This window comes from Cheilinus undulatus, linkage group 19 (genome assembly GCF_018320785.1).
Source record: "Cheilinus undulatus linkage group 19, ASM1832078v1, whole genome shotgun sequence".
Classification (NCBI taxonomy): Eukaryota; Metazoa; Chordata; class Actinopteri; order Labriformes; family Labridae; genus Cheilinus; species Cheilinus undulatus.
Window position 1 is genome coordinate 12313694 of NC_054883.1, and position 72089 is coordinate 12385782.

Consider the following 72089-nt stretch of genomic DNA (forward strand, 5'->3'; position numbering starts at 1 on the left):
CAAGCAGGGCTGTTGTAGAGAAAACTGGCAGTGATCTTTTCTTCAGGTAAATCATATATGTACTGATGTTCAGTATTGCAAATTTTCTTTTGCAACAATTTATTAAATCCTTATTGGCACCCAGCAGATCTCTGGAAAAGAGAGAAAAGAGGCTGAGCAGAGGTTATGTCTTCTTTGTTATATTAGTCTGGACTCTTGTAACTCCTCCTGTGTCTCCTCTTCCTTTCACAGGGCGACTCTGGAGGACCCCTCAACTGCTACACTGGCGGAGCCTGGAGGGTCCACGGCGTTGTCAGCTACGGTCCAGCTGGAATGTGCAACCAATACAAGAAACCCACCGTCTTCACCAGTGTCTCCTTCTTCATGGACTGGATTTACTCTGTGAGTCTAGACCAGATTTTGAAAATGTCTTATTTTATCTGCCTGCTTCATTTTGACTGACTTTGATTTCTCTGTTTTTAAGGTTTCCTGATCAAATCTTTAAATGTTTTCCCCACACTGTCCAATGAAAGCCGTGAAATAAAATGAAAATCATCCCATTCTCCACTGCGATTCTTTCATCGAAGTCTGCATGTAACTCCTAAGTCAACCAAAAGGTGGCAATAGTGCCTCATGTGTAGCTTAAACACCAGCCTGGCTCCTGTTGGACTCTGATGTGCTTCCTGGCACTCTTCTCCTTTCTCAGAAATGTGTTACCTGCTGGGTGGCTTTTGTCCTCATGCTTCTTTGTAAACAGGGTCACAGCTAAAGAGGAATGGGTTGAATAGCAGGAAAAGTAGAAACGGATTTGATGTTTTGATCTTGCAATCTGCAAAAGCAGTGAATGGAAATACTCTGGATGCTTTCAATCAAAGGCCAAACAGATTTTCAGGTTGAATAGCTTTCACTGGTGAAGTGGCAATGGTGAAATCCAAAAACAACAAAAACCTCCTTCTACCTGCCAACTAGTTCTGTCATATGTGGCAAAACGTGAGCTCTAAACAGTCACAGGCCCATCTGGAATTTCTGTGTTTTCTTGCGTTTGTGGTGGTAGTCAGGAGACTTCAGCATGACTTCATACAAAGTGTTTTTCTCTACCAAGGAGACTAGAAACCACAGATGCATTCCTGTGGGTAACATGGAAAAACTGACCAAAAGAATGCCAGTTTCTCTAATGAAAGCTCCTGGACTTTAAAGATTGTGGTAGTTAAAGGCAAAACAGCAATGAGAAATGTTCAGTTAAGTAGAAAAGATGAAAGAAAATATGCTGAAAGAAAGATACGATTAGATCAGATACACTTTATTGTACCTAAAAGGGGATTTGTCTTGGACTCTGGCCTGCAGATACAATGTCAAATTACAGAAATAAATATCAAATAAAACACAGCATTACATTCCCTAAAAGCAGCAATTCCATTTCAGTGATAAAAGGCTTTATCATAAGGATGCAAACTCCCAAGTCCTCGTGCTTTAATCAAGATATATTCAACATAGGCAGGGCTGGATAATTTATTGAGATTGAAGAACTGTGGATACATTTTAAACAAGATATTGAGTGTATTGTTTTCAGTTATCAGAAAAAAGCGGGCAGACCTCTGCACACTATGTAAAATGCACAAACAAATTTTCAACATTTGGAAAAGATGGAACTGGTGAGGTGTGAGATCAACTATCTTTACTAAATTTTGCCTTATTCCTCACCACTTTCCTCCACTTTTTCAGATGCTGTTAATGTAGTTGTGCAATTGGGACAGTGGTCTCTCTCTGTTGCTTGTTAAGTTTACGTACTTCCTGGCTCCACCGATCACCAAAAAAAAGTTCTCTAAAGTAAGTAGGAAATGTTGATAACCCCAGTATACTGGAGTTTGTCTGCAATTTTTGATCATCAAAACAAAATTTTCCCAAACGTGGGTGCCCAGGACCTTTATTTTTGTTGCTGTTGTATCAAACAGGTTTCTTCAGCCTTAATTTTTGGCCCAAACATGTACAGTGCTGTACATCATGTGTCACCATTAAGCTAAAAACACTGAGATGTGGTTTTGGATTCACTTAGCTATGTCCTGTAGTTTTCTGGCTTTGCTGACTGAGAAAAGATTTCCACAAACTCAGCACCCCCTGGGGACCTCTAGCAGACCAGGACCCCCGGTTTGGGAAGCAATGATGTAGTTTATTTTAGTGTAAAAACACCCTTAGAAAGAAGCACACTATTCTTGAAAGTCTAGACACGAAGAGATGTTCACACATCTTAAAACCTGCTAGTTACAAGCACTCATACGTTGGTTAAGTTAGACTAAGCAGTGTCTTTGTTGAGCTTGTTTATGATTTTATACTTTGAAAAAACTGAAAACATTTCAATAATGTATGACGTGGTCCTTACATGCTTCAGTATCAAACCTGGGTCCAGTATTGAGAGCAATAACAGTCACAGGGACAGGATTCCTACTGTCTATGAGCAAACTTGCCCCTATCATTTCTTAAGATTTATAAATTGAGGAGTTCTGCAAGTGCTCTTATCCTTAAATGAGGAAAACAGTCATGATCTCTGTTGAGATATTTGTTGTACTAGTAACCCTAAATAAGAAAAATGATCCATGAATTATCATGAGATCATGATGTAATAATTTAACTACCCTTGTCTACAGTCTGATAATTAACAGTATAAACTTAAGTTTAATTTAACTTAAGTACAATTGGTGGGACTGAGTCGTAGCATGCCAAGCTTCAGTTGACCTTACTTTTTTAATGCAAAGCATGCATGACAAGACCTTTTTTTAGATTAGAATTACAACTTATTTCCTAGAAGTAGCCCATACTTCTCAAAATTCCCTTTTCACAGAGTGTGTGGGCTTATTTGTAAATCAGTGTCTTCTGAAACTTCATAAACGTAGCATCAAGTTCACTTCGGCAAAACAAACAAGAGAGTCAAGTTTTTAGAAAATGTTTTTTTTTATTATTATTTGGAGGGACAGGCTGTCAAAATGGCTTAGATGAAAGAAACTGTTTTTGAACAGCAGGTTAAAGTGTGAATATGTAAAAAATAAAGCAGCTTTGTTTGCTCTGCAGGACCATTCAAGCAGAAATATGTACAACACAAAAGGCAAAAAAGTAAGACACGTTCTTTGAAAATAAAATCTTGAAAAAAGCTGTACTGTAATACATTACATTGATAAACACTCACTGTTGCCATTTCTTCATGAGAATTGATGTTTTATACCAGAGAAACAAACGTTTGCTTGCAAAAATCAGTGCCCTCTTCATGGCGTAAGAACATACATCGGATGGATTTCAAAATAATCAAAAAGGCAAAAAGCGAATAATACATTTCCAATGTGCACTCTGCACTTTTCAAAGTATACAATTAATCAGAACAAGTTTTAACAAACAGGACCTGCATGCATAATTTCTAAAGGGTCCAGAAAGGCTGCTGAAACAGCTGTAGAAAGGGTGAGATATGTACAGCAACTCTCTAGTGTCCTCAACGGTTCACACAGGCGACAGCACAATCACCTTTGATAGGTCTTGTTCTGTAATTGATGAGGCAACTCTTCATTTTTGAGGGCTTTAGTGTGCAGTAAAAATTGTATAATATATGCAATTTTTACCCCCAAAAACCCCTTTACATGTGTCATTTATAACATAGTGTAACCCAAGTCACAGACTTCCAGAATACAATCAAATTGATCTTTGCAATTTACTTAAGTTTTAGTGGCATTTCGCTAAGATATCAAACCATAAGGCTGCCTATGAAAAATACCTCTGAATTCTAGAGAGAGTTAACCTTCATAAGTAGACATTTCTCTATAATTCATATATTACAAAGCTTGTCTCAGATTGAAAATTACTCAATTTGCTTTCTTAATAAAATATTCAATTTGTCAGCGATTAGAATTCTTTTGTCAACCTACATAAATTAGTTAAAAAATATTAGTGTAATTTTCTATGGTTACATTATAGGCAGCGATACAACAGACCCATCATTTAGTTTCAGTGATTAGGGAGATCCACAGTTTTCAGTCCCAAAGCTTAAACAGGAGCAGGCATGGCTCCTCTTCTAAGCAGGCACATCCAGTAAACTTCAAAACACCCTTATTTTATTGCCAAAAATGTCTTAAATTAAATAACTAAATGAAATGATGACATAATAATTTACCAAAAAAGTTAAAGAGTATAGATATTAAATACTTTCTGGTGGACTTGTGGTCCCGTTTCCCGTATCAACGCCAAAATGTGATATGGAAAAAGAAATGAAGGAAGATTGCACTTTCAGGTGAAAAAATCAAACCACAGTGCTTCTTGAGTGAATCTGAAATAAATAAAATAAAGGAAATAATTTAAACAAAGGTAATAAAGACATTAGAGCTACAGCTTTTGATGGCGTGAGCGTTATTTCCTGTTACCCAGCTCATAAATAAGGAACTCCATAATTTAGCGTTGAACTGTTGAATCGATCCCATACAACCAAACAATGCCTATTCATACATAACTATTTTCACAGATAAAGTGCTGATCGAGGAGCTTTTTTTTTAGGGATATTTTTGTACCATATACTGAGACCCTTAGGAGAGATCTTGAGGAGAAAGAGTCCAGATTCACCACAAAAGGACCCGATTCTACTCAAGGACTTTGTTGGGTTTCATATGAAGGCCATCACAGCAATGGTCACCATACATTGCCTCCAAAAGCTAGAAAGCTAGAAAAAAATCCCTGAGGTGCACATTCAGCTGTGTTGAGAATCCCAACCTGGCCCTGGTTACAGTTAAAGATTCCTGTTTAGCTTCAAGGTTGGTGATCTTGGTTTGGTTAAAAGAGCTTTCTTAGGAATTGAGAGCCATCATTGGTTTCCCCTGGCCTGGTCGAATTTATCTCTATTTTTGTATCTTTTAACACTAGCTGCCGTCTCACACAGCAATAATCCCACACTGCTTTGCAAACGTTTTGAAGGCAAGCCTGGAATTTTAACATTTATTTAGGCAAGAGGGAAATCACAGCTTCCTCAAAAATCAACTTCTTATGTGCATTTTTAATCCCCTACCAAAGAAACCCCTGTTCTTTTTGTTGTCAAACTTTCACAGACTCCATCACAGACAATTTCATGGCTTCCTCCAACAGCTGATTGTCTGTAAATGTGGCAGGAGGTTCTGGGACAGATTCTGAAAGGCCAATGAGCGACTCCAGGAGGCACGTCCCTGGGTCGCTCACTGGAGGGAGACTGGGGCAGCTAGGCAACTGAAACTGGAAAAAGTTGTCCATGTGTTCGTACTCCTTGAGGGAGTTGTAGAGCGAACTAGGTCCCAAACAAGGGAAGCCATCAAAAAACTCCAAATCAGACTCCGATGAGAGGCTAAGGTCCATGTTGTAGCTCGCCGAACGATCCACTGTTGGTGATGGCGTGCGTGGAACACTACTGCTATGAAAAAGGGCATTTCCCTGGTTGGCGTTCTCGTCTAAAAGTTCTGAGATAGCCGTTCCTCGATTGTCTGTATGATCGTCTAACAAAGCAGCGTTTATATTGTCATTCTCGTCCGCAAAATCCACCATGCTAAAGCTACTAAAAGTCTCCCTAGATGGCTGCTGCTGATCTTGGCAACAAATGTCTTTATGTTCCTCGCTGTCCTTGCTGCTTCTTGAGCAGTTCTCTGTGTCGCTGAAACTGAGAATGCGGCTCAAGCCTTTCTCGTCTACGTCCAGCTGGGTCCGAGCCTCGCACAGGCCCTCACTTCCTTCAGAACAATCGCTCTGACCCGATGAGTTTGAGTCCGTCATGTCGCTGCTGCAGCTGTTCTCCCCTGCCGCCGCCTGCTCTGAGCTAAAAGGAAAAGAGGGCACTGCTGGTAAGGTGTTGGCCCCTGTTGAGTTCTCATCCTCCTCCTCCTCAGTGCTAGACTGCTCCTCCAGCCTCTTCTCCAGCTCCAGCTTCATGATGGTGTGGATGTAATGCGTTTGTACCCTGGTGGAGTTGAACTCAATGCGACCCTCGATGTTTCCGCAGCCGTCCTTCGTGCAACCACATGGAAAAGAGGAATGATCCATCTGTGGGTTGGGGAAAGAAATTGTTAGATTTCAGCGAACCAAAAAAAAGACAACAGTCTCAGCTGTGTCTGAAGCCCCGATTGTTGAACCTCTTTCCACCTCTTACCTGACATTTGATGCCTGCTAGACTGCAGCTGCAAGTCTCAGGCTCGCAGAAGCCCTGACAGTCACAACCGCAGTTCTCCCTGGAGATCCTTAGGTCATGCAGCTGCCTCTTCTCCTCCTTGTCGATCTTTTTCACACCGGCTGCTTTAAGCAGAGCGTAGCGCCGTTTAGGAGGGTAAGGCTGGAGGAAAGAGCCCTCCTCTAAGTTGGCCGCACTGATGTCGATGTCCTGCTCAGGGATGTCGTCCACCGTTAGCTGCTCAGCCTCTTCACTCTTTTGAGTTCCGTTCTTGGTCAGCTGGAGAAAGCAAAAGGAAACAAGTCGATGCATTAGGTTTGTATATCTGAGTATTGACAGTTTTAAATAGTATACATTGCTCCTATAGCCATCTAAGTATTGTGTTGTATCAGTGTCTGTATCCCAAAAATCCTGACTAAAAATCTGGTGTCCAGGAATGATGAATTTAACCTATACCATCATAGGGATCAGATTTTGTGTCCAAACATTTTCAATAAATCCTCCACTATGTTTACCTTCAGTTTAAGGGCCTCGAGTTTCTCCTCCCTGAGTCTGTTGAGGAGTTTTTCCCGCCGTAGGAACCGCTGCTCCACAGCAAACTCCGCCAGCGTGTACGTTTGGAGCAAGCTGTGGCGCTGCATCATTCCCAAAGTGCATCCTCCTCGACTGGGAACGCTTGTGAAGCCTTGGCACCGAGGGAAGAAGAATACCGTCACCTGGTCGAAGGTCACATTGCCTCGTCGTGCTCTCTTGGATTTCTTGAGGATGGATGTTGCTGTAAATGGAGAAACAGCAGGTTTAGAACTGGGGGGCATTGGTGCATTGAATTGAAATGAATCAATTGCATTCAAGCACCACTAGATGGTGCAATCCTCCATGACTTGAAGTCCTGAGATGAGTACAGACCCTGCAGAACAGACTGTAAAAGGACACCCCTCTGATTCACTGCCATAGTCTCCAACCAAGCCTTATCATGTACTCAATTAAAAGACACTGCTAACAGGAGTCCAACACACTTACATCCTGTAAAGTGAAACCCAAACCGCCAAGAATTCCCTCAGTCTTGTTTCTTGTCTTACTACACGACAAAAACCACCCAGCCCAGGAATTTCCCCTTGGTGGCAGACACAGCAGAGGAAGCAGAGCTGCCAGGATCACACTAACTGGTGAGTTAAAGCTTGGGGTTTCCGGAAGAGTCTGAGGGTGGAAGTACAGCTCTCAGGACAGGAATAAAAAACTGCCCACCCTGGTTCTCGCTGTGAGCTGAAAATCCCAACAAATGGCCCAGTTAGTGAGAGGTCAAAGGTTGTTTCTCTGCTAAAACATTCAGAACCAGACATCTTTCTGCACCCAAACGGATACAATAAAACCATATGGGAATCAAAGTAGAACCACATGTGGGAATGAGTCCAACACTTATTCCTGTTTTATTTCCATTTTCTTTGCCGGGGAATATTTAACACGACTTTTGAGTTGGCTTGAAGACTTTTTCTTTCTCCAGAAAGGGTGATAACAAGAAGAGGATTTCTTGGCAGAAGAAGAGGCAGATGTCAAACAAAATTGTGTATTTGTTGTAATAATTAAAGCTCAAATAAAGAAAAGTGACCTTTTACTCCATCGAAGCTGCAAACAATAGCCTTACTCAATTTTCTAATCTGCCGCTGGGGGTAATAGAGATGAAACAAACTGCCAGTTTCAGCCTCACATCTATCAAATCAAGTCAGGCTTACTACACCTGCAGGAGACAAATTGCACCTTCTCTGCTGCCTCTAAATGGGGCTGTTTCCCCCTTTTCACTTCACAATGGCATGCAACTTTCCATCCAACACAAACACCAGATTTACACTGGTTCGCTCAATCTGCTTTCTTTTCTTGGTAGGCCAACCCCCTTTTTTGTATCCCTTCACCCAGCCTCTTTCAGCACCTGTGCTGGGTGCATGCCCAGGCTTCAGACAAGGCTCTGTGTGTTCCCAGCCCTGGCAATCCGCCACACTTTTCCCCTTCTGGCTCTCTGCCCCACCATCCTGGAAACCTCACAACTGTTTGCCCTTCTTCCTCTGCAATCCTCCCAACCAAACTGCTAAAGGGCCGGCGGTAGCACCCCAGGTCCAGACAGAAACACCCCGAAGCAGCTCGACCCACATCTTTACAGGAAAAATTGAAGCTTTTTCTGTCTGCTACTCTCTGCGACTGGAGGTGGGAGAGCCAGCCAAGGTGAGCAGCCACTGCATAATGCGATTAGCCATTTTGCAGCTTTAGGGCATGAAATCAAAAGAGGTATTCATTGCAGAAGTCTGAAATCATTTCTGTGAAGTGTTTCATGAGCTGCCAGCTGCTTAAATTCCTTAACTCTCCTCCATTTTTATGAGTTTGTTATCAGAGCCCTCCGTGGAGCAGTAAAGACCAGGCGCGGGAACACGTTAAAAAGCATGTACCATCAGCTCTTTCTATGATTTATCATCGCAGGAAGAGGACACTCACTGTTGAAATGTGTTGCCGGGGAGCTGGGGTTGCTGGGAGTGGAATCAAGGGTGTCCGAGTAGCAGCTCTCTCCTTCCGAGTCCCAGCCGGAGCAGGCAGAGGAGAGGGAGGAGGGTGAGGAGTAGCAGGGGTCCTCATCCACCTCCTCAAACTTCCTCTTGAGAAGCCCACTCATGGCGTCAGCATGAACAATCTGCAAAAAAAGAGCATATGTAGGGGTTAAAAGCACATAATTTACTCTTTATAAAGTCTGCAAAGCTTCTGGTAATGTAACACAACCAGAAGCAGATTATCTGTAATGCATTGAAGATATTTCCTGCACACACAGGCGTTTTTTTTTTTTTTTTTTTTTTACAGCGTTATTGGTACAAGCAAGTCCTGTGCTCAGCCATGTGAGTCCGTAGGCATCCAAATCTCGTGCTGCACTCAGCTGAGAGTAGAAACAAGCCACAGCACAGGAAGCAATCAATCAGGCCTATTCACATAAGTCAACAATTACTGGACCCTTCACCCTCCTCTAAATCCCATCAGCTTCAGCAATGCATTGATTAGAGAGAATAAACCGAGCTCAGAGGGGGCTAAATCATGGAGACATAGATGTTAACTTTCAATCATCCCTTTAGGGCAGCTTTATCTATCACCTATCAGAGTCAAAGCTAGGACAATCTGCAACTTATCCTGTTTAATGTCACTGTTGTAGTAAATATGTACAGCTATGCATGGTTAGGATGTTTTCTTATGCAACTCGTGCATGTGTTCTTTCAGTGCTCCCGTGAGAGGGGCTGCTGGTTCAGCGATAAAAACAATCAATCCTTTGAGAGAGACAAGCAGGCAAGCGGAGAGAAACAGGAGAAAAAAATGATCTTGAGTTCATGAGAAAAGGAGCTCAATTCGCTCACTAACAAAGAAAATTCTGTGAAACAAGTCCCTTCGTTATACCTTCTATCTTCATATTTATTCAAGTGGATGAATTATAGTCTCATTTATTCTCCAGTCCTCTCAGCTTGTTCCAGGAAACGCAAAACCCTCTGACATGAAAAATGAGCATGTTTGACGAGAAGGAAGGTTTACTGCTGTGGGTGTTTAACGATTATGCGACGTAGATGTGTCACATAGCTTTAACAAACAACAGACGATATTCCTCACAACTTCTGGGAAGCACAGGGCAATGGGGACTGCGAGAAAAGACAGGTCATTATCGCAGTCCGGGGGCAGAGTTCCGGCGAACTGAAAACAAGGAGGGGGATGGAGGGAGGGAGGAAGGAAGTGAGGGGAGACATCACTGGGCTCAACTCCAGCGCAGACACTCCCTCCGATGATGTGGAATTGGAAAGTAGGCTTTTACTTTCCCTATAAAAAGATCATTTCACCTTAAAACTGTTTACTGTCTGCAGAATCAGGGCCAAATCGCTTACAGCTGCTGCCGCTCTACTGTGTTATGAATGCACTTCAATTTCTGGGTTATTCTTAGCTGTTTTTGTACAAATATTTGCTTTGTAGTGCCTATAATTTTGAAGAAAACATCTACATGGGATTTTAATTTTGCAGTCTCAGTTTCTCTAGATGTTTGGGGATAATTGCAGATCTTTAAATTAGTTAAATGACGGTTACAAAAATAGCAATAATTTGCTTGAACATGTCTCAGACACAGAGACACCAAGCAAATAAACTAGTCTGCCACCATCACTCTTCCACAGTTTACATGCAGTCAGCTACAGTTATAATTCAGCTGGACCATTCAATTAAACTACTGTCCTCCTGTATACAAGCAAATGGGACAAATTGATTTATTTATGGAGGTATAGTGGACTCTGACTGACAGCTCTGTGTATCTATACAGTGCCTATACATGCTTCTGCTTTATTTTTTGTGCAAATGCAGTGCACACTGCCCCTCTTGCTTATGGTGATAACCTATGGCAAAGCACAATGCAGCTCCTGCAATGCTATGCATTCATGCTGTTCAAATTCAGGGTCAAAACCAGCATTCTCAGAACACCATGGCTAATTTGGGTCTGACTGAGTGGAAACATCTCCAACTGCACCATCTAGGTGGGTTAGCTTGACTCCAAAATGCAGCTTGGTATGATTTTAGTCACATTGGCATGTTTAAATGTGTTTTAAAAGCACAGTTTTAGGCTACAAACACAGATCCGGCAGATATGTCACAACAAAAATCCTCTAAAGCACAGGTGTAAAACTCAAGGCCCGGGGCCCAAATGCGGCCCACGGTGCAGTTTTACCCGGCCCGCAAGATCATATCTTAATTAGAATTGGCCTGCTGCTATGAGGTCTGCAGATTTCCTCTAGAATAAAAGTGTAAATTTAACCTTGAAGACAAAAAATAAATCCTTGTTAATCTATAAAAATCTGAAGAAGTAGAGGGTAGAAATAAGTAGATAAAATGTCAGGAATGAAGGAAAGAAATTCATTTGTGTTTTTATTTCATATTTTCATTTTGCATCCCAAGATTATGAAATAAACTTAGGATTTTGAATTTGTATTTCATATTTTGACCTATTAAATTCATAAGTTTGTCTTTTTTTCCTCATATTGACCTTTTAGATTCACAAATTTTCATTTTAAATCAAATCTTGACCTTTAAAACTCCTCACTTTGACTCTCAATCCCATGTTTTCACTTTTTAAACTGATCAAGAATTTTATCTCATATTTTGACCTTTCAGAGTCACAGTTTTGAATTTTATCTTATATTTTGACTTTTTAAACTCTTGATTTTGTAAGTTATCTCATACACTTACTTTTTAAAAACCTTACTTTGACTTTAAATTTTGTATTTTGACCTTTAGGACTTATAAAGTTGACTTTTTTTCTCAGATTTTAAGCCTTTAAACTCATTTATTTATTAAGCATTTATTTGACATGGACACACAGTAACATTGATGCTGTGATATTTAATCATTTTGACTTTTTTTTTTTTTTTTTTTTAAATCAATCATTATCATCACTGTTTAATTTCCCCCAAAATTCATTATCTGTGAAAACACAGTTGACAGTTTTCAGGTAAATCTTGACCCTGTTAGGCCCTCAAGTTAGACCTATATTCAGATTTCGGCCCCTGCTCTAAAGGCTTAAGAGGAACTTTAACATTGCGCCATACCTGCATGCCTTGATGTTATGCAAGCGTCAGCACTCGAGGAACAGGGAAAAGACGAGCAGGTATACAAGGAAGGGGTCAATTTCAGCATGCAACAGGGAGCAATTATGCAAAATCAGTTGTGCCTCTTGACAAGGATAAAAGAGAAGTCAAAGTCAAGGGCAAAAGGCTGACACCTTTGTTGCAGCTCCATACGGGTTATTGTTATTGCTGCAGTCAGATATTGTTGTCCCAGTGCACGTATGATGAATGAATCACCTTGCAATAGGTCAAGCATGATCTACACAGTCTCTGCAACAAATAAAAGGGCATCCTTTTATATTGTGACTACCTCAGGGCTTAGGTGCGCTCAATGTTAACAAACAGATGAGAAATACAGCTGCTGGCTTCCAATCCTGCAGCGAATAATCTCCAAGAGTTCCACCACCACTAATAATACCACATCATGGGATTTGGGCTGAAAAAATATGGCAACACCTGGATACAACAAGTGTGCACTAGAAAAACACACCACAGAAAAGAGGAGCACACATGGGTTCACCTTACATTTTTGCCCACCCTCCCCTGTAGAAAAAAATTGAAAACAAAGCTGTGAGGCATCCTCGAGGGAGTGCAGAGCGCCAGCTAAGCAAAGTCTTTTTAATTAAAAGCTGCAGTGAGGCAGAAGTGGGAGGAGAGGAGAGAGAGGTGGAAGGAGGGGGCCGTGGTGTCAGAACTGGGTCATTGTCTCTTGACTGCAGTCTACCTGACACATTGATTTGTTAATCCTGTTCAACGGGCAGAAACAATGGCGAGAGGTTAATCCTGGCGAGGGGGACGGCTTGTAGTCAATCTGGAGCTTCTCAGCCTGCTCAGCCACTGCACCCACGGAACAGGGCCAAGAGAGCAGGGAAATGGATGGAACAAGGGACCAGGGGTAAAAAAAAAAAAAAAGGAAAGACAATAATCGTGCAATGACTCATTTGTAGGAAAAAAAAGGGTGGAGGGATGTGGAGGGAAAGATAAAAGAGGAGAATTCTGAAAGCAGTGCCTGTTATTGCCTGCCTCTAAACAGAGAATGGATGTGATCGGACAGCCAGAGAGAAGAGGGAGCGCAGCATGTTTTCAACGCACGCTAAATTATGCATCACTGTCATTCCATCAACCACACACAGGCAGGCAGATAAAGGACGCATCCGCTGAGGTGCTCCCCAGCCAGTTGTCACAGAGTAGGGAAGATAAATCTCTGGTGAGGAAATTTGTCACCAGAAGCACTACACAGCTCGAGTCAGATGCATAACTATGTCAGTCGAATAAGATTATCTTGATACATGCAGCTACAGGCTAATAATATGAATCCAGAATGCCAATTCATTCTTGTTTCATCTGCAGACAGCTGCTCAAAGTTATTCTAATGAACCTCAGATTACTCAAACACAGAAGATTGCTGAAAAGTTTAAGATAACCAATCTGGGAACATTCACAGGCAAATTAGCTGCTAACACTGCTGAGGCTATTGATTTTATTCATACACTGCAAAAAAAATCAAATCTAAGCATGTTTATTCATCATTCATTATTCTTTTCTAAACAAAAGTTCTCATTACTTTTATTTTCAGCCAAATTGATTTAACACAAATTTCATTTCAAGGTTTAAAAGCAAAAAGTGTTGCCTATAATTTATTCAAATGAGTAGAAAAATGCCAGAAAAGGGATAAAATGTGCTTTTTGAATGTTTTTAATGAGATAAAATCTCAGGCTGACCTGGACAATGCCATCAGTTCTGACAGCAATCACTTTAAGCTGTTCCACTTCAATATCTAAGAAACCTTACGGCTAATGACAGCTGTTCCAAGCTTTGGGATGTGTTGTTTTCATTTGAAGTATGGTCCAATGCCCTATGCTTTTTACATTCTACAGTGTCAAAACTGCACTTGAGGGGGCACTGATTGTCTAAAATAGTGGTTCCCAACCTGGGGTCCTCCCCTAGGAGGGGCACAAGGATCTAAGGGGGGCGTGGGACCCTGTCTGCTCTCGCGCTGTCAAAATTAAAAGAAGATATATGTTTTTTAAGTCGTGGTTTGAACCTAACCTAAGATGGTGTATTAGAGCCAACATAAAATACTTATTTTTTTTAAAGATCTTGTTAATTTTTGAGAATAAAAAACAAAGTTTTGAGGGGGAAAATTCTTTTTTTGAGAATGTAAAGTTATATCTTTTACAAAAAAAACAAACCTAGGATTTGAGAGTTTGGAAGGTCAGAAATGTACAATAAAACATAAAATTTCCAAGTTTTAAAAGTAGTAAAATTTGACATAAGAAACTCAAAAATTTCCAAATTTTAAAATTGTACATTTACAGCAGTGTAAACTCAAAAATGACAAGAAACAAAACTGAAAACAGTGGTTGGATATTTGACTTTATAATATCAAAAATTCTGAGTTTTGGTTTACATACATTTATGACTTCTTAAAATACCTTTTTTCACTTTTTTAAGTTGAGAATTACTAGGTTTTTTCATGAAAGTTAAGAGATCTTCTTTATGATTGCTTTTCTAGAGTGGACCTCATACACTATCATAATAATCAACAGTCTATACACAGATATTTTGTCAAAAACATGCAAACCTGTGTATGTAGGCCTGGGATTTTGTCAGTCAAACTTAATGTGCACTTTTCCAAGTGGGACCTGGGAGGGGGGCTTAGCATTTTCTTAGACATGAATAGGGTGCCCTAAGGATAAAAGGTTGGAAATCACTGGTCTAACATAAAGGTTGTGGCTCATGCATCGAGGCTGTAGTGTGCAGCTTATGGCCAAATCCAACCTGCAGCTCCTGCATGTAATTTCCCTGATTAAAAACTCTGTCCACTGCCCTGTCTCATTAATGCATAAAAACCCCAAAATAAAACTTTAAAGATGCATTAACATCATGAGTCTGATTTTAGAGGATGATGCCGTCATTTGAATTTCATTGAAAGTAAAGAAAAAAGTGCAATTTTTTCAAATTCATTTGTTTACCAAATGTAGCAAAGTAGCAAAGAGAGATCAGCATTTTAAGCAGATATTAGCTCAAATAGCTGGTAGAAATGCTACATTTTAAAGCCCCATAGGAAAATACTATAAAATGCATGTCTTGTCATGTCCCTGCTGCTTGTTTAAACTGCTTCCATCTGCCCTACAGTCCTACAGGACAAGTCACAGTTGACTTTGCCCCTGTGCACCGCCTGTCCAGCTGATAACAGTGTGGGTGGGAGCCACAAGTCGCACCAAAGTCAGCCAGCAGAGAGCATTTACATGGCGCACTGACAGCCCTGTGTGCAGTGTCTGAATGAGTGACTTGACTGAGCTGAGTGCTCATAAAATGTGATAATGATGAGGCTGGGAGTCTTCCTGCATGTGTGGAATCGTGTCCAGGCAGGCCCCCCCCCCTCCACCACCATCTCCAGGCTTCATGGTACTGCACCTCACACTTCCAGCTCTGTCACAGAGGAGACAGAGGTAATTGATCAGAGCCATCAAGGCGACAGGCTGGGGGAAACACTGGCTCATTGCTTAAGCTGTGACTCAAAAGTGCTCCACCTGCTGGAACAATGCGGGGAGATTTTTTTCTCTTTTTTTTTCTGCTGCTGCTGCTTTTTCCCTCTATGAGCCTGTTGTTCCAAAGCTCGCTGTGTGCGACTGTGCCACAGAAACATTCTGTTCCTCTCGACTCGTGTGCACACTGATTCCAAAAAGGAGAGGTAGTGGGAGGAATCGCACAAAACAAATAAATAATGTCATGTCTCCAGGCCACAGGAATTCCATTCTGGCAGCAACACTCTTGCTGTAATAGTGGGAGAAGAACACAAGCTCTATCTAACCCAGATGTGTTTTCTGCTGCTAACCACTGGAACCTCCTGCTCCCAGGTGGCCGAGCAAGCTACCTTTGCAAGCCACACCTGACAGGGTATTAGCTTGCACGTGGACCTCACATGCCCTCAGCTGTCATTAATCTGCTATGCAGGCCAGACTTGAATGACCAGGTTTTGTCTACAGGATTCAGACTGTGTGCTTTTGCTATTTTGAGTTAGTTTACTGAAACTGCAATCCAAGGCTGAAGGCTAAGAAAGCCTCAAAATGCAAAAGGAAACGACACAAAACATTAACATAAGAACATGAAGCTCTGATGGATCAGCATGTGCAGGAAAGTGTGCAGGCAAAGAAAAGAATTCCTTTGCATAATGTGCAGCTTTAGGCGTGTGTGTGGAGGAAGGGAAGGGAGGAAGGAGGTGGTTGCGGGTTCAGGGGTCGTGCTCCAGTCTGGGACACTTGCAGTGAGGAATGCTGGGAGAGGACAAAGCAGATGGGAGCGCTCCTTCTCTCTCTCTTCACTGCTGTGTGGGAGACCGTCAGCAGACTCCCCAGCAGCCCCATATTCTCCTTTCCTCAAACCCCTCTCTCACGTCTCCAGGCACAAAAGCGTGGGGGCTGTCCTGCGTGACCAAAACGAAGCAGGCACAGACAACCTTGTCTGAACCCTGCACTACTGCTGCTGCTGCCTCCTCCTCCTCCAGCTGGGGAGACTGATACTCAAAGTATGAGCTTCCTGAGGTTGTGAAACGTACACTAACTGCAGTATACAGGAAGTGGCCATCCACATTATCAGTGATGTGTCTGACAGCTGCAGGAACAGCAAGGTTAGCTGAATACAAGATCAAATAATGAAGAACAATGAAAATACTTCAGATTTAGCACAAAGGTGTGGGCAAGGAAAAAATTACAGAGCAGTCACAGAGTTAATCTGGAGATAAAGGCATGTCTATGTAATAAAAATAGAGATAAAGAGTTATTTAACAGCATTGCACATTCCTGGAAAAAAGGCATGCCACATGAAAAGCACAGCACAGCCTGCTGTATTCCCTCTCTGTAAACAAAGGATCATTCAGCTCTCTCTCTAGCCTAATTCCAGAAAAACATGATTCCAAAAAGGATCCGGGTGAGGTCGCGCTAGAGACAGTTGAATTGATTTAGTCGCTTCATCAAAAACAGATTGAGTCTGGGGCTCTATCAAAATAAATGCCTCTGACTGCATCCTGAAAAAATGCATAAGCTGATTGTTAACTCTCGGAAATGACATCAGCGCTGATTGCTTCAAATATTCCAGTTCTGAGCAAGGAAGATCAAATGAATAAAGAGGCTTCACACCTGTCTTCTATTGTAGCTTCAATTTCGCGCGAGATTTTAAATCAGCGACAATCAATCGCCAAATATAGCTAAACGTGCAGGTCGCGAGGGCAGGGGGGATGACCCGATCATTCCTCGTGATTAATGCTAATTCTAATGACAGCAGCCCCTGTCTGTCAGCTGTGTAAGTGTTTATGTATGTGAGCTCACATGTAGTGCCTTCAGGAGTCGCTCGAGTTACAAGAGGCGCACCAGCACCGCTGAGGTGAACGAGAACAACTCTAATACACAAAGCCGACCTCATCAACAGTTCACAGTAAATGAACCCGAAAAACACCGTACTGTACAGCGGTGGCTACAAGACTCCCTTTAAATACGAGCTGTTAGACTTACTAGCACCTTAGATATTTGACATCGATTTACTAATCGATAAGTGAATGAAGCGAGTTGTTGGATACTCGCTTAAATCAACAAATCATTTTAATTCGTCGCTACTGGCACATTTTATCAACGTATGTGCGCGAGACCGGCTAGTTTAAACTCACTTTAGCACTTAGCTAACCGTGTCAATATTAACAGTCAAGTTAAATGACTAAAGTGTTTGAGAAATCAAGACAGCACCGTTAAGATTAAACAGTGACAGCTTTCTCTTGCTCTGCTACACACAAAGAAAGTAGTCCCTTTAAATGACACGAGTAGAAACATTCAAACTGTCCTCCTGCGCTCAGGTTAAACACATTAAATACGATGTTTCAATAAGCCAACGGCTAAGCCAACTCTCCATTCTCTCTGTGTGTAGGCTACTACTCACCACCAATTCGCGTATCCGATCACCATCAGTGACAAAATAGAGCCGGGTTGTAACAGCCGACAGGGAGAATAGTGGAAGTAATCCAAAACGGCACGGATAAAATAGCAAAGCGCTGCGCTTTAACCCCTCATACAGGCTCCACGGCTCTCGGTTTGTGCTATTGTCTGTGTGAGTCCGCCGTGCGGAGGCTCCGTACCAGCTGAAGCGCTTCCCTTGTCTGTAGCAGACTGCCGAGAAGCGCAGCCTTTTTCGTCAGTGGAAAACTCCCTCCTGGCGTCTCTGGTCTGACGCAGGCGGTGACACAGGGAGGCTGCCCACGCCGTTTCCTGCCTGTCCTCACTCACTCACTCTGCCTGTACAACCTGCATAACAAAATACAGGCTACATATGGTTCTCCTAACGATTATATGCATTTAATAATCATAGATATATCATATTATTACATATGGAGCCACCCCAGAGCCTTAAACGAGCCTCTGGTGGTGAGTTCGTGAAAAGATTTTGACGCCTGTTTTACAAAGACATTGATATTGCCTGAATAGATAAATCTACAAGGCACTAAAGACAAATAAAACTACAATGAAAACAACAAAAACTCAAAAGTCTTAATGTAAAATTTAAATTTTGACTTCAAACAAGAGTAAAATTACATTAACTCGTCCCTGTAAGTGTTCTTATGTGAGATTTATTATCTTTATGGCATATTTGCAGCTTTTGATGCATTTGTTGTTTTTCAAAACATATTTTAAGGGGCCATTTTTGGTACAAGCATTGTTTTATAGATAGATAGATAGATAGATAGATAGATAGATAGATAGATGGATAGATAGATGAGGAGTTTAATCATCACAAGACTGATCAGTGATATTGATGTGGGTGGTGCTGTCATGTTGCGCTGTGTGGCTTATTACCAGTTAAAGGAAAACACTTACTAAGCTCTATGAAATTATGACTCAGTTTCTTTTTAATGGAGCACAAAAGTGAAGCAGAGTTTCAAGGGAAATGACAGCCTTTACTACAACAAACCACCTGAGTTATGTTCTTTGAAATAACTTGGAGTAATGCTGCAAAGACTCAGCTGACAAGGAAAACATGAAATAGGTTAACTGGTAATGTTACAGTTGTCATGACTCTTTCCATTCAGCAATGCTTTTAAAACAGCGGTACGCATAAATTCTTTGAATCTCTTACCACATATAAATAGGCTACATATTTTTTAAAACATTTTTTTTCCATGATGATGAGTAGCTACTCAGGATTGCTTTCTCGAGATCATGACTTGTTTGATTCTTCTTGGCATAACAAAGCTGTTTTTCCCCATGATAACATTAAGTGGCCCAGAAAGAATAAATTGTTTATTTTATTTCAAATTTTATTGACTATCAGAGTCTGAAAGATTTTGACGAATGACTGGATTGTCTTTCTTTATTTCATCCGTCACTGCCAGTGCTTTTAAGACAGTCTGGCAGCAGGCCGTTCATCTCAGATAGCCACCATTCAGACTGTTTATCTGAGACGCTGTGTATCTCAGAATGGAAATACATGATAAAACTTTAAAGACAAAATCACATTAAACTTCTATATAGGATGGGGGTTAAGGTAAGGGTAAGGGCATCATAATTCAAAAACCAGATTAAAAATATGTTAAATAAAGCAGAGTAAACAGTCTGCTGACAGGATAAAAGCTTGTCCTCTCAGTAAACTTTGTAATACAGCCAGCATAGCTTATGTAGCTCTGTTAGCTTCGTAAGCTACGTAGATAACACAGCTAAGTAGCTAACATGGATACATCTAAGCTAAATTAATACATAACTTATGTAGCTAAGCTCACAAAGCAGCTACATGAGTTACATATATACATTATCTGCATAGCTAAGTTAGTTTTTGTTAAGTTTGCCAGAAATAATGTTGCTAAGCTAACTTAGCTAAAGATATTTGAGATACATGACTAATGTACCTAAAGCTATGTTTTCGCTACATTGGTTAAAGCTCATATCGCTAAAGCCAACTTAGCTACATTGTTTATGTAGTAATATTTATTACGTAGCTAGCGTAGATGTGTTAGATTTAACTAAAGCAAAGGATGCTAAAGTTAGCCACTGTTCTGTAACTACTTCTAAAATGGGTCTATACATTTATTTTTAAACTCTTAAAATACTGGTTCTGTAATGTGGTTATTTCATGAATGAAACTGCCAGACTTTATTTCAAAATAGAGTATCATTTCAAGGAAAATTTAAAACTGGAAATATTCTGTACTGGCAATTACAGCCCTTCCATTCTGAGATACAGTGTCCCAGATGAAAGGTCTGTGATAGCGGCCATCTGAAATGTATGGTTTGTAGCAAGACCCCTCTCATGCCTTTTGACTTCTTGACACATGTTGATGCCTGCCAATTAAGCCCTCAAGATAGCTTAAATGAGGAAAAAAAAAAAACGTTGTTGGAGAGCATCTTTGCAAAAGAGAAAAGGTTTAATTAGGAAACAGAATGGAGCCAATGACTGCCAAGACAAAGTAAGCTGCATTTAAAAGACAAAACCAGGAGTCCTACTTAACATATGGGTTCATTGTGACAGGTGATTCTGATGTGTCTCGTGATTCAGCCATATGATGAGGTGTTTTTTTCTGCACTTTGTTTTTATGTTGTTTGTAGCATTCCATTTCATGAATTTATCCCCCACACATGATGGCCAGTTCATAAAACCAGTCTGAGGCGCAAAAAAGGTTGGGGACCGCTGACATAAGTGGCAGTGGGTCCTGAAGCTAGACCTGTTGAGAACCACTGTTTTTACAGATAACACTAACAGTTCCATGGACACATAATGGTCCTTACCGGGTCATGATTTTTCCCTTTAGCTTCCTCTGAAGTCACACCCTCTGTCTTAATCCACCAGCTTTTGCTACCTTAGAAGGTTACATTTTTGTAATTAATTAAAAAATTAAAAAAAATAATAAATTAGAAAGTGTGAACATTTTCAGTAATTTGTAAAAATCCTTAAAAGAAGATTTCTCAGGTGTTGTAAATACGCCTATGATTATTTGCTTTCTTTTAAGAGGTGATACCTCTCTTTGAACTAAATAAGCAGTCACTTAGCTTTGCCTAGCCCAAACATTGAAAAAGAGATAACAGTCAAAAGCCTGCATACTTCCATATCTTTAGACTTACGTATTTTTACAGAATAAATAGATGCACACATTTCAAAAGGTTTAACTATCACTTGTTGTAGCTGGTGTCCAGGTCTCCCTCGAAAAACAGACCTTCATTTCAAGGGACTAACTGGTTCAGTAAGGTTAAATAGAATAAATATATTTTAGAGAGGGTCATTCTGAAGACCTCAAGCATGGTACCAGGATGGATGCCACCTTAAGGATGAACTGGAACAGAGATTGTGACCTAGACCTTCTTGTCCAACAGGAGTGCCTGACCTCATAAATCTTCTATAGAATGAATGGGCATGAATTCCCACAAAAACACTTCAAAATCTTTAAGAAGACCTCCCAAGAAAAGTGAAGGCTGTTGTAGCTGCAAAAGAGGTCCAACTCCATATTAAAATACATACAGTATATATTTGAATGCAATTTCATGACAGTCCCTGGTTGTGTAATGGTCAGACGGCCAAATACTTTTGTCCACATGGTGTATGTTAAAAGTTCCACACCTACTTACACAATCTCTTCAATAATGGTTCTAATTTATTACTATAGTATTTCTAAACTGATAAAATAAACTGTTATGCAAGACAAAAAAGTCTAATTTTCTGAGAAACTGTCCCACACTATTTTTTTTAAGCTTTTAAGAGAAGCAACATTAACCCAGCATGCCAAAGTGCCTAAAAACATTTGGATGATTAATGTCTCTCTCTGGTAAGTCCATAATTCAATAATAAATTCCTGGAAGGAACTGTCTAGTTCTGATTAAATTCTATTGGAAGTGGAGATCGTTTTGTAACAGTTATCAAAGTTTGAGTGTTTTTATCTGGGTTATTTGGCAGTTGTTGATTTCTAGAGGAGAAGAAGAATTACCCCTAGGAAAGAAATGGAAAATGCAACATGCGTAGCCAAGCAAACTAAATGAACAAAGCTGACAATTAAGATGGAAAATCTTAATTTTAAAAGAATTACACACATGTGAGGGTCTTGTTTTAGACTTCTGCACTATCTTTAAAACAGTAACATATTTTTCCAAGGTCAAAAATAAAAATCTCAGCTGAATTAATGATTTCATATCAGCACAAAATTTGAAATTCCATCTTGTTGTAATCACTGATTGAATCAACACTTTTCCCAAAAGCAGCCAACCCCACCCCACCTCCTATTCTGTACTCCTCTCAGGTGAGATCAAATCTTTGCGCATGCGGGGATGTTTTGCTTTCATTGTCAGCTGGACCTGAACATAGAGGCAAAGTGTTCACCCAACGTCAATACAGGTGTTTGACTCACATATTTGGAGACAGGTCTCCTAAAGCTGTGTACATAGAGCTGTGCTAATTGTCCCCTGCAAATAGAGGGTCCTTTCTCAGTGGCCTGTTGGGCCTGAGGGGCCTCATTTAGAGAGACAAAACAAGCACATCAAGCTGAATGACACAAGGAATACTCCCATTACCCCACATGGTTTCTGTTTTTTAGTTAAGCTCTGCTTACCAAGTTTGTCAATGACATTAACACAAGATACAGTATTCAAGCATGGTGATATCAGTTATTTGCTTTGGAGGTAGTTATTTTACCAGAGGTGTAAATTAGCATTTAAACAGCAGTGAACGGCTTTGTGATAATGAATGTGTCAGGTAAGTGATTTAGCCGGCAATGCAGGTTATTGTGAGCACGAAGGAGTGATTAAAAACTCCAGTGAAACTTCAGGTGAAGGTGATGATTAACTCAAATATGCTTTTATATTAATATAAATAGCTACATTTTGTACAAACTAAGGCAAAAGCAAAGCAGTGATGGTAATCTTCACATTGCAAACACTTGACGTCAAGACCAAAATGATATAATATACTGCAGATACTGTCATAGCCTCATAAACTGTTATTACAGTGAGAACAGAAGGGGCAATTTAAAGTGTTATTGCAGCCTTTGCATTGTTATTGCAACTAGAAAAAAGAAGAAGCAGTGCTGGTTGTATAATAGAGGCAAGAGTTGTTAAGGCAATTAAAAGACACAACCGTTCTTGCATTTTATTTTGAAAATTAGACCCTTTAATTTTTAACATTGACTGCTTACCTCTCCTCACTACTCCTCCTCAGTACAATAAAATAAGTGAGCAAATGCACCTTAAATAGCGCTATCTAAAAAGGGTATCTCTGTTTAACATTACTGATAACACAGTTATATGTAAATAGTTGTGAAGTGAATGCTTTTGGTTTTGTTTCATGCATCTAAGTTGTGTAAATGCTGAAGGTGAGGGTGTGTTAAAGCTCCACTGTGAGGCTGGGAGTCAGTATGTCCAGACAGACTCCACCCAGTTAGCTTCCCCTGTCGCCCTGCAACTCTTAAAAGTCCCAACAATGAAGCATCCACGGCCCCGAGGAAGAAACCGACAGTCACATGAGCGGCAGCAGCAGTCACAGCCATTACTGAGGAATTCTGCTCTCCTCACACAAAAATACCTAATAATCACAGACATGAACAATTAGCCCTCTGTTTGACAAGTCCCAGAGAGCCTGGAGACACTCTTCCTCACTCTGCCTCTTCTGTGGTTTGGGTTAGAGTAAAGCTAATTATAGCAGCTGCATTAGCAAACATCAGATCACTGACAGGTTCAACAATGTTGTTTTGATGGACAAATATTATGTAAGAGGAAAATCTTGGAGGCATGAAGACTTGTTCTTGTGTTCCTGGTCTTTGATGAAGCGCCCTTTATGAAGGTCTCTTGAGATAAACAGGAAGTGTGTTGGCGGTGGAATTTATCATTTTTTTATGTCGCTCTTTGAAGTCCCCTGTCATGCCCGTCAATTCCCCTTTTTGATAAACAAGAAAAAGTTCTCAGGAACAGTGCGACTCACACGTTTACCCTCTCTTCACAGAAAAAAAAAAAGAAGCTGCATGTGTGTGGATGGGGGGATGGTAGTGCCAAAGCCACTGAATCAGGCCTGAATACATTAAGGCCACTCTCTTTAAAAGTGTGCCAGAGAGTTCATGGTGGAAGACGCCCCTCCAAGAGCACAATAATGGGCTTCAATGCTTTCCATCTGCGGAGGGAGAAAGGCCCGTGACTGCACGTGCTGCGTGGAGTGGCCTCAACAATGTATCAATTTATAGCCATCACAGGCATCGTAAAATCGCTCCTATTCACCATATTTACTGTGGTCATTTACCTCCGATGTCACTCTCAGGATGGGAAGCTCAAATCCTGTTGTAAAGTTGTACGGAGAAATCATTACCAAGCCATTGCATTTCTATTCATCAATAAGGGGAACCGCAGTAAACAAAAAGCTTATATTCTTGGCTACACATATGCTCATTAATGTATTAGCTACTATAGGTATTACTTACTATTGTTAACAAAGAACTGATTAGAAAAATTCAATGCAAATAAGCTAATAACACTGTGAAGCATAATGTGTTCATCTTATTTTCCACAAAGTTGCCCTTTTTGAGGCTGAAGTCCACGCCAAAGGAACACAGAGCTAAGACAAAATAATGTTATAGCTATTTAGCTCACAAAACACTTTTTGCTGAGTCATAAAAGCTAATGTTCATTCAGAGGAAGTGAAGACAGACACAGAGCCAATGAAAATACAAAACACAGACGAATACTGAAGCTAGCTTATGAGCCAACAGAACCACATATTTAGCTAAGTCACAACAGCTAGGCTAACGTAGCGTTGAACCAGTTCCTAGCAAATGTATTTTTAGCTATCTTGCTATGTTAGCTAAGATGCTATTCCTTTCCTTTCTTATCCTGTAACGTTATAACACAATAGTAGAGAGCTTGAATGCTAACTTGACCAACTGTGTTTGGAGCTATCTACCTAATGTGTCATTTTACATTAGATGCTGCGTTCAGGCTGCTTAGATGCATTGAGTAGACGCCATACGTAAGAGGAGCAGTCACTGACTGTTTGAGATCAACTGACAATCAAAATGCTCGTAACTCACTGAAAATTAAATCAGTTATCGGGCTGTTTTTTCATCACAAACATCAGATGTGCAGGTATAATCCAGGATAATGGTTTTCATAGTGAAATTCTTCTCCTAGGATGAGGTTGCAGTGACTCCCAATAGCAGGGGTTCACAAACTTTCAGCCTGTGACCCCCAAAATAATGTTGCCAGAGATTGGGGAGCCCCAAGGTCCCTTGAAGTGGTGAAAGCATAGTTGTTAACAGCCATGCACATTCAAAAAAAGTCATAAGCAGACTTACATTTCATGGATTATTAAAGATTACCTTTATTTCAGCACAATGACAACAGCTTTAGTTTAAATGGTATGAGAATGTTGTCTTTTAAAACAAAAATTTAACACCTTTAGGGCAGAATAGTGGATGTGGCGAGTTAGCATCACATCAAAATCCGCAGTGTCAGTGTTCATTTTTAACACTCACAGGGTTGTGTTTTTGTACATTAAAGTTGACTTCCAGCATGTGTTAATTCCTTTCACTGTGGGTGTAAATTTGAATACATTTGCAATTTTAGTTATTAACACATTGCAATAAAAAACGTGGTTTTCATAGTGAAATTCTTCACCTAGTATAAGGTTGCAGTGACTCTCAATAGAAGGGGTTCACAAACTTTTCAGCCTGCGACCCCTGAAGCTGTTAGGCTCCACAACAAAAACTGCTCAAATCCCTGTGCAATAAATAATATTTATATTTATAATCTCTACCCATGTCTGTATATATACAAAGTTGAGACAGTAATACAGGCTACTGGAGGCCTATAGCAGAGATTTTCAGAATATTGTGTTATTAATTGTAGTTTTTCGTGCTTTTGCATGCTTTGTTAACACTACTCCTGCTGCTGTAAATGTGGAATTTCCCCTTGTGGGACTAATAAAGAAATATCTTATCTTATCAATGCACTTTTCATACTTACAATTGCCGCATTTTTGAACACCTCTGGCTGAGTCAGGTGTCAGAGAATCAGAACACCACCCTTTACTAAAAGACTGCCCCTTTCCACAAGTGGGAAGTGACTAATTCAGTGGATTACTTCACTCGTGGTGCAGAAATGTCCAATATGAAAAACAACCACAATCTACTAGAATCAAGAGCAAAGGAACCCTTTCAGCAATCATTGTAAAACAGGCAACATATTTCCTCACCGAAACAAACATAAATACATCTAAATCATATCTAAACATACGCTTTTTTAAGAATAATGCCTTTAAAATACATACATTGCCATTTGCTTTATAGAGAAACACTGCAAACATATATCAAATGAACGATTTCGGTTTGAAAACCTGCATTTTTCATGGATCAAGTGTCCTCGATCATAACTGCACGTCTGACGTGTGCGATGAAAAACAAAGCTTGAAAATTGTTTCTTTTTTTAGTAAGTTAAAGCATTTTACAAATGGTTAAACCCTCCGTTATTGGCTAAATTAATTGTCAGCTGCGACAGCACCTCTTGCATATGATGCCTGCTTGATGCAATGTCTGAAATGCACGCTAGTGGTCCAGGCGGTATGTACATGTTGCTATCTATGGTATTACACAGCAAAATTGCCCAGTATGTCCACAGATTTCCACCGCTATGTCTTCTCAACTTGTAATTTTATGACAAGTAGTGAGAGGATAAGATATTACCTTTTAAAAAATTTCTACAGATATTTCTCATGAAACTGACTGCTCTGTTAATATGATTAAAAAGGTGAAAAACTGTTTAAAAGAGCCACAGAAAAGATATTCAAAAAGGGAATTGTGACATAACCACGTCAGGTTACATTTTAAAAAGCCTAACCTAGAAATACCCAAAGTGTAAACTACAAAAACATTAATAGAAGTTGAAAGTGTCCCTGGGAGGAACGACACACCAGATGAGACAGTCTGATGTTGTTGTTCTGCTGGTCAGGCCAGAGCAGACGGACACATCGTGGCTTGAGGGGGGGCAGGGGAGGCTGATTGATGGCTCCAGCTGTCCCAGAGGAGAGGAACACAGGCAGACAGCTGGTCACCTGTAGCCCCAGACACGGCATTGTGTTTCACTGCAGAGGGCAACCAGTGCAATGCAGAGTTCAGGCCAGTGCTCATGACAGCCGAGAAAACAGGGGAGATGAGACTTCAGGAATCAAAGAGCACTCGAGGAAACAGATTTAATCAAGCAGAGCATGCAAACAGCTCATTCTGAGCATTTTGTTGACAAGATTAATTAGCTGAAGCAGCACCTGAACTCTCTTTTTTAATCACTGATTGTGTATGACTGCTTGGAATAGCATTTGTTATGACACATTACATGTGAGAAAAAATAAAAGATGAGCTCACTCAGGATCAAGGATTAATCCAGCAGGAAGAGGGGAAAGAAAGAAAAAGAAACACCCTCCCCCCTGTTCCAGGCAGATGAGTATGAGCCAATCGGCACGCAGAGGAGCTGGTTTACTTGGAGAGCAAAGAATCTGTGTGTGGTGATGTGACATCATCAGCTGCCCATTAAATGAGAGGTCATTTTTTCTTCTTCTTCTCCTTCACCTTTAAGGACAACCATGCAAATGTGACGTTTTTCTAAATGGGAACAAAGACCTTAGAAAGAATGCTTGTCTCTAATTTAGATTGTGATAATTAAAGGATTATTACACATAATTCTTTTCTTGCTTTCAGGATTTTCTGACTGAATGAATACAAAAATAATCGTGAGATTATGTTGTTTAGCTCAGAGACAGGCACGATTCATACATTTTTTCCTTTGTCGCCACAACACTGGTTCAAGAAATGTTTCGTATTCAATGCTCCTATTCATTCCTTCACAAACAGACACTATGTTTGGGCTGCCCTCGCTGCATACAGTGTGTGTTTTTGCTCTTACTGCGTCTCTCTGCGATGTGTCTTTAGCTTAAGGGGGAAAAAAAGCTGCCAGTTTGTGTTTTGTTTACTTGGCAACGTCACAGTGCAGTCTGACTAATGCACTCTGGATTGTATCTCCCAGGACGTTTGTTCTATGTTTTATTCATTGCTGTGATGTGCTATAGACTTACCCCCTGACATAATATTAATGATTATCTAATAGACTATCAAAAGAAAGGCCTCAGTCAATGCATCAAGAGTTGAGGGCAGCTTTATTTTTATAGATAATTGGATTTTAAGAGAGTAGTGCCGTATGTTACACTTAGTTTCACTATTGATTAATATGCGGAGCTTGTTCATACTTACATAATGAATGATTTGATCTATGCTACGGTGGAAAATTGTAAAAAACTTTTAACCAGAAAAAATGTAATTTACTTTAACATAATGTAAGAAAAGAAAGTCTAAAGTGGCCATTAAGTTAATCAAAATCTATCTGCATTTACATGATAATTGATTGATATTTTACTTGTCAAAGAAACAAAAAAAAAATCATTGGTTCCTGCTGTCTAAATGTGAAAATTTGCCTTTTTTCTTATACAATGTTGGGCAATCTTCAGCGCTTTTTTAGGTATTGTTGGAAAAACCATGTGTCTAATGCTGACCTGCTCTGGAGAGCAGGCTTTGGAAGGGTCAGCTGATGGATGCAGTGGTGGCAGCTGCACCTCTATGGGCACCTGGGGTGCTTTCCAGTGCATACTGGGTGCCCTAGACCAGCTGGGTTGACCAGACCTCAGAGGTGGAAGGGTTTAGTTGGGAGGATACCTGGAGAGATTGGGCATGGACCTGCTGCAGGCCTGGACAATAGTCATCAAGAGGCCAGGGCAGTACAGGGTCAAGGTTGACGTGGGAAAGTGACGAACTGGCATATGCTCCCATACCTGACCTTGGTAATATTACTCTCTCATAAGTACACAATCTCAGCACCGACCGGATATTCATTCTTCCACACCAGTGACAAAATACACTTGCCAGACATCTGGTTTGTTAACCTCCATGGCAAAGCAAGATACATTCTGATTTTCCTGTGGTTTCGTTGAAATGTATACAGGTAGAAATGAAAAAAAAATGGTATTATGATGTACGTGAGGTAAAGGCTGAGGTAGCTGGACAGCTTGACGGCTTAACCTGACTTCGATACAGGAGAAAGGGGGTTTGAATCCCAATTTGCAGTGTGGACCCTTAACACCATGAACACCTGCCTATGTCTCAAATGTATCACTTTGGATAAAGGCATCTGCTAAGTAACATTGTGAATTGTATTTTATCCTGTTACCTAAAATCACATAAACACAGCAAAGTGTCTTCTTTAGATAAGAGGGATATTTTTGGGTTGTAGAAGGTATTTGGCAATAGTAGCATCAGCCTCCATTAATTTCAGTGAGCGGTGCTCCTTTAAGAAGGACTCACTGATCGTACATGCAGGAAAGTTAAGCTATACAGCATAAGATGTATGAGAGCAAATAAATACCTTTGGGTAGGCTTACTTTATAAAACAAGAAATGTAAAAATATGATATTCAACGTCAAATTAGGTTTTTCTTTAATTTTTATTGACCACTAATGGTGGATCTAAGCCGTTAGGGTAATCTATATTAAGGTTATAATCTAAAAATGAACAAAACTAACACTAATCTCAATCACTAACTTGAAAAAATCAATTACCAACATAGCAGTAATTCATTTTCTATAGACTAAAATCTCAAAAAAATAAAGAAATAAGAGGTATTCAAGCATATTTTGGTACATGTGATACACTTTCTGAATCCAGATAATCCTCCACTTTCTGAAACCCTGACATGAGACAGATGGCACTGGCACCTAGAATATTAATAAGCTGAATCTATTATTGCAACGTTTTGCACTCAGAAGTGAAACAGGTAGGGGATCATCACAGTGTCTCTCATTTTCTCCCTGTGCACAGAAATCTGGATTGCAGGAAGCACATCTACAAAACTGACAGTCAAATCTGACATGGAAAGGGTAAATGATGATTGACACGGGTGTCGGTAAAGAGGCTACCAACAAATGCCTGTCCTCCACACAGAGCCCTGCAAATTAGTCTTTGGTCATCGAGGTGTTTAGTTGTGATTAAGCTGTTGGTTTATGTGACAAAGGAGGTTGGGTTACCTGACACCTGAAACCTGTTTCACACATCCATCTGGAAAACCTCCCATAAATGTTGTTTGGGAAAGGGCAGAGCCTTTGAAAAAGAACTCAGAGGGCAATTGGATGAACGTTCTGTCTGTCACATTTTTACAGGCCAATCAGAGCAACAAAACATGACGTAGCTGCTACCAAGGTGCAAACTCCATAGAGAACTGGTTCTCTCACTTTCTTAGAGGGCCCAATCTCTTCAGATGGGAGATTTGCAAGATGGATTTGCCGGTCTGGAAACACAGAAACAGGCGACTCCATCTGCGTTGCAAGGATAGGGTTTGGGTGCTTCCGTCCATCCATTTTCTACACCGCTTTTCCCGTTCCCGGGAGCCTATCCAAGCTGTCAATGGGCAAGAGGCAGGGTACACCCTGGACTGGTCACCAGTCAATCGCAGGGCTGACATATAGAGACAGACAACCAGGCATGCTCACATTCACACCTACAGCCAATTTAGAGTCGCCAATTAACCTAATGAGCATGTTTTTGGTGGTGGGAGGAAGCCGGAGTACCCGTAGAGAACCCACACGTGCACAGGGAGAACATGAAAACTCCGCACAGAAAGGCCCTGACTGGGAAGCGAACCAGGGACCTTCTTGCTGTGAACCTACAGCGCTGGCCCCTGCGGCGCCGTGCAGCCCAGGTACGGGTGCTAGAAAATGGAAAGTATTAACACAGGTTCCAGGGTGCAACTTTTCAGTAACCACCACTTTTATTGTGACGTTAACTAAGACCATGGTGTTCCCTTTGAAAATGGAAACACAAGTCATACAATTCCAGTCAATAGAGCCTTAGCTATGGCAGACTCTAGAGTTCTGTCTGTTCTGCTTAGGGTCATTCACACCTCCTCTTTATCGTCCACCTTTAAGACATAACTTTTGCATGTTAGCCATTTTTTATGCTTATGTCTCACTGCTCTGTGGAAGCATGTCCATGCAGTTTCATTACAAAGTCAAACCACCAGCCACTGACCTGGCATGTAAACCACAGAGGTTTTAAATGACTGTAAGACCGAACAGTAAAAGGTTGTTTAAAAAAACTGAGTTGTTATCTTAAGAGGAGAAGTTGCTCTATCATTCTGAGTTAGTAGAGCATATTTTCAGTTTTACCTTATCTTTTTGTCATGGTACTCATATTATTTGACAATCCTCCCTTAAAGGGATAGTTTGGTATTTTTTAATTTGGGTTGCGTACGGTACTTTGCGATAGTAGTGTCTTTAGCCTCCAGTGATTTCAGTGAGCATTACCCCTTCCAACAGGGTGCACAAAACCCTGCCTCTGCTTGGACTGAATTCACCCTTCTCTGTGGTCTAATCTCAGCATTGATTGAATCATTGATGACACACAACCAAATTTCGATATTTATGTGCTCATACTACAGTCCAATTGTCGGGCACAGCCTGAGTTCTCACTCTGATGAGTGACATCAGGATGGAGTAGGGTTACAATTACAACTTTGTCCTGGCCAATTAATATCCTAAGTTTAAACCATTTCCCTTTCTTATCTTAAACAAAATGAGGGAGATGGTTGAAACATTTAGCCTACGATAAAGACAGGCTTTTGTTTACGGAACAACTGACGAGTCATATTCAGTTATAGGCGCTAGTAAAGCACACATGCTCTTATTGCCCAATCCAAAAACATGATTGCCTTCATTTTCTGTTACCCAAAAGATCCATAAAGCAGTCATCAGAAGACTGATCTCTGACTTCAGTGTAGGAAAATTCTCTCTTTTTGAAAATAAGCATGAATCATTATTTGTTTTGTGATCGTGGAGAGTCAGTAGGAAAAGAGCGGCGTGCTATGCTGTCAGTCTGAGCTTAGATTGGTTTAATTTTTGCTCTAAGACAATACAAAAACAAACAGATAAGCCAGGAAAATTCAGCTTTAACTCCCGTCTTTCCTTCTTTGTTTAGCCAGTTTTTGTCATGTCATAAAGAGAAGTTAATCCAAAAGTTAATAAAATCATGTGACTCTCAGCAGGTGCAGCATCAGTGACTGTGGATGAGATCGAATAAGGGAAAGGAGCTGAAAGGAGTTTCTCCTCATGTAGCTCACTCTGTCCCTCATGGAATATCTGATGATCAACTCAGAGAAGTTTATACAGGAAAAATTCCCTGACATTTTGGAATCTGCGAGTCTGTAGGTCAGAAATTAATCCACTTCATTCATGGGTAGCTAATTAAGCCAAGGTCAGCTGTTGTGAACCTCACAAACTATGCACCGCAAACCCAATCACCAGGCAAGAATAGGCTTGAAGGCTAGAACCCCCCCCCCTTTGGTTTTTTTAACAGTTCACATCCTGCTTGTTTGCATTACACTGTTGTTGTTATTAGAGTGTTGTGGTCTGAACATGAAATTCTTCGAAACTGAAAATGGAAAAAAACTATTTTGAGGGTATCATTTCCGTATAATCACACCCTCAGTCACAGCAGACCTCATCACAGAGATGAGAACAGTGCAGCCCTCTAAACTACTGTTGTTTTGCTGTGAAACTGCTGTGGCCACTCAGGCAACAGTTTTGTCGGGACAGATCTTTCAGAATTTACAGCTCTCACTTCTCTCCCTGTATTGCCAAGAAATCAATACAGGTCAACCTGAGCTTTATGGCTGCATAACAGCGTTAAAAGATGTATCGCACACAGAGATATTAGCTCACTGGAGTTCCAGGCGACAGAAGAAAAACCCTTCAACTGAGTGCTTTTTGTTTCACTGCAGCACTTCCTCATTGAAATGTTTACATGCTGCACACGTGCTTTAAAAGAAGGACAGGGGAGTCTAAGGCCCAGGAAGTGCTGTAAATGAATGCTCTGTTAGAAGAGATAACAGACAAAGTGCACATGGTTTGATTTATTATGTGAGCATTTACAGCAAGATTGCTGCAGTTGCCCTAAAGATTTCGCTAGATTTAAATTCAAGGAATCTTTAAGAAACAGTTGTATCTGATCAGTCATGACTTCCATTTCTTGCTGTGCTGTTATGTAATTATAAGAAACAAGAGCCATGATTTACAGTAACAGAATGCCTTTCATCAAAAACTGCAGCAAAGTTTCCCAACAGAGGGTGAGAATCGGCCTGAATGAGATGGAAGTCCCTCGTCACGTCACACTCTCACTGACACAAGGAGAAGGAAACCACACACTGAGAAGTTTCCCGTCACAAACCGAACACTTCCTCCTTTTTGATTCTCTTTGTCTTTGTGAAAATTTCAAAAGAGTACAGTGTAAGACGTCTGCTGAGAAACAAAAAAACACAACAACAAACAGACGTGCTGAAATTTTCAGCATAAATGGAAACTGAGCATGCTGGGAACTTAGAGGAAATATTTGTGAGTCAAGCATCAAGTTCTTATTCTTGTTCTAACTTACTGAGAAATATAAAAAAGAAATGAAACCATGACTTAAAACTTTGTGAGTAACTCATCTGTTCTTTGCTCTGGACTTGGGATTTCTATCATATTTTAACGTACAAAGCAGGCTAGTTTTGGAAAGGTAGACTTGTGGAAGTGAATCAGCTGAGTCATCTCTGCAAGATTAACTGACATGAAGTTACTCTGACTCAAGTGCACAAAAAACAATTTCCTTCTCTCTTCTGTATGCTGGCGCAGACTTTTATGTATTTAATGGCGTGCGTCTTTGTTTAAATAAAGATACAGTCACTTTGACTAGCCCAACATAAAGATGTTCACAAACAGATCAGCTGGCTCATCTGAGAGTTGAAAAAGTCCCTGCTCCCTGCTAATGAGTAGGCCACAAAATCACTCTGATAAACTTGCTGTTTTTATCAGCACATTTTAGCACGGACAAAACAAAAAGATCCACAGGATCCATGTGTGCCGCCTCTAGAGCCGACCATGCTCTCTCTAGTCAATGCTTACATTTCCCCTCCATCTCTGCTGCATCAAAGCAGTGATATTCTGCTCTGATCTACTTGAAATACACACTGAGCCTATTTCTTAGTAAGCATGTGACAAGAGATGCCATAGCATGAAAATACACACAAAAAATATTGAAATAAAATTGGATTAAACTTTAATTTACAGTAAAGATGAGGATTAGGATACTAAAAGTTAAAGTTAAAAATCAACCTGTGAAACCTGATAACAAAATGTTTAACAAAGCCAAGCAGACTGTGTGCTAACAGGAAGAAAGTTTTTTCTCCATGAAAACATTATAATGCAGCAAGCGTAGCTTACACAGCTCCGTAAGCTGCATTAGCTATGTGGAAAATTGAGCTACATAGCTAATGAAGCAAAAGCTATGCTCACAAAGCAGCTACGTAAGCTAAGTATCTACATCAGGACTATTCAATTACAAATTCAACTGGGCCAAATTTCAAAATCAAGAAATGTAGCCAGGCCAGACATGTTCGGTGCCCAGTAAGCAGCTGGTAATGTCAAATTTTAAACAGGGGCAAAAGGCCAGTGCAATTATGGCATGTTAATGTAACTTTGTGTCACTGTTAAGGCCTGTGTCCCTCTGATCTGTCCTTTATATCTAATCAGTACTGTAGTTTGTTGACAGATTCCCAGCTCTCAGCTCTGCAGTATTTGCTTGTCGTCAAACAAAATCATTCTGTAGCATCTAATAAGTGGCCTTTTTTCCACCGGGTGGGGTGGAGTGGGTGGGAGGATAGAGGACATTACGGCACTGGTAATGGGGGAACGGCAGGAGAGGAGCAGGTGGGGGGTCGGCTGGGGGACGTGCAGCCTCTGAGGCTCGGAGAATCAGCATCACAGCATGTCACTGTTACCACGGCTACAGTGACATGCGGGCCAACTGCAGGTGCCAGGCCAACAACAGTGAGGCCCAATTAGAGACCCTGGGAGAGGGGAGATAATGAAATCCAGCCCCTGAACTGACGTGGGTTAACTAAATAAGTCGGCAGTCGTTAAGTGTTAACAAAAAAGACGACAGGGCAGGAAAAGTGGTCAGAGACCCCAGGACAGCAGTTCAGATTTATTGACTGACAGACTAAGGAGTCAATGAAGTCAACGCAGCAGTATGAGAATTTCACTGTCATTAATTTCGTTTTCACAACATTTTATTAGTTTATCCATGCTCTTTTTCTTTAGTCACTGTTCAGCTTCTACATGAACAGCACAGATTCAACCTCCAGGCAGAATGGCCTCTGAATGTGAGAAAGGGACAAGTAGCACTGTTTACCGAAGCACTACTGTCCACACATCCGTTCCCACAATGGCCCCATTGAGGGTGGGCCCAGGTTAAAGCCCATTTAAAAGGCTTGTTTAACACTGAGAAGAGGGGGCCGCATACCCAAAACCGCAGGGAAGGGGGAGGTTTTGGGAGGAAGGGGAGGAGGAGGGGATTCACAGCAGGCTCCTCACCCTCCACCCCGGCTTTTTTCTTCAAAGGGGAGCTTGTGTTGTGCTGACAATTCACTTTATATTCTTTTCTCTCGCTGCACTTCTGCTTTTCTGTTTCTCCTGTGTGCTTAAAAAAAAAAAAATGTGTTCCTGCACATCGTGTGCACGTGTGAGAGTACATGTGGACTGTATGAGTTGAAGAGAGGACAGTGGGGGAGGAGGGGGGATGAGGGTGGGAGTAGTTGTGGATAGTTTTAGGAAGGGGGGAAATGCAGGATGGATGGGCAGAGAGTAGAGGACAGAGAGGGAATATTTTTCCCTCCTTCCCGCCTTTCTCTCCTCCTCATGTGAAGGACAAGCCTGGCGGGGCTGCGGTCTGGCCCAGCGATTGTGTACGGCGCCTTGCGGTGCCTCACACAGGAACCCCATTAATCACTGGAGCAGGTCTCTCACTCCTGGACACAAAGACCCCACACACTGCCTATACTTGTACATGCAAACACAAGCACGCTGAACACATGCATTTCTGCATGTGGAAAAAAAAAAAGAGCAAGCAGGATTCCTGAGCGTTTTCACAGAAATACACGTAATTATTTCTAAAATGTTTTGGCAGCACTCCGCAGAGAGAGAACTAAGAAAGGAATGCCAAATAGTTTGGAGTCACACCAAAAGAGCAGTCTTGAATTGGTTTAGCATTTAGTCGTGGAGTGAATTTTCTCCTACGACAGCACAGTGCTGATATTAAAGAGACATTAAAGTGCCCTGATCCTGTGGTGTCAGGAAAGCTTATCTCATCCTGCAAGAAAAAAACTGATTTAATTAAATAAGCAAGCAAATAGCTAAAGATGACTCTAGTGTCTCAGAATATTACATAGCTGTGCAAAGACATGCAGGAGATACACATATTATCCCACAAGTCAAGCAGGCAATGTTTTCCAGGTCATTTGGCGGAGAAATCCCTGCAGCAATTCTATTTCCATCGGCCGCCTTAAGCGCGAGTCCATGTGTGCACAGTCCGTCTATAGTAGGAGCCGAGGAAAGGACACCACTGAGGTCATCCCCTATATTAAGACTACAGGCTCCTCTTACCCCCAGCATGCACTGCAAAATATTAATATGGATGTTAACAAGTCATTTTAAGAGCGGATGTGCCCACATTCAGTTTACAAAGGCAGAATAGTTAAAATTCTGCCATTCAGGGGGGGTTGATTTCCCCTTGTTTGGAACATTTGCATGTGCAAATATGTGCCAGTTTTTTAAAAGTGCACTAATTATAGAGAAGAGGTTGATTTTCAGAGGGAATAAATGCAAAAATTACACCTTGTGGCACAGCTGTTTTTACAAAATGAGTTCATTTTTGGTTGTACAAAATATGCCTTTACATTATTTTTGCAGAAAACGACCCACCATGTATGCAGCATGTGTATTCCGTGCATCTGCAAGTATAAAAAGTTAAAAAAAACAAAAAACAAATCAAAACAGGAAATTGCATTGATTGATAGCACAATCTGCAGGTGGAGGAGGAGGAGGAGCTGTAAAATGTGGAGCTGTCTGGCATACGAAAAGACAATCACCCGTGCGGGTATGTGTGTATTCGTTTGTTTAAGCGTGTGTGTGCATCCTGCCTCTCAGACATTGCCCTTCTCTCATACCTAATCCCAGCTCCAGCCGCTATAATTTACTGCCCCATCGGTAACTAGCCATCGACAGGGAGGAGATGAGGAGGAGAGAGAGGAGAGGCAGGAGCCAGTGGCAGGCTGAGGGTCAATGGCTATATCGAGCACATAAACCCCCATGTAATGAGCAATATTTGTGTACCAGGAGGAAGGTCGACAGGGTGAAATGGAGAGGGAGTTACACGTCACATGCAGACACAGGATGCCATTAGTCAAAGGCTATGGATCTCATATGGAATGCAGCTTTGTTCATATATGTGCAAGCAAATAAAGTTTGTTTTCTGCATTTGGTTTTGGTAATGATTGCTTTCATACGCCCATTTCACATTGGGTGCATGTTTTGCTGCACGCAGCAGCTGCACATGTCTGCTAATAACTGGTTGGGTCACCCTTGGCAACAGCAACTGCAAGCAAATGTTTGCCATATCTGGCAATGAGTCTTTCACATTGCTGTTGAGGAATTTTAGTCCACTCTTCTTTGCAGAATTGTTTAACTTCAGTGACAACTGAGGGTTTCTGAGCATGAACAGCCTGTTTAAGGCCATGAAACACATCTCCATGGACCATCTCCAAACCATGCCACCACCATGTTTGAATGTTGGTATGATGATCTTTTAATTAAATGCTCTGTTAATGGGATGCACACCTTCCAAAAAGATTTCGTCTTGTCAGTCCACAGAATATTTTCCCAAAAGTCAACAAGATGTTCTTGGCAAATGTGAGACAAGCCTTTGTGTTCTTTTAGTCAGCAGTGGTTTTGGCCTTGGAACTCTCCCATGTTCCCAGTCTCTTTCTTATTGTTGAATCATGAACACTGACCTTAACTGAGGTCTGCAGGTCTTTAGATATTGTTCTGGGTTCCTCTGTGATCTCCTGGATGAGCCGTTGATGAACTCTTGGAGCAATGTTGGCAGGCTGGCAACTCCTGGGGAGGTTCACCACTGTTCTCACTTATCTCCATTTGTGGATAATGGCTCTCACCATGGTTCAATTGAGTCCCAAAGCCCTAGAAATGGCTTTGTAACCCTTTCCAGACGGATTGATGTCAATGAGTTTGCTTCTCTTATGTTCTTGAATTTCTTCTGATCATCAGTGAATCTTTGGTAGATGTCAGGTCCTGAATTGAAGGAAGAAACGTCCAGCAAAGAGGAGAGCGAATGGTCAGACACGTCCATATAAATTAACTGGGCCCCTGAAAACCCCAGAATGAGCCCTGCCCAGTTGTGACTTATTGATGATATTATTGCATATGTGTAGGACATGTAGAATTGGTGGTAGCGTACTGGCTAAAAGCTGCTTAATTATGGAGCGGAAGAGTGTGATAAACTATAACTGGGTTCTGACGTTGGAATTATTTTTTTGTGCTACTTTTAAACCCCTTTTCAATGCTTTTTCTGCCCAATTTTGCTAATTATTTTTGCATTCTTACACATTTTGACTGTTATTCACTTCTTTTGCCACTTTATGCCAATTTTTGACACTGTTACCCACTGTTTTACCAATTTTTGATGTTATACACCCCTTTTAACCAATTTTTGCCACTTTACACAAATTTTGCCACTGTTTGGCCTCTGTTGGGCCACCTTTAGCCCATTTTTTAATGTTTTTTGGCCTTTTTGTCATTTAAAATAATTTTGCCACTTAATGCCATCTTTTGCCACTGTTAAGGCACTTTTAATCCATTTTTTATTTTTTCCCCCCTTTCTGTTACTTTAAACCAATTTCCTGCCTTTTCACGACATTTTTTGCCACTTAACACCAATTTTGCCACTGTTTGGCCACTTTCAACCCATGTGTGCAACATGAATTGGAATTTATTTTTCATTTATGCAGCTTTTTGCCCATCTTAATTGCTTCTCACTAATTTTTGCCAACTTCAGCCATTTCATTTTGCTATGTTTCACCCATTTATGCTGCTTTGTGGTGATTTTCACCTTTTTAGTGCCACTTTTTCCCTCTTTTTGTAAATAATTTTAATTAATTATGCTATCATTAAAGTTGTCTCCGCTTCTTCTGTTTTATTTTATGGTATCTTGTCCTTTGTGTCCATCATGGCCTACCTTTGAAGTCTAACATGACTTTTCAAATTGTTTAGATAGTGTACCCAACCACACTATTAACTTTACCAATACTAATTTGATAAGAGGGGTTAAAAATAAACTGTTGTTATCACAGCTTAACCTCACCATGGACCATGATTTTGCTGACTTTTATGGGCCCCTGGTTTTGCTGGACCCCAGAAAGCCCTCCCTTTTATCCCCCTTATAGGCGGCCTTGCTCTTAAGATTTGCACCTCTGTGTCCAATCTGAAATGGGCTTTAAAGTCCAACATCCTGCTTGTAAAAGAGATATTAATGAGTCAAATCGAGATAAGATAAGATGAAACTTAAAGCTAGCTGCTAAAGAGGCCATTTGTTTTCTTTCTAACACAGGCATCAGCTGTCATGTGTGAATCATTGTCCTAATTATGTAATTGCATAATCAATGTGTTAATCATGATTAAGCAGATTAAAAACCTTTAATGAGGTGATGAACAGTGAATCCCTGTCCATCATGGTGTAAATATCACTAACGTAAGCACAGAGAGTAAAAATATACTATAAAGTGAATCCAATCAGAGCAGAGCAGATGACCTTGGCCTGTGTAAACATTGTCTTTATTGTAGAAGGACTGCTTGTTGTGTTTTTTTGTTGTTCATGGAGAAGCTGCGGATTTGTGGAGAGATTAAGGCAGCCGATCCCATGGTGTGTTTGAGATTTGATGCACATTGTGGCTACTTTAATCATCTCGCCACTAACCTGACCTCACACAGAAGCAGCATACTCCATGTACAGATGTACCCAGGCCTGTTTTTTTTTTTTTTTTTTTTTTTTATAAAGCTCCGCTGGGATTGGCTGAAACATAAGCCCTATAAGTGATGAGGCTAGGGGAGCGACAGCATGTGTTTCATAATGATTAAAAGCTAAGTGAGGAGCCCCATCAGTGTCCGGAGATCACACCTCCAGGTGCTGTTAATCATTGAAACAATACACTCTCACATCACACGCACAATGGATCCATACGCTCCGGCTATCAGCTGTGAAACCTATCAGCCCTGTCGTTATGAAAACAACTGTGACAAGTGTTTTTTGGGGGTGAGAATCGGAAGCTGGCTGATCTGAATCAATGTGCTAATGGCACCGTGATACTCTAATTAATTAAACCAGTAAAAGCAAGCAGCATCCCTCTATTAAGAGCTTCCTGCAGTTAATTGTTGAGTAGATCAGGGTTGTGATTTGAAGCAAAACAAGATGTTGATGGAATCTGACACCTCAGCACGGTTAAAAACCCACAATGTAACAGGAGCAAACATGCAGCAGCCACAGCTAGCAGATGCACTTATTTAATAAAGCTCTCTAAGAGGACACATGCATTAAATATGCAGCCTGTAAATCTTTTATAATCTAATTACAAGCAGTTTAAAAATCCTTTACAAACCATTTATATGTGCACTCAAAACTCAGAGTCTTCTTGTGACCAAAATCGGTTTCACTAATCTTTAAAAATCCCACTAGAGGAGGTTAGGAAAGGAGGATTTTGTGTTGTTTCTCAGAGAAGAAGGCTTGTGACCCATGCCCACTCCACAAAATTCGACACCAGTGGCTTATGATAAGAGGAGGCATTACAGAATAACATGTTTCCTTTCTGTCTGATTAATGCATCAGTGACAGATGCTGAGGGGGATTAGGTCTAGATTAGTATCCTTTCCACTGACTGTTTTCCTCTGTTTGCCACATTGTGTTTTCCAGTGGTCCTTTTTAAGAAACAAACAGGATCAGCTTTCCCCTGTTTTTCTTCAAAGTGAGTGCCTTATTCTCTGACGTACAGTGTTTTTTCTTAAAATATTTCCCCACTTTTATAGATGGGCTGCTTGAGCTCATTTGCACATATTGAAATGTCAAACTGCTTTTTCCCTTCGCCATTCTGTGCTCTTCTTTTCAAGCATGACTCATTATTTCACCTTTATTAACCTGACTCATCAGTCTCTCTGAAATTACAGGAAGTATGTTTTTTTTTTCTCTGCTGAGTGTGGCATTGAGAGCTCCTGGGCGGATTCTGGTGCCTGTTTAGCCACCCAGAGATAAAGCTATCAGCGACACGGCCTGTTCTCCATTGTTGAGCCAAACACCCGTTCCCTAATGAAGTGCATGTAAACGGCATAAAAGGACCCGGGTGTGTCTTTTCCTCCCTAACCACAGCAACGCCGGCTTTCTCAGGGTTCCCTGAAACTGCATTCATAAGCAGATGTCTGCTGGAAGGGCCTGTCAGATAATGACAAAGGATTAAATCGCCCGATTCCCACACCACCAGCCCACTGTGTTTGTCTACCCTCTTTAGTCACAATTTATGGGCTCTGCAGAGCCGCGATAGATCGGCTAGAGGAGCATAAGCCTCAGAGGAATAAAGAGGGGCGCTAATCGCTGAGGAATAATTCCAATTCAGGGGAGTGATTTGGGATTAATAAAAATGTAAATTTACAGAGATGTGATGGAATGATTTCTTGTGTTGATGACATGATGTCGCAGAGAGATGACATGCTAAGCTAATATACATATTTAAGCTATGTGGTTTTATGATTTAATACCTTAAAATCACTGAATATAGTAACTTTAAGAAGGTAAAATGTACAGTAGAATAAGGGAAAGGCAAATTTAAAGCGGAATTGACTTTTGTCAAAGTGGTAGACCTGTGGAACAGTTTTGATAGGGATTAAAAATGTATTATTCTCTCAGTAGACGTAAGGAAATGTTAATTTTCTTTTCTTATTTTGACAGTGTGGAGGTTCAGTGTGTAAAATTGGGAATATTAGCTACATCTAACGGTCAGATTCTAGATTGTGATGTGGATGTGTGTGGAAAACCTCCGATAGTGTTTGGGAAAGGGCAGAGCCTTTGAAAATAGTTCTCTGTCACATCTTTACGGGCAAATCAGGGCGACAAAACGTGACCTTGTAGCAGCTACCGAGGTGTGGGTGCACCGCTATCGAGGAATAAACTCCATAGAGAACTGCATAACTCAAAACATGGCAACTGTAGACATGTCAGTGCACAACTTTTGTCGTTTTTGAAAAGGAAACGCGTCACTGCTGTTCTTTGTTCTTCTTTTAACTGAGAAATTTCATCAAGTTCTGATAAAACTGACGCTACAGCAGCATCCATGCTAATTTTCTCTGCCATAATTGCACCGGCTTCTTGTCGCTGCTTGACCGAAAGTACTGCCCCTCGACGATGATTGGTCCCGTCACTTTCTAACCAGGCCCAAACAGTTCAGACAGGAGCTTTTCAAGATGAATTCACCAGTGAGAAACACAGAAACAGGCGAATCCATCTGCTTTGCAAGGTTAAGTAAACATGGTATCTATTGGAATCTAAAAGAAATATGTATCCAGGGCTTGACATTAACTATTTTGCTCACTGGCCGACATGGCTACTTGTTTATGAAAAGTTACTAGCCACTGAGCATTTCCACTGGCCACAGTTGTGTTGATTGGAAACCATGTGTGACATTGCAAATTGGGTATGTCTGGTATAAGATGAAACACATGCTCCATTTATACTAATATTAAAACATTGACTTTGAATTAACGTTATTCAAAAAAATAAGAAATGCAGCTGGTTTCATCTAAATCTCACTCAGACAAATATCCATCAGAGATTGCTGAGGTTGTGACACTGATAAATTCCACTGGCCAATGTGGCTAGTTGAAGTCAATCTGGTTCCTGCCACTGCTGAAATCCACCCACATTTGGCTAGTTGGCCAGTGTAAATGTCAAGCCCTGTATGTATCCATTATTTTCTCCCTTCTGTTGTACTAGAAACATTCAAGATGCAAAGATCCAAGACAATGGAGTCCATGGAGGGCATCCTCCTTACCTACGAATGAATCGTAGGTAGGTATGATAAATATATCGTGTTTCATTTTTATCAAGTTTGGGCCGCTAAAGGCTACTTGGCTAAATATCACACTGCCATTTAATGGAAACGACATCATTTAAACTGCCTCTTTCTTCTTTTTCTTCCTTTTTAATAGCAAATTGCAAACAGACATAATAGATTATCACCAAAATTTGACAGCTATTATTTAAATCTATCATTAAATTCCTTTAACTTGTATTCTATTTCAACATTATTCCTTTAGAGAAAATTGAGAAGTCTAGCCGTGTTGAGTCTGCCTGTAGCACATTTTCTGAGTCTTCTTCTATGAATGCACTTCACACACTTATGCACTCAAAATATGAAATATTTAGTACAGAAATACACAACTTGGAATATACCTGATCGGTTCTTTGCAGATGACATCATGCAACAGCAGAGAACTCCCTTTGGGGGGCAAGTAGGGATTTCTGCACAGAGAAATACAAATACAAAAAGGCTACAACAATGCCAAGCATTTGAAGTGTAAAAATATAAATATCCATAATTGTAAAGCTAATTTTGTGTCCCAAAAGTAGTAGAAAATTCAGGCAAAAATTCTAAAATGTTTTAAAAAAGAAAACAGCAGCAGGAAGGAATTAAAAAGGCTTCGTCTAAAGCTTGGACCAGTGTATTCTGTCTGGTTTGGTTCAGGACAGTTTTGTCATGGTTTAGCACGTTAAATTCTGATCTTATCCGTGTCTCCTCTCTGAAGTCTGTCTCCACAACCTCCAGCTTCTCTAATGACAGGAAATCCAGCTCTTTTAAGAGATGTTGATCTTTTGGTTGTTTGTCTCCCAAACAGTTTTTCATTTAGTCACAGGTTAGGTTTTTTAAATGTTGACTAAATATCAACAAAAGGAAAGAAAACTGGCACTCAAACAGGAGCTAGCTACCACAGCTAATAGAAGGTAACAGGCTCATTTGTGAACAGTACATTTTTACTCAGTCGCTCACCCCACAAGATTTATTCAGTTGATAGTACATCACATTTAAATTAAAAACTTGTTTGTGACAGAATGAGGATTTTTTTATATACAAATTTATATTAGATGCTCAGCTCGCCTCTTAGCTCAGTACAATACCCCCAAAACTCTTATCTCCCTTCATCTGGCTAGACAATGCTAAGAGGTCTGCAGGACTGAGTGAATTGTGAGGTTGCCTCCACTCCAGATAATTCTGTTTAACAGTGTAAAAAATCACTTTTTTGTAAAGTGCAGAGACCGTGTTTAATATATGTAGAAATTTTCTGATGATAATTGAAGCATAAAGGTCCATTTAGAACTGTTAAGTCCAAGCTTTTATCCATTCTAATTGATTTCTAATGGCCGCCCCCAGTTCCTGACCCCAAATGGACATTCAAATGTCATCAGATTCACGTGACTGCATGGAACCTATAGGTCATCAGCTGCTGCTCTGAGTAATCGATCACCCATTTAACAGAAAAACCAAACCTCTCCTGATAAAACATAATGACAGCTGAAACATTTCATACAAAAAAAACTGACTCTGTGCTGTGAGCTGTTGTCTGACTAAAACTTTTAGAATCCTTGCAAGCATGTTAGTCCAACTGAAATCGTACTGAATCAGATTTCTTGAAGTGGGACAAACAAACCTAAGCTAGGAGATCAATTTTGTCATGTATATCTCAATCAGACCATAGAGGACTTGGCGATCTGCACAGGCTCCACAGCCTCTGTGCTGGGCTTTAATACAAAGGTTGTATAACATACTGTTAAGCATAGCAGGACTTGCGTTGTTTTCTTCCTCCTTTGGGTTCCATCATAAGCAAGAGGTATGGCAGACGTTCAGCTGTGCGAAAAGCAAATCACATCGTGTGCACACTGTTTTTCTCTTTTGGTACAGCCTTGGACGGCATCTTAGACCAACATCAGACCTAGTCTTGACAGTTTGATCAGCTTTTCATCTCATCAGCCTCAGATGACATCATCAGACTCGGATAACATCATCAGCCAGCACCTCCACCATCAGTCTGGCTCCGCAGGAGGAGAAATCTCGCTCAGGACAGACATTCTTCACCCTAACTCCCCGTAAAGTTCAAAGCCCAAAGACTCTGACTCTTGATTGAGAAACAAAAACAACCCTTAACAGGTGTTTAGGGCTTCAAAACAGGTATCAGTGTCATATACTGTATTTGCTGGTATCATACCAAAGATTAAAATTTAGACATTGTGACTACCCTAGCTTCTACTTCAGCTCGTCCAAAGTCCATACTTGTTAATGATAAAAGTGAAAGTCATGGTGTAGAGTTTGCTTTAATCCACAGTTGAGTGTTTTTCACGTTAGGTAAGCTCAGTTCTGGCAGGGGTCCAAAAGTTGCGAGGGCTTCTCAGGCCACAAATGCAACCTGATATTTTGACTGCGATCATTTGTCAGTCAAATGAAGAAAAAGATCATCTTTCACATGACTTACCTTGTGCAGATTTTGAAATTTGAGTTAAACTTGGTTTAACTATGTTATTTTAGCAAAGCATCAAATAGCTGTCACAGCTCTCAGGCTGTATTTCTGGCTCCACATGGTCGAATCAAAGAGCAAACCTCTCTGACTAATTGAATAATTGAGAAAAATGATGCTAAAATTAGCCCCTTTAAAAATGAATGAGCTATCTTTCAAAATTAAAGAGGGACTGAAATAAATGGAACAAAACTGGCCACACAGGATAACCTGTGATTTTGAATGAAAACATAGATCTTTTGGTTTAACTTGTAAAATACAGTGTCCCTTTATACACATAGTGCTTATTTCAAGTGGATGATTTGTGTGCCGAACCTGTCAGACTGTCATTTGTGTGTGTTTCCAACACTGAGCCCTTCTGACTCCTGCAGCACTTGCGGATCACCCGAAATAACACCATGTGTTTGTCATTCAGGGATAATGTAGCTGTGTGGCGAAGGAGCGCAGAGAGGCAAAGCAACAATTAGAGATCTGTTCTCTCCGGGTTTTAACAGGAGATGAGCAGAGGTCAGTGTTTTCATTTTCAAATGCCGCGTTATAATCAACTTTTAAGCTGTTTTGCCGTTACAAAAGAGGAGGAGGTGAAAGCAGGACATGCATTCCCAATTTACGTCAGCTTCTGGGAAATGTAGTGTGAAATGAGAGATTCATATTTCTCTCAACCTTTTTACACTCTTGACTTTGTTGATGTACATCTCTATTTATAGCTTTTAAATGCATGAATCTTTCCACTTGAGCTTACACAATCAGCGACACTTTCCGAGGAAGCATATGATGGGGCAAAGTATCCTGACAATCCCGTCTTTGTTTGCTGTAAACTACAGCGCTCACCTGTGACTGCAGCCACACTGGCAGCCATCCAGAAGTGTGTGCATTTGTCTGAGCACACACTCAAAAAAAAAGAGTAAGACAGAGAGGGGAGGGCTGTGTAGTCAGGCGCCTGTGTGCGTTGGTTTGCCTGTTTCCACACAGGCTGGGCCCCGGAGGAGGATTTGCAGGCCAGATAGGATTAGACTCCCTCTCTTTACACAACAGTGACGGGGATAAGGAGTCCGCAGAGCTCAGGAGCACTCCAAAGCCCTGTTAATACACGGCAGCAGGAACCACACAGATGAGTACCTTAAACAGCTGAGCCTGCTCTGGCCATGTTTGGTTATCGACGCTCGGCTGCAGGGCCACTGGTCAGCTATGCTCACAACCTGTAAAGCCCTCTGAGATATTCACTAAATGCATCAAATATGAAAGGCATTCTTCTGTTACTGAACTGCAGACTGCACAAAAACCCTAAAGAAACCTAAATTGGTTAATTGTTGTACATCCCCAATTCCAAAAAAAGTTGGGGCACTGTGCAAAATGTAAATCAAAACAAGTATGTTGGATTTTGAACTGAAACACTTTACCGTTTAATGAAAAATATTGGCTCATTTTGAATTTGACGGCAGCAACACATTTCAAAAAAAGAAGGGACGTGGCTATGTTCACCATTGTGTAAATGTCTGGGAAATGAGGAGACCAGTTGTTGAGAGCTTTAGGAGAGGAATGTTGTCCCATTCTTGTCTGATGTAGGATTCTAACAGTGCTGAGTCTTGTTTTCCAGATTTTTTGATTTATGATGCCTCAAATGTTTTCTATTGGTGAAAAGTCTGAAGACGGGCCAGTTCAGCACCCAGACTCCTCTACTGCCATGCCCTGCTGTTGTGATAGATGCGGTGTGTGGTTTATGTTGCCTTGCAAAAATATGTAAGGCCTTCCTTGAAAGAGACATTGTCTGGATGGGAGCATCTTAAACCCCTATCTACTTTTCAGTATTGTTAGTGCCTTTCCAGATGTGTAAGCTGTCCAAGCCAAAGGCACAAATGCAACCCCCTAAACCCCTAAACCAAAAGAATTTCAAATTTTTATTCATCTGACCACAGAACAGTTTTCTATTGTGCCTTGGTCCATTTCAAATGAGCTCTGGCATTTCTGGATCATGTTCACATACGGCTTCTTCTTTGCATAATACAGTTTTAACTTGCATTTGTGGATCGCACAACAAACTGTATTGACAGACAGTGTTTTCCCAAAGTGTTGGTGAGCCCATGCAGTGATTTCCAGTACAGAATTATGAAGTTTTTTAATGCAGTGCCTCCTGAGCGCACCAAGATCACAAGCATCCAATATTGACTGTCGGTCTTGTCCCTTGTGCACTGAGGTTTCTCCAGGTTCTGAATCTTTTGATGATATTATGTACTGTGCAGAAGGTAGGATATTCAAAGTCTTCACAATTTTACATTGAGGAACATTTTTCTGAAAGTTGAAGGTTTTGGCAGATTGGTGAACCTCATGAAATGGAAAAACGTCTCATGTTCAGTTCTTTTTCAGGCTTGTATCATTTAAGTGAGCCAGAATATAAGTGCACATGCAACTATTAAGTACGGCCGCAGAGATTAACAAGTAACATATTTGCTCTGAGGCATTCATTGGGCTAAGAAATGACTGAACTGAGAAGGAAGTCTTAGCTGCAAGTGCATTAGCACTTACTGTTGCCTCACAGAAATTACCAAGAAATTGGTACCTGTTTTTAATCAGTATACTTGTATGATAGATAATGATTGCCGTGGGTTCTGGGACTTCTCATTTTATAAATGTGTTTTTCAGCAACTGAATCATTAGAAAATACAGTAAGTTATAATACTAATAATAATGTTACAACCTTTATTTATGTGATCTTTTACTTGAAGAGCTTCTCTAGAACACTGAAACAGGATTTAAAATAATAAAATAATCAAGTACTAATTGGAGATAAAAGCTTATGGCACTTAAGAAGTTAAATAGCAGAGATAGATTAATTAAACAGTAAACTGTGTAACAATAAATATTAAATGACAGTGATTTTTCTACTTATCCCACATGATGTAACAGTCAATCACAGCAGTATAATACCAGTCCCCATTTGCCTCCCATACTGGGACTTTACTGGACAGAATCTGCTCTGCAAGGATTCAAACAACCTTAATCACATTAAGACAAGCCACTTGCAGCTGAGTTCAATCTAACAGTGAACTCTCTCTGAGCTCTGATAAGATCTCCCAAGTTGCTCCTCCTCATCAGACGCTCTCACTTCACTTTGATCCCCTCGTATCACTTCTTCTGTCTTTATATTCGGCGGGGTATGGCACATTGCTTCTTCCTCCATTAGTTCTACTCATTTTTAAATCAAAATGCAGTCATAAAGACACGCTCTTGGTATCAATTTATTCCCATTTTCCTCTTATCTCTGTCTTCAGAGCTTATCATATATCCCATCTCATCCTAAAGTTTCCTCTTCTTATCTCTGTCATTTGCTTCCTCCTGCAGAGCGTATTGATCCATCTCCAGTCTGCCAGTGGCATGTCCCACTGAAGCTGCTGGGCCTGGCGTACAGCAAAGGAAGTTAGAGGAGGACAAGCCTCTATGCTAGACATGCACTGTCCACAGAGCGGCCAATTGTCTGCAGATTAATGCCATATTTGAAAATCTGATAATCACCATGACTATGAATTTAGTTTGGTTTCAGTCTTCCATCTTTCTTTTGCTCTTAAACACACATTTTATGTTGTAGGTCATTAGGAAAAAAACAAATATTTGTATGCAAAGAAGTGAGGGGGCAAGTGAGGTCAGCCTCTGCTAAAACGTAACAGATGTTTGGCTCACCATGCAAAAGCTTTGACAATGAAAGATTCAGTAAAACAGCTTTATTCAGTTTCAGCATTATCTACAAAGCAGTTTGTCAGTAGCTTCACTCATGGTGAAAAAATATAAAAAATAGAGCTGAAATAGCTGTTTTGGATTTTTAAGTTCATTTTTTTAACAACCTTCCACTGTTCACTCTTACGGTGAGAGATGAAAGATGTATTTGATCTTGAAAGTACACTTTCAGAGTGTTTGGTGCATCTTCCTGAATGTTTAATTGGTCCCCACAGGTGGGACTTCTCTAACTGAATAAATAACTTCATTCATAGTGCAAAGAGCCTAATGGCCAAAGGCATTCTGGGAAACTCTGCAGGTTAGGCAAAAAAATAGGCAACCCTGTCCCCAAGACCAGAGCTACAAGCTGCTATGACTATGAATTCAGATAGCTGGTAAAGCTGTATGGTTATTCTGAATTAAGTAATACACAGTAAACAATTCAGTTGGGTCATTCATCGACTGTAACACATTCTTTAAATCACAAAATACAATGTTGTCTTGTAATTTGTCTAACTGTACACGATTTGCAGTTCCTTTCAGTCATGTCAGCAAAAAGAAAATGCTTTCAGCTCCAATGGAAGAAAAGTTGAAAGTAAATGTATGCCACGACATCAGACCCTAAAAACATAAGCAAAACTTAACTGGCGCACTTTACCTGAGTGTGTAGTTCTACGTCTCCACTACACAACGACTTTATGTTCACATCTGCCTCCTCAGCTGGTTGGTTGAGTTGATGGCGGTAGCTAACTTGGATAACTTTAATTCCAGACTCAATCTGGTCCTGACCTGGCGCTCTCTGTTTCACAAGCTTGGAAGAGACCACTTCACCTCTGTCTTACGCTTTCTTTGCATTCTAGACCCCTTGGGCCTCAGTGGTTGTCTGATCTGGATTTCTTTTTAATTAGCCCAGCATCAATAACTGTGACTGTAGTCCTTTAGTTATCGAGTGGCTGGTAGAGCCTTTTTGTTTTATAATGGTGAGATGGTTAATGAAGTTCAGCGTAAGTTAACGCAGGACACGGTAGTCATACCCTCAGCTGCGATCACCTGATGGCCCCTGATCCCAATTATCGCCTCCCAGCTCCCACAGCCAACCACAGCTCTTTCTCTCAACACAGCGGTGTATTTGAATATGATGTACTTCTCACTAATCACTGCTCGCATTTAATGCTGATGCACCACGCTGCTGCTGCTTGAAGCTTAACCTCCTCCACCCCAGCCTCCTCCTTTATAACATAAAGCTGACTGCATCCTCATACTAAGAGTCATTCTGCTATGGATTAGGCCGGCCACACACTAGACGATTTTTTAATCTGTTAGATTTTGAAACTGTGAGAGACAACAGACTTCAGGACAATTTCCAAAGATTTTTCATCTTTAATCCTCTGAACACACTAGACGACTCAGCCAGACTGTCAGATCACTGGAGACCACACACCTGCCGACCTGCCTATGACCTTTCATGATCATGTGACTTCAGAAAAAAAACAAAACACAGATGTCTGTCGATACTGTCTTGCTGTCTCTCCACAACAAGCTGCCCTGGCATGTGTTACAGGTGCAGCAACAATCATAAAACAAGGGAAAGACTCAGGACGAAATCCTGGCAGAAATAAAGTATAGTTGTGTTTATGGTTGGGAACGGTGAAAAGTACGTGTGATTCGTCTATCAAACATGTTTGATATTTACGATTCAGGGTCTGGGAGGCTATGACACGATTTGGAGCAGTAAATGAATCGTGTTGACGTCACTCACATGCAGACTACTCAGACAAATAATTGTTTGCGACGAGGCTCCAGTCGGTATACGCCCCCACAATTGTCAGGGAAGTCAAATCTTGCCTAAAATCGGGCTTAAAATCCTGTAGTGTGTGGCCGGCCTTAATTCCTTTAGAATTAATTTTATAGTGTTCAGCACATATTTTCATCAATGTATCTATCCATATAGGGGTTTCTAACCATGTGCTCCCTGAAAAGTCAACGCATGCCGCTTGGAGCATCTTTAGAACAGAGCCTTCTCCACAAGTTTACTACTATCTCGCTGTATTAAATTCTGGGCATATTGAAGTTTAGATTAATTTCGGGTTTTGTCATGAGCTTTGTTCTGCATGTTAGCCAGCCATGCTACCACTTAGACAAATCTAACAACACTTTGATGCTTTTTAATATCATATTTATTAAATGATACTATCTCTGTTGTTTCAATTGTTGAAAAGAACAGAAGCTAAAAAACATCTCTACCATCTAAATAGCACTTATAAGTGCAGTTTTATGGTTAAAAAAGAGAGACTGCCCAGTGTTTGGAGTCTAGGAATCCTGGTTTTGTTGCACTTTTATCAAAACATGTCTCAATAAAGTCTGATTTTAACGATCATGTTTAAGTTAATGTATTTTGACAATGCTACAAACAAAGGCCACTTCACTCTACCTTATGAATCAGAAGGAATTATAATTATTTAATTGTAAAACATGAGTATAATTCTTAAGAATATGCTGGGATTTAATTGTATTAATTATTTAGGTGAAAGGGTTTAGATGAGCTGGAACTATTGCTAACAGGTTACTGGACTGTCTGGAATCTTCCTGGAAAGATTTGCTAAATCCAAAATTTCATGCTGCCAAATGACTGGTCGGTTGCAGAGTGCTGATGTTTAGTATTCTCATTGATCCAGAGGAGAGAAGATTGACATGCAGCCAGTTAGACGGCACTCTGCTGAGATTATTGCTACTCTCGCAGTCTTTTCTGGTGTTCAAGATTAGAAGAAATAACCGACTGTGGACTGTGAGGGCTTTATTAATAAATGTGTTGGTACAGAGATGTGCCCAGGGGCTTAAATGCACCACAATTTTCCTCCCTCTCTCTCTCTGTAAAAAGCTGATTAGCGAGACTTGCTCTGGATCTAAACAGGCAAAGAAAGGGTGTTAGAGGGATGGCAACCCATGAAAAAGGAGGGAGGTCATAAAGAATCCTGTTTCCGCCGTCACAGACTCGCTTTTTACAGGGTCTCCGCCACAGATCAGGGGGTCAGAGGGTCTAGAGTGGGGCTGCGTGTCTGTGTGATTATTGAGCGGTGAGCAGCGGGGTCAGATCACGGTCAGGCATGTTTATAGATAGAAAAATACAACGTAGAAACACAATGCTTTACAGAGAAAGCGTAGGATGGAGAGCCCATTAAAAGTCACAGCTGCAGATGGATAGAGGGATGGAAAGGGAGGAGAAGGAGGCAACTTTCACTGTCTGTTTGGATCTATGTCTGCAGACCTGTAGATGGAGTAGGGAGGGGAGGGTTGGGGATGGGGGGATTGGTCAGCTGTATTTAGCAGGAGAAGCTTCCTGTGCGTGGGCCTCATGGCGCCGAGCGGGGGACGAGATCCACAATCCAACTTGCTGTCTCCACAAAACACCCTTTGCTGCAAAACACACACACAGACACACACCCTCTGGCACCAATTCTGCTCTCAATTTCCTGCCTGTAATTCTGGCTGCTGGTCAGAAGGAAAAAAGCAACTTCCTAACAGTGAAAGAAAGACCCCGGACAATGGTTCCCTGCTTAAATCACGTGTAAATAATCATGCTTCATGGAACCAGAGGGATGTTGTGTAACAGAAGAGGAAAAGAGACGGTGTGGAAATCTGGTTAAACAAATTAGTGACACTGACTGATCATGATGTAGAGTGTCTGAGGAACTAATTTCACTGTCACCACTGGGATGTAAGGACACACCTTATTCATGATACTTTATGTTTCAAAATCATGGGCATGCAAAACCATTTCATTAGGATTTTTTTTTTCAATTTTCTAGTTCTAAAAAGACTTTAGTGAGTTTTTCCAACCCATCACAAAATTTAAACAAGTTTGGCATTCATGCATGTTTTCACCAACTTTTTTAGTGTGAATATTAGGAGTCAGTAGGTTGAATTGTCAACGCCCTGTTGTATTTTGGTCAACAGTCCTAATAGAAAGCAAGTGAAGTGAAAAGAGAAATGAAGAATTCTACTCATGGAAATGGAGAGACAGCAGCCTCCCCCACTGATCATCTACCTTAGCGTCCAAACATGCTATGCTAAAATGTTAATGTAATGCACATACAGCAAAATGTAAACCATGTTCATTATCTCATTAAACAATTTTGGCATGATAGCATTTGCTTGTTGCATAGAGCATAACAGATTTTTTTATTTGGTCATAATGTTAACTATTGTGCCCTGTTAATGATGCAAAAATAAACAGAAAATGTGTGTAATCCATCCTCAAGGGGAACATATTAGTGTTTGACAAGTTTCATGTCAATATGCACAACAATTTCACAACTCTTTTTATGAAACATGTTAGCATATTAGCATTTTCTAATTGGCAGTTTGGGTGATTCTGTAGTTTTACTGATATGTGACCTGATGATGAAGAGCAACTGAAATTGTGTGTGATCCAGCCTAAAGGGAGCATAAATGTGCATGACTGACCACATGATAAACCCCCCTTATTTTTATTTTTTAAATTCATTCAACTCTAACCTTTACATGTCAACTACTACACTGTAAAGGACTCATTCTCTTGGAACAATGAATTTGTGCACAGAGCTCAGTGGCATTTGTCTCATAGTTTTTTAAATATTTAAGATAAGATATTTAAAGTGCAGTGTGTCAACTTGGGAATATCAGCATCTAAGGCTGAATCACAATTCTCCCCTTAACCCTCAGCCTCAAAATGCACATTCCCACAGAGTGTGAGGGCTGTCCCAATTCTCCCGAGAGTTGAGTTGAGGGGCGAGTTTGAGGGCTTTATCTCCCTCAGTTTTGAGATGTTCCTGTAGCTCCCTTAGTATTGAAGGTTATCACTCAAAGAAAGATGGCGGTGAATGCAGGGAAGAAATCAAGCAACAAATGTACATTTCTTTGATCTAAAAAATACAAAAACCACTCCAATATCTTAGTTTAATTTTATTTTATGGATTATTTGCCTTTTTGTAACATAACATACTTTTATTTTTACGATTGTAAGCCGGTAACCGTGCCGTCTCGTTCTTCGTCTTCCTCTAAATCAACAGACTATGCAGTTTTGGCACATTACTGCCCTCTACAGTCTGAAATTGTAACTGCTATTAAGGGGTGTCCCATTTCTAAGTCATGAGATGGCCCGTACACTTGGTTTTGAGGGGAGAGTTAAGACTGAGGGTTGAGCTTAAGGGTAAGATTGAGGGTTAAGGGGAGAATTGAGATTCAGCCTAACAGTCAGTTTTAGATTGTGATGCTCATTTTTCTTGTGAAAACTAAACGAGTGGAATTAAGAAAAATGTGTGTCTTTTATTTGGTCCCTTCTGTGATACCATAGAAATATGCAAAATGCAAAAATCTAAGACGCGTCCTTGGAAGGGGCCCTTCCTTGGTATGAGTGAAAGGCTTATTCTGAGTTAACTAAAAAAACATGTTTTACATTCAGGTGATTAAACACTAACTGAGATAGACTTACTTAAAAATACGGTTTCATTTCTACCAAGTTTGTTCTGCCAATTTGATAATTTGTTCTGCTAAATTCTACAAGGCTTAATATTACACACTTACACACAGCTTACGTAGCTGAAGCTTAATCTTGCAAAGCTACGTCAGATATGTTAGCTTAGGCAAAGTTTGCTAAAGCTAACATAGCTATGTCATTTATGTAATTTTAGCTACTGCAGCTACATAGCTATCTTACCTATGTAGCTAACATAGCTACATTAGCATTAGTTATGTTTGTTAAAGCTCACTTGCTAAAGCTGAAGCTAACGTAGTTACAATGGTTTATGTAGTAAAGTTAACTATGTAGATGGTGTGACTAAATTAGCTTTAGCTAAAGCAAGCCACCGTTTGCATAACTACTTGTAGAACTGTAATATTTGCAGTGTTAATTTATGAATCTAACTGCAAGACTCTGTTCATGAATAAAGCTGAAAAAAAAAAGAAAAACGTCACTCCTGTTCTGACTGATGTGTCTTACAGTCGTGGTCTGCAGCCAGACTCCTCTCGAAATTCTGGCATTGCAGCAACACAAGGGAAGAAGGTGGTTAAGATACAACAGGATTCTAATAAGAACAGCTGAAATAAATAAACTGAAAAAACAGAATCAAATCATATAACTGAAGCTATGTTCAGTTGATATTCAGTGCAGTAAAGACAGATTACAGTGACGCGCTGATGTAAAGTGACATGGTACGCTTACGAGGATTTCATCTGAAAGGACTGATCAACTGGCAGATGCAGATTTACAAAAACAAATAAAAATAAAGTATTTTTCTGTCACAGATGTGCAAAATTACATCCTAATGCTCTAAGAAATAAAACAGTGGTATTTTCCACAATGTGCTTATATCTGAGGCCAAACCAAAACCCTCTCACTGCACCAAACAGAACTTAAAAACAGCCACAAGGTGCTAAACCTCTAATTAGCCTGGCCTTTAGTTCTCACCCAGGATAAACAATCTTAGCAAGGACAGCCTTGTAATTAAAAACCTGAGAAACCTTGTGTCCACATGCTGTAAAACAAACATTTATTTCTCCTGTGTCTCAGACTTGATACAATGCGCTGGCTATCTCTTCACAAACAATTTCAACTTCACGGACATTACAAGACACCAGAGGATGTTCCTAATTACAGGGCGCGTGTAAACCACACCAAGCCTGGTTACCCCTGGAGGGCTAAGAACACGAGAACATCAGGCCGCAGCCAGTTTTATTGTTGTTGCCAAGGCTGAGGAGAGGAGCACGGAGGAAGTCCTAAATCAATCGTGCTCACTGAGGGGCTCACAGTAGGAAAGAGGCTGTCATCAACAGGAGGTGGATCTGTCGCGATCAATTACAAAACCACAGGGAATAGCACTAATGAATTCTGTAAGCAGCCTTTGTCTGGCTTCGTTTTCATTTCAGGCTTACATTGTGTTAATACTCTCTTAACAGTTCATTTCTACACTTCTGAAAGAAAAGCATATGTTTAGCACATTTTTGCATGTGTTACATAAAAGTTGGGTCTGTCTCACTATCAAGGTTGATGGGAGTACTTCCACCTGCAAGATTTGCCTTTGAATTCAGTGTAGATGTTTGTAGACTTTTGATAAAGTGAAAAAATTTTATACACTACAGTTTTTGATACCTTGGGGTTTTTTACAAAATGGTACAATCTTCATTATTTTCATGATTGTCAGTATCAGTGAAACGCTGAAGCTTTAAAAAATGACATCTAATTCTCAAAAGAAATTCTTAGAACAGGAAATAATACATCTAAAAGTGAAAAGCAAAGTCCTGCACACTCTGTAAATTTGTAAAAATATGTTGGCAATGATATATGAAGGAGTTTTCCTGCTATCTTTGCTAAAGGAAATTTACCAGCATTGTGTGCCTATGCTAAAAAACTGAGATTTACATAGCAGTAGTTCTCTCCAAATAGTTGTCAGTGACTTTGAAATATGCACATCCCTAGTACATTTATACAAATAATTTTTTTTTTTTTTACTTTATCTACAATAGATGTCCATGTTTCTAACAGCTAGTCACATTAAGCTTGTTTACTCTAATGTTGTGATTTGTGTTTCCTTCCTCTCCCTATGTTGCAGGCTGGTGGGATTGGCTTGGATGCATTGTATCTCTTCAGATACTCAGCTGCAACTCATTTAAAGCATTCGGCCATTAGCTTTTATGCACCTGGCAGAAGATCAGTAGGTGCCAGAATATGCCAACGTCTGGTGTGGTATATAACTCAAGCTCAATATTGGAAGCTTTCTTGAAAGATACTAATCACCTTTTTTCTTCTTTTTTCCAGCACCTCAGTCCAGACTCCCAGTGCCTCCTTCACTTCGCCAGCCTCCCTTCTTCAGTTCAAAACTCTAGCCGCTGTTTTTGTGTTATCTATAAAAAACACTTGCCCCTACCGCCCTCGTCTGTGTGTCGCTCCTGGGTCCAGTCCAAAGTAAACATCACAAAAGATGTTTACGCTCTTCTCTCTACCTGTGTTAATTTTAGCAGCTATTTTTAATTTTAGTCTTAGTGTTAGTCTTTAGATGAAGTGTCTATTAGTTTGAGTCACATTTTAGTCATTTCCACCCTTTTTAGTGTAAGTCTAGTTACAGTCGACGAAGACTCAAAAACATTTTAGTCTAATTTTAATCCATAAAAGCCCTCACGTGTTAGTCTTTACATTTAGTCCAAGCATTTATTTTCTTGCCTAAATCTGGTACCAAATCATGGTAGTGTATTCTATGCACCCTGCCAAACCTGGGGTCCCCGCTCTCTACTGCTAAGAGGCAGAATAGCTACAGCTGCATTGTATTTTGACAGATTTACTCAAAGTGGAGAAATATGGATTTTGAATGTCCAATGAAAACTACATTACATTTTAGTCTAGTTTTAGCTACTTGACAAACAATGAAACTTACTTTTTGTCATTTGTAGTCATCACAGATCTAGTTTTGTTACTTTTAGTCTAGTTTTCGTCATGGAAAAAAGGCTGTCGACAAACATTTTTAGTCATAGTTTTAGTTGATGAAATTAACACTTCTCTCTACCTGCATCGACATAGTTATGGGTGGGGTTTAATTGTACCGTAAGATGGTATATACAATGGCTGCTGCTGGTGTAGCAATTTGCTCGGATGTAGTGTATAGCAGCAGTTTTATCAGTACTGGACCTTTCTTTATTAAAATAAGAGCAAAGAGCCACACTAAAAGATTCTCTTGGCAGAGAAGTTTCTCAGCATGAGTTTTATCCACCAACAAGCTCAACCATTTATAAACCACAGCAGTGCCTGTCTGTCCAGTTCAGGTCATAACTGGAGTTGTGCATACATGCTACCTCATTTGTCTTGTCGCCCTGATTGGTCGGTGATTAATGTGACAAACAGAACGTTCATCCAATCACCTTCCACAATTTTTTTTTTGGCAAGTCCTGCCCTTCCCAAATGCAGAATGAAATGGGGGCTTCCCAGATGAATGTGAAATATATCCCCTGCAGTAGCTGTATGAATCAGTCTATCTGGCATGTCAGGTTATGTGAATTGTGTTGTATTCTGAAGCTGATTTGGTTCTTTGTGTGTTGTTGTTCCTGTTTTGATCAGCCTGCTTTACGTGGATTGATGCGTTTTGGCATGCTAGGTCGCTGAATATTGACCTAGCATCCAGCTTGAACTACGTGCAGTAGCATGTCACTTCTTTCACCTACCAGAAACGGTTTAGAGCACTTGCTGGGGAACGGCACTGATTAAGAGAGTGCAGATGGAGTATGTGGAATTTGAGGGTTAATATGTGGCATGCAGTGTTGCTCATCTTGTTTCATACCAAACTGTATAGAAACTCAGAACCACTCTTGTCATACGTTTAACCATTTATTAGAATGGATATACAATTTTACTTGTGGAGAAGGCTCTGCTCAAAAGACACTTCCTGGGTTAGTCAAGCAGCATGCTTTGACTATTCATGGAGGGCATAGCTAGAAACCCATATGGAGAGATACATTTATTGGAATGCATATTGAATTAATTTCAACAACAAGCTCTGTGCTATAAAAGAGGAGGCTGGGGTGGAGGAGGTTAAGCTTTGCTAGCAGCAGCAGTAGCAGTTTGGTGCATAAGCACTGAATGGAAGCAGAAATTATTAAGAAGTATGTCATATTTAAATACACCACTGTGTTGAGAGAAAGAGCTGTGATTGGCGATGGGAGCTGGGAGGTGATAATTAACATCAGCTGATCACAGCTGGGCGTATGACTACCTTGTCCTGCACTGATGAACTGATGCTAGGCTTCATCTGTTAAATCCATCATTATTTGTCATGTCAGGAATCCCTTACATTTTCTAACTCAGGTAAGAATTTGGGAAAAAAAAAATTATATATATATATATATATATATATAAGTGTGTGTGTGTGTGTGTGTGTGTGTGTGTGTGTGTGTATAAAATAGATTTTTTATCGTGCCAGGCTTCAGTCCAAGGTCAGCCATGTGCTTCCTGTTCTATGAGAATATTTTCTATTTTTACTCACACTTTTAAAAAATATCTGCTGTTTTAACACAGCAGCTCTGTTGCCCTTATATTGTCAGTCATCAGCATTATCTGTGGCCACATAAGATACTACCTCTGACTACATGTGAGATGTAATCTCTGCAGAGTCTCATTGTTCTCTATACATTGCTCCAAAAGAAAGGCAGGGCCATGAACAAGCTGTTAAAACCACAAAAGTGTGGGATACAGAACAACACAAACGCTTAAAGAGAGAGAAGGCACTTGCTATGGAAGCCTAAATAGGTCAAAAGGGAATTTAGAGTGGTTTGATGTGGCTGTTTTGTAACACACTTTCATTGAGAGAGCAGAAGCTGACACAGCAAACAAAGAGGGCACGCTGGGAGTGGCGAGGAAACTCTTGAGTCATAAATGCTCACCATGGAGTTAAAAAAAACTTTTATTAAAGTTCACTTTAAAACCTAAAAAGGGCCAAAATTAGAGATGTTAAACAATTAGCTAAACTCTGCAGCTAGCCAACAGGTTGCTAATGATCTCCAGACAACCTGTCTTTATTTATGAGCATTTACAAACTGATTCTAAATGACAATATCAGCTTCATTTATTTCATCAAAAGGACAGCCCTAGCATCAAGTGCAAGGACATTGTAGTGTATTGATTCCTGCGCAGCTTTGCCAATGTTCTCCCCATATGTAGGTCAATGAGGCTGCAGACTCGCTCAAGTGCAGCTTCAGTCAGATATTTAGGTCACACCCCAATTACAGCGAGGCAGAGACAGAGAGAGAAAGAGAGAGAGATGAGCTCTGCAGGGGAAATATCTTTATGGAATCCAGCCATTTCTTTGAATATTATTTTGTAGATATTTCAGAAGGAGCCCTGGCGGCGGCTCGGAGCAACAAGCAGCAAGCAAGAAAGATGACAGCTCGGGTGATTGGGTTTGAAAGTGGACCTGTCTAGCCTCTATGCTAATGCTCTGGCTCCTAGACAGTCTTCTGTTGGCGACGCTCTGCAACCCTTTTTTTTCTTTGAGATGACATCACCATTCATATGGGCATGTTGACATCATTGTGAGAGCATGTTAGGCAATCATAACAGTGACATTAAAGGCAGAGCAGGTTCCTGAGCACTTTTTTCTCTTTAAAGTCATATCTGCATCTTGTCACTGCTGATAAACCCCTCCAAAAACAAATCCATAAAAAGGCTGGGAATCACTGTGAGGGTTTACAAGAGGCGAAAAAGAATGTCGCCAACCCTATTTTACCACTCAGAGGGAAGCCCTGGGACAGTAAGCAGCCTGAATGTAAAGTCAATACCATCATACACAAGCTCTGCATGTGGTCTGCGTCAGATCAGCCCCGGGAGCAAATCTCAGCAAAGAGGGGGGAGGAGGATGGGATAGCTCATTTGAAATCCTTTGAATGCACAAAAGAAGTGAAGCAGATATGTTGAAGTGTGGAGTGAGAATGACAAACATGCTGCTGCAGGTGCTGCAAATAAAAAAGGGTTTTTAAAGAAAAAAATGATAAAGACAGACAGCCGTCAAGGGGAAGGAAGGAAGGCAAGAGAACAAGCGTTCCTGATTCACACAATTGTGATTAGCGTGACAGATTTAGCGCATGGTGACAAGAGGGCCTTGCTCTCTAATTGGGGGTTTTCAGCTCTGTATATTATTTTAAACTGGCTTATGATTATTATAGCAAAGTGACACTAACTCAACTCCCACATAAGCTGCTGGCAACATACTTGAGGATGAGGAAATTATTACTTTATACTTAAATTAAATGAAATTACACTTGCGTCATGAGCTATAAATGACAAAACACATTTAATGCTACCTTATTTTTTGGTTAACAGAAGTGCCGAGGTGCAGATAGCCCAGCTGTTGGTTGCCCTGTGTATGTGGGAGGCCCAGGTTCAAGTCTAGCCTATGGCTCCTTTACTGCACGTCATTCCCAACACTCTCACCAGTGTCCTCCTAAATAAAGGCATAAAACAGTACCTTTAATGGGACTGATCCCAAGAGAAAGAGGTGTTATAATGGTGCAGATGTCATAAGAAAACAGTAAAAAAAAAAAACTCCTAGAAAACGTAGAATACGCACAATTTGTTTAAGAGCCTCAATTGACTGACAATCTCATGGATCATTCCATATCAGGGTGTTAAATGTCTATTTTACAACCCTAATTCCAAAAAAGTTGGGACACTGTGTAAAATGTACAGTAAGTGAAAACAGTTCAATGATTTGAAAATCGCATAAACCTATTTTTAATCCGACATAAACAACATATCAAATGTTGAAAGTGAGACATTTTACCATTTTGTAAAAAATTTTAACTCATTTTGAATTTGATGGCAGAAACACATCTCAAAAAAGTAGGGGTAGGGCAACAAAAGGCTGGAAAAGTAAGTGTTACTAATGAAAAACAGCTTAAAGAGCATTTTGCAACTAATAAGGTTTATTAGCAACAGGTCAATAACATGACCAGGTATAAAATAAGCATTTCAGAATTTCAGAAAAAGATTTTAAAAATCCCACAATCTACAGTCCATAAAAATAATCAATGATGCAGAGAATCTGGAGAAATCTCTGTGAGTAAAGGACAAGGCAAAAGGTCAATATTGGATGTTCAGGATCTTTGGACCCTTAGGAGGCACTGCATTAAAAACAGGCATGATTCTGTACTGGAAATCACTGCATGGGCTCAGGAATACTCCCAGAAATCATCATCTGTCAACACAATTTAGCATCTCATCCACAAAATGCAAGTTAAAGCTTTATCATGCAAAGAAGATGGCATTTGTGAACATGATCGAGAGAAGCTGTCATCTTCTCTGGGCCAAAGCTCATTTAAAATGGGCTGAGGCAAAATGGAAAACTGTTCTGTGGTCAGATGAATCAAAATGTGAAATTCAGCCTTGCATATTTCAGCAAAACAATGCTAAACCGCATACCGCATCCATTGCAACAGCATGGGCTTGTAGTAGAAGAGTCCGGCTGGCTGAACAGAGACCAACAGAATGTGACCAACAGAAAACATTTGGCATATCATAAAAAATCAAAGACCCAGGAATGCTGAGCAGCTTGAATCTGACATCAAACAAGAATGGGACAACATTACTCTCCCAAAACTCCAACGACTGGTCTCCTCACTTCCCTGACATTTCCAGACTGTTGTTAAAAGAAGAGAGGGTGCAAGGCAATGATAAACATGGCCTTGTCCCTACCTCTTGAAATGTGTTACTGCCATCAAAGTTGAAATAAACTAATATTTCTCATTAAATTGTAAAATGTCTTATATTCAACATCTGTCATGTTGGGTTTACAGCGACCCAACTTTTTTTGAATTGGGGTTGTACACAAAACTGTCCATACTTTTTTAGACTTTCATCCTTGTGGTGTGTAAGAGGAAGGATTCTTCACTGAAGCTAAGTTCTGACTCTGATTCTTCAAACTGTAGCCACTTGAACAGGTGTCCAGTTTGCTGTATAACCTTGAAGTGTAAATTAATATCGCAGTTATTCTGTGGCTGTCAGGTTGTTTGCTTTGCATCATATTTTTAGGGATGGAGAATAAAATGCACATTGCTGTAGTGCTTAATCTTAGCTGGCACTGTCCTCAGCTCTTTTTGCCCTCCAGGCCTTTGTGCAGGTCAAGTGACTGAAAAGTATGAAATTGAGCAGCAGAATCTTGGCTAACCATTTATTGACCGAAGAAGAGGGTAGATCAAATTCTATCCCAGATACATTTTTGTAACAATTCTACGACACAAATAGATTAACAAGTTGGACTACATCAAGTTTTAAAACATTAACTTTTGCATCAGATTGGGTCATTTTCATCATATCCAGAGTTAATATTTTAGTACTGTTTTGAATAAGCACACGTGTAGCTTTCTTTAAAACTCCCATAAGGCACTTTGCTTCACTCACCCGTGAGCCTTTGTGGGTTAATTCTGAAGTCATTTTATTGCCACCTGGCACTCTGCACCAGATAAACTGGCCCAGCTGCAGGGTCAGGCCCTTCCACAGAAATCCCCTGTGGGGTGTTGTGCATAGATGTAAACAAATAAAACTCAACAAGGACACACTTTAATGGTTTACGCCAATTCTTCACAGAACCATGAAAATTTCAAAAATTTAATAGAAAAGTTGTGCATCATTAATGAGAATGAAAAACAAGTACAGGGAAGTCCCTGTGATTCTAAAACCACAGAGGACTTTTCTCTCCACTACTGCTACAAAATTTGGATTTTACAACACAAAATCACACATTGAAGCCAGAATTAGCATTTGTAGTCATGCTGGTGGTATGGCTATAGGTTGGCACACCACTTAACTCCCAACTTTAACTTTACAAGTTGGATTTTCATGAAAAGTGTTGTGTCATATCTCTTACAGCTAAAGCTAGATGAGGCTGTTAAATTAGACTATTGTACTTGTTTAAGTTTACAAGAACCTGAGGGACTAGGTTTCTTGACTGAAGTGCACTATATGGACAAAAATTCTATTTCATTTCATTCCATTTCCATTTCAAAGTACATGTATTTGAATACAATGGCATTACAGTCCCTGTTGGTAGTCAGACAGATGAAAACTTTTGTCCACATAGTCTGTCTCTCTCTTCTATAGGTGGTAATATGCCTCCTTCAACTAGTTACCACTGGACCTTTCCCACATAGCAAACATTCAGCAATCGAGTTTGAAAGCTGCAAACTGGTTTTATGTCAAACAGTGAAAACAAGGAGAACTTTACATTCAGCACACACTAAGCCATCTGTCTCGTTTTCTTTACGGCTTTCTTCTTTACATTCATGTTACTGGAGTCCTGGGTCAAAGCCTGGTGCATGAACTGTGGAGCATGCTCAGAACACCTTGGCCAGTTTGGGGCCAACTGAAGAGTATGCATGCAAGAGTAAATTTCCCCCAACCACACAGACTAGGTCTGTTAGCCTTTGAAGTAAAATCACCTGCTAAGCATCAAGCATTCTTCAAGCTACCGTTTTTTTTAATGACTGTGCTATTTCAATGAAGACGCTCCTTAACTAGTTCAGCCAAACAGCTCAAGCTGCACTGATATCCAACTTGACGTGTCATCATTCGATCACCTGACCGACATCCTGCCGACTGGCCTATTTAAGCAGAATGACTTACTGTAGCTCCCTCTGCTCTGTCATCTCCATCGCCGCTCTGAATCAGTTCTCAGCTTTTGCTTTCAACCACATCACCACAGCATCCACCTGTAGGCTCTGACAAGGGGATGAAGATGCTATGTCATCACTCCTCAAATCCTGCATGTAAAATACATTTGCAGAGTGATGAGGTTAAAGTCTAGATATTAAACATGAACAACTTTCTGCTGCAATTCAAATCTTAACCGTTGCTCACATGTTTCGGTATAATGGTGTTCTCACTGATAGCAACTTAGACACACATGTATGGCTGTAGATTTTAAGCTTGTTATAACATTAAATGTTGAAAGAATACAGTAAAATATTAAAGCAATACTCAGTGTCATTTCATACAAGAATATCTAAATATGAATGCCATCTTAAGGCTTCCTTATAAATGAATCCTCTGCTGATACAGATCATTCAGACAGGTCTCTGTAGCTGCTTCTGCTAGTCCTCTTACACGCTGTTTGGTTCATGCAGGTTGCAGAGAAACTGCAAAATAGACACATGAACTGAAAACATACATTAAAGGTCAATCTGTTGCCTGAAAGTTGACTTGGATTTACCACAACCAAAATAAAGTCTTTATTAAAGTTGTTAATTGCATCTTTGTTTTTCCTTCAGGCCTGCTTTCTTTGTGCTCTACATAAGCTACTTAGAACAGAAAGTTCCCAGTTTTCCACCCCTATAAGAAAAAAAAGATCATCTTACAATTTGGAAATGCTTGACTAAAACTTGGCTTTCTATAAAATCTCTTCCCTGTAACTCCTCACTAACAGCCACATTGAATATTTGGACTTCTCTTCCGCAGAAAAAATTCTTGTGAGCTGTACTAACAGTGAGCGAAAGCAGAAAATATTTCCTCCTTAATCTTAAGCCTGTTATTCTAAGGCTCTTTCCCTCTGGCAGAAAAGACACACAGGATGGCTTTTCCCAGTGTTATCCTTTAAATCTTCCCCAAGTTATTGCTTGCATTTGTCTGGCTATTTCGGCTGTGAAATCAAAGCAACGCGATGCATGCATCAGAACACAATGTCCCGAGAAAATGCATGAAGGATCAACAGATACTTCATCAATTCTTTTTAACCAGAGGAAGGTCAAGGGAGGTCTTTAAAAGCAGAATTGCATCATTATTTTTTATGTTTGAAGCATAAATCAGCAGCAAAAACCATTAAAATGCATGCCACAATTAATATTCCTACAAAAATAGATAGAATACAATTAATCATTTTAAGGATGGGTCAGTAAGAGCTGTAAACATTTATGAAAGCCTACTTCTTCAACTTTGTAGAAACCAACATTTTTGCAATCTGAAATGATCAGTAGTATCAAAATGTACCAAAACTTCAAAGATCTTTTTCATTGCAAGAAAGGTGCCAAAGGAAAGTGAACTCGCCAAAAGTTTTAGGAGAGTCATGTATGTTGAATAAAATGCCTAAAAACATTGTCAACATTTCGGATTCCCGGATTCCAATGCCTGCCTAACCTTTTCATGCAATTTAGATAGTATGAAGGAGTTTTCCTGCAATAATTAAAAAAGAAACACTCAACATTGGGTGTTCAGGGGCAGTGGATCCTAATCCTTTTTTCCGGGAAACCCCCCCCCCCCCCCCCCATTGCTGCAAAGCCACCCATTAAGGGGGCTTTCTGGGGCCCAGCTGAACTATGGGCCTGTGGAAGTTAATAAAATCACAGTCCATTGTAAAGTTATCCTGTGAAAAACATATTCGATTTTAAATCTCAATAAAACCACTTTTATCAATAAAGAGAAATATCTTTTTTTTATGCTGTAGTAAAATGAAATGAAATGTAAAGCTCTTTTCTTAGAACTGAATTGCCTTTTTTTGGTAATGTTAACAATGTGGAAGGGTACACTGAAATGATTAAGAAAGTAATGTCAGATCTCATACTTAGGCCATGATGTGCACAAATATCGGTATGCCAGAGAACAAACTTGTAAAAAACTGGGACAATTTAATGGAGAATAATTGAATACTTGTGAAAAGAGGCAAAAAAACTGGGCAAAATTCACAAAAAGAGATTGAACTGGCAAAAAGTAGCATAACTGGTTAAAAAAAGTGGTGTCAAAAATTTGAAAAAAGTGGGAAAACTGGGCTAAAATGGCAAAAATGGGTTCGAAGTAGCAAAAGAAGGCAAAAAGCGGCTTATGTGGATTCTAAGTGTCATAAAGAGTGAGAAAATGTGCAGAAAAGGTGGCAGAAATGGGTTAAAAGGAGCAAAAAATTGGTAAATATGGGTGTAAAGCAGTAAAAAAATGGGTAGAATGTGGCAAAAAAAGGGGAAAGCAGCAAAAGACATCAAAAATGGGTTCAAAGAAGTGTCAAGATGGGCAAAAAAGGTCCAAAAGTGATAAAAATTGGAAGAAAAAGTTGGTTAAAAACTAGCAAAAATACATAATTTCAACATCACAACCCAATCTGACACTTTTTATCTAGTCAGGATGCTAGCACCAATAATACTGATCCAACACACATACACTGATATCAGTAAATCTCAGCTGGGGAGGATCCATTCTCTGGGTTTTCAGGGTTCAAGGCAATTCTGTTGGCAGGCCCGGACTGCTGTCCAAATTTAACATCAATTCTAACAGTTTTCATGGACAAAACCCCAAGAAAATAGGTCTATGTGTGTTTATAATACCTAAAGATATTTGAATAAACTACCTGCTTAAAGTTTTGACATAATCTGAGATAATATTAATGCCAATCTAATTTCGACAACCTCACTACCAGCAAAGCCAGGTCATTAACAAACCTATCAAGGATGTTCCAAGGTAACTTCTGCCCTATTTGGCTGAACAGACATATAAACTGTGTCTAACCAATAAGTCTAAAGTAAAGAAAATGCTGAGAAAACCCTCAGATTCATCACTGGGTTGTTGTTTCAGTGGGTATATGATTTGAAGCTAGTTTGCTGAGTAAAGCATGGCTAAAGTTATCAGCTAGCGTTAGCTTTTGTTCCTCTTTGCAGATTAATATCGTGCTTAATGTGGACACTTCAGTTGAGTAGTTATACGTGAGTATAACCCTTTGACATGCTGAATGCAAAGCTGATCATGTTTACGTTTGAAGTGCCTGGGGAAAGCTTTGGCAGGGATGAAGCCGCCAATAATTAAAGCTAAAGTGGCAACTAGAGGAAAGAGGCTTCATTACAGTTTTAACAGAGCACTTATATTTTAGGCCAGTGTTTATTTAAAAAAAGATAGATAATTAGTATAACTGACTCGTAAATCTTGCACCAGCTAATATGATATCTGAATTTGGCTGTGCAGCTGCTAAGCGAGGACATTTCTAGATACTATAGTATCATTTCAAATATATTTTCTAGAAAAAGAAAAAATCTGATGGTAATTAGTCAAACCAAACAACAAAGCTCTCTAGCTAGCAGGTGTTAGCTTTCCTTAACACTCATGAGAGTAGCCGTAGGCCGATCTTATTTTTCTAATTGGTAAAATATTATGGTAAACTACTGATATTTAAGATATATAATAATACAAAAGAAAAAGGCAAAGTAACACAGAGCAGACAGGGTTCAAACATCAAAGTTTGCAGTCATATATAAATGTTTTATCACCAGTCTGGCGTACGAAAAACTTTGTAAAACATAGTCCTACAATAATAATAGTCTATGAGTAGAAAGGTTTGAATCTGTAGAGGAGAATTAAGGGGGAAAAGAATAAATAATTGTGTCATTAAATCAAAAGAGTAGAGTCCTTAAATAACCACTTATCCTGTTACCAGGGCAAAGAGAAGCTAGTGTCAAAAGATAAATATGGTTTACATCACATAGAAGCGAGTATGTCTACTTCAGGAGGTGATTTTTACAAAAGGAATGTATGATATCAGCGTGTAAGTGGAGGGTAAAACCATAGACAGGAAAATACGAGACCAAGCCCTTAAAAATTACCCAGAAGTCAACAACGTGACACAGAGGGAGGGAGTGAAGGCGGGGTTTCCCGATGAACACACCCCCGGGTTTTTTCTTTTTTTTTTTTTCTGCTGATGCCGTGGAAACTTCAAAGAGAACAAGACGAGGGAAAAAAGGATCTGTTTTGTTTTCCCTCTCTGCTACTAGGTGACTTTGCAGATGGCCGCCGGGGGGGAAAGGAAACCACAAGTCTACAGCCCAGGAGGCTTCACATCATCAACCAGCACTGATGTCCTGATCTTATCTCCTGACACCTGGTCAGTCAGCAACAGCAGTCTGATTGTAATCAGTAAAATACATCAAATGGCTGAGTAGTGTTAGCAGGCTGGCCTACAAATAGCATTAGTCATGTGTCTGTAATGTATACTCAAGGAAATTGGAACAATATGTGCTCACTGCTGGAGAAACGGGTCCATTTCTTTCCTCATTTTCTCTCTTTCAGAAAAGTACCTTCAGTAAACCTTAATATTGGAATTCACATATCTCTATCAGGGCTTATAAAAAGAATCACATTTCATTGCTTTATGGTAGTGACACCTAGCAGACTCTGACATCATTTGGGTGTGGAGTTTTGCATGTATCTCTTACGTCAGTCACCAAAACAGATTTCAAGGTTCCTGGACACAGAGTTTATCAGAATGATTGCAGACTTTATCAAGTACTATGTGTGTATTATACCCAAACTTTTTTTGGGGGTGCTCTAGCAGTCACATTTCTCTTCTTTTTTTTTTTTTTTTTACTTTACTTCCAGCAAGCAAACCAGAGTAGAAGCAACCATTAGCAGATCCCAAGGGTAAGTTTTTTTAATCTCCATTTCTGTATTGATAAAAACTTTCTGATACTTGATACCTTACGTTTAAACTTCATTGTGATACTAGAAAAATTAGGGTGGTCAAACAATTGTTTTTATAATCCTGATTACCCAGGGTAACTGACTATTTAAATAATCCTGTACTCTTAGGGTTGTTGTCCTGTTGGAAGATGAACCTTAGCCCCAGCCCGAGATCCGGAGCCCTCTAGGACAAGTTATCTTCAAGGATGTCTCTGTGCATTGCTGCATTCATCTATCCCTCAACCCTGACTAGTCTCCCTGTTCATGCTGCTGAAAATCATCCCCACAGCATGATGCTGCCACCACCATTCTTCACTGTGGGACATTTCTGGCCAGGTGATAAGCAGTGCCTGGTTTCTTCCAGACATGACGCTTGGCATTCAGGCCAAAGAGTTCAATCTTATTTTCATCAGACCAGAGAGTTTTGTCTCTCATGGTCTGAGAGTCTTTCAGGTGCCTTTTACAGAGGAGTGGCATTACGTAGCGGACCTGCCTCTGGCAACATGGCAGCAACGGCAAAATGCAGCTAGCCAGCCAATCTGCTGTTGCATGCCATATTATGTCTGTGCTCACTGATGTGGAGGAAAAATCAATACATTAAAATCAATTTCATGTAATCACTGTGCATTTTAGTAGGTAAACTCGAGTATTTTTTGTCTACTTGTATTTCCTTATGTGGTGGACTTGCCTCTATTGATATGGTGGCGACGCATGAAAAAACAACACAGAAGACATTCAGTTCAGGTGACTTCCAGTATTAGAAGAGTTCTGAGTAGACATTCAGTGGTTCTAGATAGATCTATGCTCACATTCATATTTGAATGAAGTGAATTATGTGCTTCTGCAACACCAGCTCCCATTGGTCGTGGATGACGCTCATGCCACTGAGAAACAAAATTTGCATACAACCAGACTTTATACTTATGATAATATCAAACACATTTGATATTATTGTAACACCAAGACTGAAGAAAGACCACCTTAAAACTGCTAAAATGGAGTCTTATGACCACCTTACACCTACCGACTGAGACAACGGGAGCGAGCTGCAACTTCAGCAAGACTCCCATGATTTAACTCCGACTTTGGAATTTGTCTGCGACTTTGAAATCAGAGGAAAAGTCATTATGTGTAAAAGTCGCCTTAAGTTAGGCGATGGTAGTATTTCTAATATGGCGCCCACCACAGTACGGCTTCAAAACGTGTCTTTAGAAACTACTGGGATGTCAGAAAGACTACATCTATGATCTACGTATACATTCCACTTGAGAAGCCTATTTACATTGTCACTAAGGAAACATCGTCTCTTCAACGATGGCTGCTAATTGTGCTTCTTGTTCTCCTTGTACGGTATGCTCAAAGGGTCTTTATGAGCCAAATGAATATATTCCCACATTTCTCAGATACTGTGTTAATGCTTCAAAGACATTCAGATGAGATTTTCTGTTTGACTACAAAGAGCTTTAACAGTGAGTATAGGAAATACTACCTATCATTATCAATGTAAACACTGTGCGACATGGAGAGCATTCTCAATTACAGAGGAGGGAAATGGAAATGTCTCGGCTCATACACCAACATTCATGTTGAGCAGAGAAAACACTGAAAGCCTCTCTAAATCATTTCTGCAAATGTAACACTGAGCCAGTATGACATCACAGATAAATCACAACAAATACCTTTATGATCGTAAGCGGTGATTATTGAAATGTTAGTGTGGCAATTCATGCAGAGGATGGCAGATCCATCAGGCTGCAGAACTACTGTATGTTCAATTATTTACTAGCAATGAGATTAGTCCCCATTCATCAGTCACACACAGCCTGAGACCCCTTCTGCTTTATTTGATGCTCTTCTCTTTCTGTGGATCAAAGGGAGAGCACCTGAGCTTCCATACATTAGGACAAAACAGTGCACAGGCTGCATCCAGTGTGAATGCATACCTGTTTAGTTAACGTAATTAACTCTCTAGCAACATCACCTTTAACCTAATTTTTCAAATTTCTATCAAAAGAGATTTAGATTCACAAACCTCCACTAAATACTCTACATGCACATGGGAAATGGTGCATACAGTCAAGAAAATAACCCTTAGATGAGCGATTATCTTGTCCTGTCCCTGAGCTATCTTTATCAGGCCTCTTATCTCTCTTTTGGCCCTGACAGCTGATTGCTCCTGTAGAGAGAAAGAGCGCTCAGTAAAAAGACCACAGGGAATAAAAGGCCTTAAATGGTGAGTCGGCAGCTTGCAGCCAGGTGCTCGGAGTGTCCAAAGGACACAGTCAACCAAAGGTCACTTCAGCAAAGCCCCAATTATGTAATCAAAGTTTGTTTTGGGCTTTAAATGCATTTTCAGATTAACTGTCCAGAATGTGCTGCTAACTCTGAGCCGGTACATGTGGAAATTTTGCAGCTTTTTATTTTTTTTTCTCACATGAGAAAAGTGTTAAATCTAGAGGAAGTGGTGCGGTTGTGCTGCTTTCAGATCTCCTGGGTTAGATCAATGGGGGGATAAGATAGAATACCAGGGCTACAGTGTTTTCCTTTATAGCTGGTAGAAATCATGATTTTAAGGTCTGCTCTGTCATAACATCAGAATTCTAATTTTAAATGATACTCAAAATAAAATCAATATCAATACTGTTTTAATACCACATCACCAAATACAGGAGCCTAAGCTGTATCTCCCCTGAGCTGGTTTAGTTTGCATGCATCACACCCATACATCTCCCTTCTTCCATTCTTTCTCTCTTCCTGCTGTGATCAGCTGATTATCAAGTCAGCCAGACTCTGCCACATCCTGGTTTGACCAGTCATCAATCCCTGTGATATTTTCAATCCTTCGTCAGCCTGTAGTTTCAGTGTGTACTTCCTCCACCCCAGCCACCTCCATTCATCATCTTCTGCAGAGACCCATGTCTTCTGCTCATCTCATCCTACATACCTCTCATCCTACATAAATTAGTGTCAAACTCCTATCAACTGATTGATTTAACATTAATTTCCCTTGTCATAGCAGTTGTAATCATAAACACATCATAGCTTGTAGTGAGTTAAAAAGTCTTTCTCACTCATTTTGTAATAAATGTGCATTTAAAGGAAATGATGATATACTATTTAGCAAATAAGTCTCAAGGGTACTTGCTGCATTGAAACAACAACTCAGAATTAGCACC

General features: G+C 40.2%; 1 protein-coding gene and 1 long non-coding RNA gene across 2 annotated transcripts; one reads left to right on the forward strand and one right to left on the reverse strand.

The window, feature by feature from the left end:
* Positions 1-2892: 2892 nt before the first annotated feature.
* Positions 2893-17913, reverse strand: csrnp1b (cysteine-serine-rich nuclear protein 1b). The gene is made up of 5 exons (XM_041813987.1): positions 17683-17913; positions 8615-8807; positions 6649-6908; positions 6116-6412; positions 2893-6009 (listed from the first exon to the last, which is right to left on the reverse strand). The coding sequence occupies exons 2-5, from the start codon at positions 8787-8789 to the stop codon at positions 5038-5040; spliced, it is 1704 nt and encodes a 567-aa protein (XP_041669921.1). The 5' UTR covers positions 8790-8807; positions 17683-17913; the 3' UTR covers positions 2893-5037.
* A 50282-nt stretch (positions 17914-68195) lies between these two features.
* On the forward strand, positions 68196-69472 carry LOC121527716. Its single transcript, XR_005993431.1, has 3 exons — positions 68196-68338; positions 68833-68874; positions 69043-69472. It is a non-coding gene; the product is annotated as an uncharacterized LOC121527716 (long non-coding RNA).
* The last annotated feature ends 2617 nt before the right edge of the window (positions 69473-72089 follow it).

Coding starts and splice junctions, on each gene's coding strand:
- csrnp1b (XM_041813987.1), bottom strand. CDS start 8,789: ATGAGTGGGCTTCTCAAGAGGAAGTTTGAGGAGGTGGATGAGGACCCC. Junction 6,909..8,614: donor CCCGGCAACACATTTCAACA/GTGAGTGTCCTC, acceptor CTCCATTTACAG/CAACATCCATCCTCAAGAAA. Junction 6,010..6,115: donor TAGCAGGCATCAAATGTCAG/GTAAGAGGTGGA, acceptor CCCAACCCACAG/ATGGATCATTCCTCTTTTCC.